At 52.3% G+C, this 70,355-nt stretch overlaps 3 protein-coding genes and 1 pseudogene across 4 annotated transcripts; 3 read left to right on the top strand and 1 right to left on the bottom strand.

The window, feature by feature from the left end:
• Positions 1-17,998: 17,998 nt before the first annotated feature.
• LOC309603969 (olfactory receptor 14A16-like) lies at positions 17,999-18,928 on the top strand (the record flags this gene model as incomplete). The annotated part of the gene is made up of 1 exon (XM_082338840.1): positions 17,999-18,928. The coding sequence occupies one exon, from the start codon at positions 17,999-18,001 to the stop codon at positions 18,926-18,928; it is 930 nt and encodes a 309-aa protein (XP_082194966.1).
• Positions 18,929-41,030: 22,102 nt separating this feature from the next.
• On the top strand, positions 41,031-41,966 carry LOC309603968 (olfactory receptor 14C36-like; the record flags this gene model as incomplete). Its single annotated transcript, XM_082338839.1, has 1 exon — positions 41,031-41,966. The coding sequence occupies one exon, from the start codon at positions 41,031-41,033 to the stop codon at positions 41,964-41,966; it is 936 nt and encodes a 311-aa protein (XP_082194965.1).
• A 15,006-nt stretch (positions 41,967-56,972) lies between these two features.
• LOC309603972 (olfactory receptor 14J1-like) lies at positions 56,973-57,909 on the top strand (annotated as a pseudogene). The gene has a single exon. The product of its transcript is annotated as an olfactory receptor 14J1-like (transcript).
• A 3,946-nt stretch (positions 57,910-61,855) lies between these two features.
• On the bottom strand, positions 61,856-62,791 carry LOC309603973 (olfactory receptor 14J1-like; the record flags this gene model as incomplete). The annotated part of the gene is made up of 1 exon (XM_082338843.1): positions 61,856-62,791. The coding sequence occupies one exon, from the start codon at positions 62,789-62,791 to the stop codon at positions 61,856-61,858; it is 936 nt and encodes a 311-aa protein (XP_082194969.1).
• Positions 62,792-70,355: the final 7,564 nt, after the last annotated feature.

Below are 70,355 nucleotides of genomic sequence, written 5' to 3'. Positions count from 1 at the left end.
ACAGATAAAAATAAAATTATTTTAGTAAATTAAATTTAAATTTAATTTAAATTTAAATTCAATACACAGTATAACAGACAGAATAGTGGTAATGAAGTTACAGGGGAAGATTGATATTTCTTTGGAATATCCCTTTTGAAAGGTCACAGGATTGGTAGAGGTCTCTTGGGAGTGAGGACAAGCCAATGTTGCAGCCATCGTTGAAAGAGGCCAAAAGTGCAACCCCGGGAAGCCCAGGCTGTACAAGCTCACTTGGGGGAGGAGCGAGCCTTCCCATGAGTGCTCTTCGGTGACATTGCTGGGCACCTCAAAGAGCAGAAGGTGTCCAAATGCAGTCAGCATGGATTAGCCAAGGGTAAATCATGCCTCACCAACCTGATGGCCTTCCTGATGAAGGAACTGCTTTTATGTACGAGGGGAGAACAGTGGATGTCCTTTACCTCCACTCCAGCAAGACTTTTGCATGGTCTCCCTCGATAGCCTCGTACCCACATTGGGCCATTACAGTCTGGATGGGTTGACAAACACATGGGTGAAACACCAGTTGGAGGATGAGGCTGAGAGAGCAGTGAGCTGAGAGAGAAGGGGTCATGCCCTACCTGGAGGCCAGTGGGCCATACTGGGGCATTGTGGGGCAGCACAGGGGCCTCTCCTGAGCCCTGTGCAGTTTAACACCTGTATCCATGACACAGAGGAGGCAAGTGTCACCACGTTTGTCGATGGCACTAAATTGGGAGGACCATTCCTGTGCCCTAGGGATGCCATTCAGGGCAAACCTGACAGGCAGAAGGACTGTCCTGTCAGGAACTTCATGAGATAGATGAAGGACAAAGGCCAGATGTACTGGTTTTGGCTGGGATAGAGTTTAACTTCTTTATAGTAGCTTGTGTGGGGCTATGTTTTGGATTTGTGATGAAAATAGTGCTGAAAACAAACAGATGTTTCAGTTACTGCTGAGCAGTGCTTACACAGTGTCAAGGCCTTTTCTGCTTCTCACTCCACCCCACCAGTTAGTAGGGTGGAGTTGCACAAGAAGTTGGGAGGGGACGCAGTTGGGACAGCTAACCCCAACTGACCAAAGGGATCTTCCAGACCGTATGACATCATGCTCAGCAATAAAACAGGGCTGGGAGGGGAGGCTGGCGGGGGGGGCTCTGACTGAGGACTGGCTACACATCAGTCAGTTGTATTTGACCAACTGTTTTCCTTTGAATCACTTGTTTTTCTTGGGTTTTATTTTCCTCTCGCTTTCCTTTTTTTTTTTCCTCTTTTCCTTACATTTCTTTGTTGTTGTTATTGTTACTGTTATTATTATTATTATTATTTCTTTTTAGTTATTAAACTGGTTAAATCTCAACCCACGAGTTTCTTTCTCGCTTTTACCCTTCCAATTCTTCCCCCATCCCACTGGAGGCAGGGAGTGAGTGAGCAGCTGTGTGGTGATTAGTTGCCAGCTGGGGTTAAATCGGGACACCAGGTCTTGCACCTGGGAGAGCCTAACAGCCTGCAGTTGCAGGGGCTGGGGACTGCCTGGCTGGGGAGCAGCTCTGCGGAAAAGGCCCTAGTGATGGTGGGGGACAGAAGGCAAAACATGACCCAGCAGTGAGACCTGGTAGCAAAGGTGGCCAGCAGTGTCCTAGAACATATAAAGAGGAGCCTTGCCAAAAGAGTGAGTTGAAGTGATTGTCTCCCCTTTCTCATTACTTGTCAGAGGGGAGAATCACCTCCCTCCACCTGCTGGATATGATTTTTTTGGCAGCCCAGGATATGGTTGACTTTCTGGGCTGCAAGCACGCATTGCCGGCCCATGTCCAAGTTTTTACCCACCAATATCCCCAAGCATTTCTCTGCAGGGCTGCTCTCAATCCATTCATCTCCCAGTCGCTACTGACAGTGGGGATTGCCCTGACCCAGGTGCAGAACCTTGCACTTGGCCTTGCTGAACTTCATGAGATTTGCACAGACCTACAACTCAGCCTGTCAAGGTCCCTCGGGATGTCGTCCCTCCCCTCAAGCGAATCAACTGTCCCACTCAGCTTGGTGTCATCTGCAAACTTGCTGAGGGTGCACTCAATCCCACTATGTCACTGATGAAGATATTAAACAGTGCTGGTCCCAGTATGCACCCTTGAGAGACACCACTTGGTGAGTACTAGCACTAGTACTAGTACTCAGACATGGAGCCATTGACTATAACTCTTTGGATGCACCCATCCAGCCAGTTCCTTATCCATCTAAGAATTCATTTGTGAAATCTGTGTCTCTCCAACTTAGCAGCAGCAGAATGTTGTGGGGGATCATATCAGAGGACTTAGAGAAGGCTAGACAGGTGACATCTGTAGCTCTTCTGTTGGCCATTAATGCAGTTACTCCGTGGTAGAAGGCTGCTAGAGTAGTCAGGCACAAGTTGCCCTTTGTGAAGCCATATTGGCTTTCTCTAATCACCTCCCTCTCTTCAATATGCTTTGACATGTCTTCCAGGAAAATCTCCTCCGTGATCTCACCTCTGTACAACACAAACATGGACTTCTGACCTAGTCATTTGGTGAGCCAGTGTGGAGGGATAACCAACCTGTACGAGCTGGGGTGACAGTCCAGTGCTGGAAACGGTGATTGTCATGGGCTGCTCTGTGACAGTTGCCTTGGGGCAGCTTCCCTGGGGTGTCCAGTGACCACAGGCTGAGCCCAGTGCCTGCTCTGCTGGTCCTTCCTCTCTCCCCCAGGAGGCCTGGCTGTGCAAGGACACTGCCACGTGCTCCCACACTGAATACTCAAACAGTTTAGCTGTGTTTTCCTCTTGAGGACACTTTCTTGGGTTTGTTCTTGAGAGAAAAAGTAGAAGACCTAAGATTTCAGGCACTGCCATCAGGAGATCCCCTTGTATGATGGAAACTCTGTTCTGGAGGTCAGCTCTGTCACAGAAGTGCCCATTGCCTCTCCCTGCCTGCAGTCACAGGACTGCCACACAAAAGGACTCTGACCAAGCTGCCAGAGCAATCCTTCCTTACACCAAGAGAGGGGCTCAGAAAGAGAGTGCGGAATTTAAAAGAGAGCAGCTCGGGAAAGACCAAGTGCTGGTGCTGCCTGGCTGTGCTGCTGTGCTGAGACTCTTTCCCCCTCCACATCACCACACAGGCAGTGCTGTGCAGCTCCAGAGAAAGTCTCAGAGAAAGGAAAGTCTCAGAAAAAAAGTCGCTGCAGGGTCTTTTATTTTTTTAAATGCACAGAGAACATGTCTCTTCTTTCAAGGCTCTGGGTAACACTAGAAAGGTAGATAGTGAATTAGAAATGGTACGAATAATGACAAATCTTTGTGCACAACATTATCACAAGCAAAACTGAGCAAAAAGACAACTGCCACAACCACCAAACCTCCAAAAGACAGGTTGAGCCTGTAATGAGATATATTATAAGTGATATGCATAAGAAAATGGACAGTGTATTGCTTCAGAAAAACATCCAGTCATCATTTTCCACACTGCATCTTTGAGCTCCTGGTTCCTCATGAGGGGATTCACAGCTGGAGGCACCAATGAGTACAGAACAGCCACCACCAGATCCAGGGATGGGGAGGAGATGGAGGGGGGCTTCAGGTAGGCAAACGTGCCAGTGCTGATAAACAGGGAGACCACGGCCAGGTGAGGGAGGCACGTCGCAAAGGCTTTGTGGTGTCCCTGCTCAGAGGGGATCCTCAGCACGGCCCTGAAGATCTGCACATAAGACAGCACAATGAAAAAAAACAGCTGAATACTACTAAGAGACTAACCACAATAAGCCCAACCTCCTTGAGGTAGGCATCTGAGCAGGAGAGCTTGAGGATCTGGGGAAGTTCACAGAAGAACTGGTCCACAGCATTGCCTTGGCAGAGGGGTAGTGAAAATGTATTGGCAGTGTGCAGCACAGCATAGAAGAAGCAACCGCCTCAGGCAGCTGCTGCCATGTGGACACAAGCTCTGCTGCCCAGGAGGGTCCTGTAGTGCAGGGGTTTGCAGATGGCAACGTAGTGGTCATAGGCCATGATGGTGAGGAGACTGATTATTCTGCTGAAATAAAAAATGCAAACACAAAGATCTGGACAGCACATCCTGAGTAGGAGATGGCCCTGGTGTCCCAGAGGGAATTGGCCATGGCTTTGGGGACAGTGGTAGAGATGGAGCCCATGTTGAGAACAGAGAGGTTGAGGAGGAAGAAATACATGGGGGTGTGGAGGCAGTGGTCACAGGCTACAGCAGTGATGATGAGTCCGTTGCCCAGGAGGGCAGCCAGGTAGATGCCCAGGAAGAGCCAGAAGTGCAACAGCTGCAGCTCCTGTGTGCCTGCAAATGCCAGGAGGAGGAAGTGGGTGATGGAGCTGCTGTTGGACATGTCTTTCCTCTGGGCATGGGGCATTGTCCAAGGGGGAAAAGGCAGCAACAAATTAGGATGAACTTCTCTGAGCAAAATCAAATCCGTTTCCCCTGGACCCTCTCCCTGACACACGCACCCACCCTTTTCCTTTTCCAGGAGACCTTCCTTCAGCTCCGTGCCTGGATCTCAGGTTGGTGCTGGCTGAGTGTGCCATGAGGAGCAGGGGCTCTGCCTGTTGGCTGCTGAGGAGTCAGCCCTGCTCTGCAGGAAACAGTTCATGAGAAGGGTGGGTGCAGGGTCCAGTGCTGGTGTTCGACTTTGTCAAATGAAACTGCTCCCAGCACAGAAGGGCCTGTCAGCATCTGCACTCCCAGTGCTAAGGAACGGGGATGGCAGAAGGCAGTTGGAGAGGTTAGTTTTACAGCTTCCCTCCATCTCCCCTGGGGATTGTGTTTGGATGTCAGAAAGCCTCAGCATTTGTGCTGCCCTCAGGGAGAACAGAGGGAGTCCTGCGAGGCAAGAGGAATGCCTGTGGCTTAGTGTAGAGTGAGGAGAGCCAGTCTTTTTATCCATCTTGTTCCCAGCTGCCCTGGGCTTGCATCTTTCTGAGCTGCAGGGCGATCACACTCCCACATTACCCTGAAAAGCCACCAGACACTGCTGAGAGCAGAGGGATCCAGTGCAGACCACTAAATGTCTCACCCTTTCTCAAGGTCTCAGCACCCCACATTTAGCCTAGGACACACAGGGCTCATTTCACAAACCCAACAGTATTTTCTCTGTTGTAGCATCTCTGCACTTCTCCATGGGACCTTCAGATAGCATAAAGGTGCTATAGGGCAGGTTTGCATCCTGGAAGGCAGCTCACAGCTTGGAAGGGCACCCCAAGGAAGTAGCCAGCTGTGCTAATGATGGCATCTGGTTAAGGGAGGGTGAGCTCATTCCCAGGCCTCACAGACTGCATTGCCCAGAGCGTCACAGGTTAGAGGAGAGCTGGGACACCTCATTGCCATAAACACACCCAAATGGGAGGACCCACAAGATCAGTGCCTGACTCTGCAGCTGAATCTCCCGTTCCCAGAGAGCCTGACATCAACACCAAGAGCAGCTGAGGGAGTCAAGGAGAGAGACAGAGGGGCACTCAGGAAAGCCTTTCGCTTACCCAGCACTGCACACCACCTCCCGGACGGTGACAGTGCAGGGCAGTCACCCTCAGCCCCAGGTCAGGGGGAAAGGGGCACATGGCAGGAGAGATGCACTTTGTCTCTCCTGCTGGCAGATGGACGAGGAGGTGACTAACACCCTAGACCCCACGCGCTGGCTGGGGGCTTTGCTAGGCGGGAAAGGAGACAAGAGGGGTGTTGCTCAGGGAAGGCATCGGCGCTGCAGGGGTGGCCGGGAGGTGCCCATATCTCCCCTGCAACAGGGTTTCCCTTAGCATTTCCCTCCCTCCCTGCCCTTGTCTCCACTGCCTGGAGCTGTCCCAGCCGGGAGCTGTTTCTCTGGCCCCGCGTCTCTTCCCTGCCAGTGCTCACGGACCCCAGCTCAGCCCCTGTGTGCAGCGCTGCACTGCACTGCTCTGTGTGTGCAGGTGTTAAAGAACAGGTCATGCAAACCCTGATGAACCTGGAAAGGTGATGCTGGTGTTATCTGTGGGCTGGTGGGGGTGAAGGCACTTGCTGAAGTTCCCAGTAAACCTCAGTGTGATGGCTTAGGAGTCTCAGCCCTTTCTCTAACGCACACAACTGTGTTTCCATTCCCACCAAGCTGAGCCAGAGAAAAATGGAAGGACAAATTGAGGAAAGCAGAGACTGAAGCAGGAAAGCCCTGCCCTGAATGGACTCATGAAAAGTGCCCTCGGAAATGACCTGGGCATGAACTTGATGTGTGAGTCACACTGTCCCATGTAGCACCCTCTCAGCATCATAAGGACCCTGCCCTACCCTGCCAGGAGTTTCTCCTTCCACCCACAGATTGTCCCTGCAGAACCATGTGGAGCTCCTCGGGCAGGCTGAGTGCTGGTGACCTTCCTCGGAAGGACAGCCCTGGGCACCCCTGGCTGCACACCCACCTTCACACCCCTGCAGCCATCCCTGGGAGAAGGCAGCCGTCCTGTTCTGTCCCTCTGATGGTGCAGCACGGAGTCCCTGCTCTGGAGCATGTCCTCCTCCTCTGCACTAGCAAAAATGTGAGAATCTTCCTTAAAGATCCCGTAGGCTGTGGGATGTGCCAGCTTCTGGAGATTCCTCTCAGCTACATTACCCTGCACCAAGATACTTACCATGTAGAGGGCTGTGAAGATCTCTCCCACGCAGTGTGCTCTCAGCTCAAAGCCTTCCCACTCCAGGCTGCCTTTAACCTCTCTCTGCCTCGCTCCTCTCCCCTCGCTGCCTGCAGGCAGTGCCCTCAGCCCTGCTACGCTTTGCAGAGGAGCTGCTCCTGGGCAGAGCTGTCTCTCTGCAGCGCTGCCCACTTGCCAGCAGCTCCCTCCATGCCAGGAGCCCAGCCCAGCTCAGCAGCAGAGGCCTCAGCCCAAGGCAGCACTTTCTCTGCCCCTCTGGGCTCCCTCCAGGTGTCCCTGGGGCTCCAGGGGAACCTGCTGGGAAACAGGCTGAAGGCATCACTCATCTTCCCTCCCTCAACTTGTCTCCTGGAGTGTCATTACTCCTATTAGAAAAATAGTTGGGCATGAGAATCACTTTTTTGTCCCATCCTTAGACAGGACACCCAGGAAGGTGACCGGGAAGGATCTAATTTCTGCAAGCTGGGAGGATGTGTTCTGTTGAGTGAATTGAGGCATTTCATCCTGGGTCCTTAGCCCTGGGGCTAGAAAGACATGCAGCTCTCTTTAGTCTGTATCTTGTCTCTGCTCTGAAGCAAAGCCTTTGGACCCACAGGGTCTTGGACACTTGGACACTCCTTATGGCAAATATGAGCTCCGCTGGTTCCACAGCTGTGTTGCTTCAGCCAAAATGTGCAGCAGTGCTTTCAGCCAGGGGCGTAGACAGGATGAGCGGAATGTTAATGTCGGAGATGGAGCTGTTATGCTGATGGAATAAACTGCCAAGGCATGGTGGCAGAGTTCAGGACAGCTGCTTTTCAAGGACAGCATCCTCCAAGCTCAGCAAGGGTCCAGATCGAAACTCAGTCTAAACTGGAAAGGCAATTGAAGGGCACCATAAGGAGTGTTTACTGCTTCAGGAACAGTTAAAGGAAAAACAAAGATCCTGTGTGGCCAGTGCTGAATTTAATAAGAGCAGGTGTAGATAGATGTGAGAATCTCTGTGTCCTCTTTCCTCAGACTTCCCCAGCAAGGTCTCCCAGGCCTTTGTGCCTTGAGGTAGAACTCTGGAGGAGACCAGGCAGCAGTGGATGGGGATCAAGTCAGGGGTGCCTTGAACAATCAATCTTTTACCAGTCTATGGGACAGGAGGGGCAGCATCCCAGGGAGCTGAGTGAGCAGGCCAATGGCACAGCCAGGCCACTCTCCAGCATCTTTGATAGGTCACGAAGACTCTGGGAACTCCCTGATCACTGGCAGCACCTCTACAATGCATACACCTTTCCAGAATGCCCAAATGATGAGCAGGGGAATGAAAGGCTGTGCCCCAGATTGTGTTCACTCGGATCCCATTTCTGGGTGTCTGAAAGAGAAGGGGATTGGATTTACCCAGGGTAGGTCATTCCTCGCCATCTTCTTTGCTTTCTGTGATGAAAGGACAGGATTGCTGGATGCAGGGAGAGCAGAGATGGTCTTTTACCTGGAAGTCATCAAGGCTTTCAGCATCATCCCTCCAGAAATTTCTCGTGTCCAAGTCAGGACAGTATGGGCTGCCTGGGTGGATACGTCGTTGAGTAAAAAACAGCTGGAGAGTAGCTGGGCTTGGAGGGATGTGGTACATGCGTGGTGCTCTGCCTGGAGGCATCTAGCTAGTAAGGTCCTGCAGGGGTCTAGCTTGCAACCTGCCCTGTTTCACATCTTTTGAGTGACCTGGAGGATAGGAGAGAGTACTTTTTGATAACATTTGTGGAAGACATCCCATTGAGGAGAGCAGGGCAGGGCTGGAGGGCAGGGCTGCCATCCCAAAGGACATAGACAGGCTGGAGGGATGGGCCAGTAGGAACCTCATGATAGCCAATAAAGATTCAACCAAAGTCCTGCTCCTGAAGTAGATGTAGGCTCTGAAATATCCTAGGACAGGGACTGGCTAGGTGGGTAGCAGCTCCACAGGAAAGGGTCTGCTGGTCTTTGGGTTCCATTAGGCAAAAGATGAGCCATCAGCAAAGATGGCCAACAACATCCTGGGCTGTGTGAGCAGGAGCACAGCCAGGGCAAGTGATTCTCTCCCTCTGCTCAGCACTTGTGACGCCACATCCAGAATACTTGCCCAGGTTTTGGTTGCCCGCAATGCCAGAGAGACATTGGCAAGCTGGAGGATCCACAAATTTTAGTGGAGGGCCACAGAGATGGTCAAGGCTGGAGCACTGGTCCTGTTAGGAGAGGCTGAGGGAGCTGGGCTTGTTCACCCTGGAGAATGGAGGGCTTTGTGGGGAGAATGGAAGACATTTGCATTGCCTACGGTGAGGTTCCCAAGAAGACACTGTGGTGCAAGGCAGGAGCACAGGAGGCAATGAGCTGAAACATGAGGGGGTCAGGCTCAATATAGGGAGAAGGTTTTGCAAGGTGAGGACAGCCAGACATGGGAAGCCACTTCCCAGAGAGTGTGCACTGCCTCCATCCCTGGAAGTTTCTCAGACCCATCTGGGTAAAACCATGAGCAACCTGGTGTGACCTTGCTTTAAGGAGGATGTTTTCTACAGATATCTAGCCAAGTCCCTTCCAGCCTGAATGACACTCTCATTCCTCACCCTTCATGTCCTCGACACTACGGAAAGCCCTCAGGTTCCCTCTGACTGTGGAAATAATTCACATCAGCTACAAGGCAGCAGCACAGGCACCACAAACAGTCCCTATGCCATCCCTGGCCTCATCTTTAAGTTACTGCTTCCCTTTTCCCCCTCTCAAATTCTTCACTGTTCTCATTCTCACACCTTCCAAAAAGGCCAGCCTGCCCTGGCTGGCTGGGAGGGAGTTCATTGTCTTCATAGCAATCCATAGGGATCCATGCTTCGGATTTGTGACCAAAACTCTTTTAGCTATTGCTGAACAGTGCTTAAACAACATGAAGGCTTTCTCTTGCTGTTTCTCACGCTGCCCTTCCAATGAGTGGGCTGGGGTTGGGCAAGAAGTTGGGAGAGGATGCAGCCAGGACAGCTGACCTCAGATGACCAAAGGGATATTCCTTCTCATAGGATATCACACTCAGCTATATAAGATCAGGGAAAGGAACAGGAAGGGGGGACATTTGTCGTTATGACATTTGCCTTCCCAAGTCACTGTTAGACGTGATGAAGGCCTGGAAGGTTTCCTGGAAATGGCTGAACATTTTCCTACCAATGGCATGAATTCGTTTTTTGCTTTGCTTGTGAATGCAGCTTTGCTTCACTTATGAAACTTCCTTAATTCCAACCCATGAGCTTTCCTCACTTTTACCTTTCCAGTTCTCTTCCCCAGGCTGCTGTTGGGGGAGTGAGCAAGTGACTGGGTGGCTCATTAGTTACTGGCTGGGGTCAACCCACCACACTTGTTAATCCTTTTCACATTGACCATGCTTGTCTTCTTTCAGATCCTCCTGTGGTGTTTCTGAGATGGTTGCTGAGGTACTTTCTACCTTGGGCAGCAAATCCATGAAACAGGTCACCCCTTACATTACCTGTAGTGTCCTGCAATTGCTCACATTGTTATCTTCTTAGAGTGTCGGGCATCTGCACACATACCATCACGTCTGAGCCACTGCCTTGCAGGGTTCCCAAAGAGAAGAGATTCAGCGGAAGCTGAGGGTCTCGACATCAGGCACTCATGGGAGCAGAATTCAGTCACTGGCACCCAGGAATGTCACCTTTATTCATTTCTTCTCCTCCCAAGACCTGAGCAAGTGATGGGGAGAAAGGAAGAAAGGAGAGGGTTTGTCACTGCTTTTGCAGTCCACACAGAGCTGAATTTTGTCCTACTATCAAAGGTTTAGTTCAGGTTAATGTTGCTACTAAGCACGATTTTTTGAAAGTGTTCTGATACTGTGTGCCTCTCTTTTTAAGGAATAGAGAGTTTAGAAAGGCATCATCCAACATAAATAGCTGTCCTACAGACATCTGTGGAGAAGAGGTGAATTTTACTCATGAAGATTATTAACCAAGCAGTGCAAATCCTCAAATTATCATAAGGGGACTGAGGCACCGACATGCTGTTATGGATGTCATAGATCCACATGACGCAGGATGAGTAAGGCCACCTAATGAGTCATCTGGATGGATGGCTGGTGCTGTCAATGAAGAAAATTAAACAGTACTGGAGAGCAGTGACGTAAGCCAATGTTCTGAATTAAGAGCTTGCTGGAAAGAGCCAAAAGAAACATTGGGTATGGCTGAAAGACACCTCATGCTCTGGGGGTAATGTATGGAGTTAGGACGGCTTCCCTGGTGGCTGATTCTCTGGACTTGAGTGGGGGCTGTGGCAGGGGCAGGAGGCAGGTTGGTGGCAGATTCTGTTTCTGGAATGACAAAGCAGTGGTTTTCTGGAGATGTCCCAATGCATGTGAGTTCACAAAAACCACCTGGCTTCATAGATTTGCTATTTAGAAGCCTTACCCTTGTACATAAGGAGGATGCCAAAGCTCCCATAGGCTTGAGAGTTGCAGGGATGGGTAGCAAAAGCAAAATGAGCTGACAGAGGCTTAGAGGACCATGCAGAATGAGTCACACTCTGCCTGGAGGCCGGGAACAAGTGGGCACAGCAGAGGTTTGCATCTTGAATGCATGCCTCAGCCTAGCAGATGGGGATTCCCCCTGCTAGGGGTGGCTGTGCCAGTCCATCCCCATGGGTCTCAATGGTGCAGGCTCTACTTGATTACATTCCTGTAACCCAAACATGTTAGGATTCATGCAGAACTGGCTTTTCAAAATCAAGCATTTGATTCACTTTGCCTCTTTGCTTTGACATCTTTTCACTTTGACTACACTCCTGAAATCTCTCTGATAAGCCACATAAGAATTGAAGCCTAAAGGAAAGTTATGCCTAAGCTTGCCTCCTTGTGGTGCTTTGTGTGGCAATGAGCCCTCTGGTGCCGAGTTCCTCAACTGCAGCTCCTGAAAGACTGAGCAAGCCTCCAGAGCAGTAAAAGCAGCACAGCTGAAGGTTTGGGAGGGTGTTAGCAGGCCATCACTGAAGAGACCATGCAGGGAATGAGCAGACAAGGTTCCTGTCCCTGCGGGTTGGTGATGCAGGGAGTCAAAGGCGCTTGGGACAGGAGGACATTTCAATGTGAGATGTTTTCACACTGTGAAAGCCCTTGATGTGCTTCACCAAGCAGGATGGCCAAGCCCTGACCCCCATCCCCTGCAGAGGGGGATCCTTTCGCTCTTGTGATGCTCTGGGCTCTTCCTGGGGGCATTGTGATGTGGGAGTGTGTGATGGCAGGCGCAGGTCAGTGGTAGGACACCTGCCAGGCTCTGTGGAGGGTGGGCGAGGAGGAGGCAACGAGGCGCTGGAGCTGTAAGGTCCTCATGTCCTCTTGTGGGTCTCAGTGGAAGAGACAGAAGCCATAGCTGAGTGGACAAGGGTCCCAGTTCTGTTGGGGTGTCAAAGCCCCACCAAGGCCCTTGGCCATCCCCACCACAGCTGCACTGTCCTGTGCCTGTGCCTGCTTCCTTGCTTCCAGCACCAAGCTCTGTGTTTCTGAGCATTTGCCAATGCCTCTGAGTTCCCCACAACCCATCCCGTTTCTTCCAAAGCCTTGCTAGTGCTGCTTTCTCACCCAAGAGTTCCAAGCCCCAGACATGCTAGAATCCTCTGTTTAGCTCCACAGCCCAGCACTCAACTGCCCATCCTCCTTCTGCTGCTGCCTCCAAATCAAGACTCAACCTATTTCACTTGAGCATGACAGCCCCCGACATGTCAAGTCTTCTTCCTGCCTTTAACACACTCACTGCTGCACCTGCACTGCTCTCTCCCTGCATGCCCATGTGTCTCACCAACCCTTCCTCTTCCCCCGCAGTGGTGGGACCTCACCCCAGGAGGGCTGTGCATCCTCCAGGCTCAGGGAGGTTTCCTGGCACCCACCGAAGTGTGAGGAGTGAAGGAGGGGAGGAGAGCCAGGTCAGCTCATGGGGCACGACTGAGCACAGACACCCCAAGCAGTGGGCGTTCCCCATCTGTCAGGCTGAGCCATGCACATGTGATGGAAATGTCTGTAGCATCCCTGATTTGCACAGGAGGGACCTTCCTTCCTGCCATCTTCCCAGGACAATCTTCTTCTTCCTTCTCCACCATCAGACATCCACTGCTTTCCATTGCTGGCTTCAGACATGGTTTTAATGATTTGCTAACACCATCAGCCATCAGCTTGTTTCTCCCTGACTTCTCCCAACCTTCCTTCCCACACACATGGCCAATCACTGCTGCTCAGGGCCACTCACTCTTCAGAAGAGGCCTTGAGCTTTTTGGATCTTCCTCATGCTTTTTATAATCTTCCTGCCTTTTTTTTTAAAAAAAAAATATATCCTGCTGTTTTTAGGGAAATCACGGAAACATCCAAGGGAACGATGCTTTGGGCACTGTCATGGCATTTGGGAAACTGAAGCGTGCTCTCTTCTCCCTGTCTCCTGGACACCTTAAGAGGACTCACATTTCTCTGAACTTCAATTTTAGGTGTTCCCAAGAATCTCAGGAGGCATGGCATACAGATTCCAGGGCTCAGGGAGCTGGTCAGATGCCTTGTCTTTCTTTCCGCAATGATGGCTTCAATGCCCAGCTCATTTCTGGACTCTGTACGTGGATGATGACATTTCTTGAGCAACCAGCTCTGAAAGGATTAACACTGTAGGCTCTTATTTTTGGAGGGTATAAAGACAGTAAAAGAGAAGAAGTTGGCTTTGGGCAAAGGAAAAGAGAAGCAAAGGATGTGGTCATGACTGTTTGGGGACACTTGTGAAACGGCCCTGAACCTGATGTGAATGACTTCTGGGGTCAGGGAGAACCTGAGCGCTCTCTCTCTAATTGGAAACCATGAAAGGGAAGGAAGGACAGCATCATTCCGTCTGGAAGGGACCTCGGGAGGCGTCTGGACCAACCTCCTGCTCAAAGCAGGCTCAGACAGAGTACTCAGGGCTTTATCCAAACACATCTTGATCACATTCCAGGATAGAGCCAGTTCACGCTCCATGGGAAACAGCTTTCACCGCTTGACTATCCTTAAGCTGGGAAAGTTTCTCTCTCTATCTAGCCTGACCCTCTCTTCTTTCAGCCCATTGCCTCTTGTCCTTGTGTCATGGACATAAGCCTGACTCCATCTTCCTGGGAACTGTGCAATGCTGCTGCATGTTTCCCCCAAGATCTTCTCTATTCCTGTCTGAACAAGCCCAGCTCTCTAAGCCTCTTCTTCAGTAGAGCAAGTTCTCCCACCCTACTGACCTTGGTGGCCCTCCACTGACCTGGCCCCAGTTTGTCCAGGTCTCTCTGGCATTGTGGGATGTCAAAACATAGGAAAATATTCTGGCTATGGTGTAAGAAGTGCTCAGCAGACTGGCTGTGCTCTGGCTCCTACAGCCCAGGATGCTGTTGGCCTTCTTTCCTGATTGCTCCTCTTTTGCCTAATGGAACCCAAGGACCACCAAAGCCTTTCCACAGAGCTGCTGTCCACCTGGGCAGTCCCTGGCCTATGTTGTGTCATGGGCTTAGTCGACCTCAAGGGCACAACTTACTGGCTATCCTGAGGTTCCTATTGGCCCATCACTCCAGCTTGTCTTTGTTCTTTGGGATGGCCACCCTGCCCTCCAGCATAGTGTCTGCTCTCCTCAATGTGGTGTCTTCTACAAATGTTATGAAAAAGCACTCTCTCATGTCCTCTGGGTCATTAAAAACACGTTAAACAGGGCAGGAGGCAGGATAGACCCCTGCAGGACCCTACTAGCTAGATGCCTCCAGGCAGAGTAACACACATTGACCACGTCCCTCTGAGCCTGACCATCCATCTGGTTATTTACCCATCTACTCATCCACCGAGGCAGACCAGAATATCCTAACTTGGGCACAAGAATATTGTGGAGAGGTAATGTTGAAAAGTTCACCGACTTCCAGGTTAAAAGACAACCACTGCTCTCCCTGGGTCCAGCAGTAATGTCCTTTCAGCACAGAAAGAAAATAAGATGGGGAGAGACAAGCTCCCCTAGGCAGATCCAGTCCCCTTCTCTTTCAGACACCCAGAAATGGGATCCAGGTGAACATGATCTGGGGTACAGCCATTTGCTCCTCTGCACATCCTTTGGGGATTTTAGAAAGGTGCCTGCAACATTTGCATTTCCCCCATTGTCAAGGCTTCACTGTGCCATTGGCGTGCTCACTCAGCTCCCTGCGATGCTGCCCCTCCTATCCCACACACTGGGAAGCATTTGCTCAAGTACTCCCTGACTTGATCCCCATCCACTGCTGGTTGATCTCCTCCAGAGTCCCGCCCTGAGTCACAGAGGCCTGGGAGACCTTGCTGGGGAAGGCTGAGGCAAAGAGGACATAGAGAATCTCACATCTATCTACACCTGCTCTTCCTAAATTCAGCAATGACCACACAGTACCTTTGTTTTTCCTTTAACTGTTCCTGAAGCAGTAAGCACTCCTTATGGTGCCCTTCAATTGCCTTTCAAGTATAGACTGAGTTTCGATCTGGACCCTTGCTGAGCTTGGAGGATGCTGTCCTTGAAGAGCAGCTGTCCTGAGCTCTACCACCATGTCACAGCTCTGTCTGCTCAGGAACAGCTCCAGCTCCTCCTGCCTGTGCCCCTGGCTGAGGGCACTGCTGCACATTTGCGCTGAAGTACTGCAGCTGTGCAACCAGGCAAGCTCTGACTTGCTGTAAGGAACCCTGGTACCAAGTGTCCAAGACCCCATGGGTGCAAAAGCAGAGACATGGCATGGGCAAAATAGAGCTGCATGTCTTCCTAGCCCCAGGTCTAAAGACCCAGCATGAAATGCCTATTTCATTGAACTGAGGATAAGTCCCCATCTTGAAGAAATTAGATCTTTCCTTGTCACCTTCCTGGGTGTCCTGCCTAATGATGGGACCAAAAAAGGGGATTCTCATGCCCAAATCTTTTCCTGATAAGAGAAATGACACTGCTGGAATTAAGTGTCTCTCTGCAGCTGAGGCAGGAAACATCAGTGATGAGTTCAGCTTGTTTCACAGCAGGTTCCCCTGGAGCCCCAGGGACACCTGGAGGGAGCCCAGAGGGGCAGAGAAAGTGGTGCCTTGGGCTGGGCCTCTGCTGCTGAGCTGGGCTGGGCTCCTGGGATGGAGGGAGCTGATGGCAAGTGGGCAGCACTGCAAAGAGACAGCTCTGGCCAGGAGCAGCTCCTCTGCAAAGCTCAGCAGGGCTGAGGGCACCGCCTGCAAGTGCTGAGAGGAGAGGAGTGAGGCAGAGAGACTGTAAAGGCAGCCTGGAGTGGGAGGAGGGTGAGAGCTCATTGCATGGGAGAGATCTTCACAGCCCTCTTCATGGTAAGTCCCTGGCTGCAGGACAGTGTAACTGGTGTTCCTGGAGGGATATCCGAAGACTGCTACATCCCACAGCCTGTAGGATTTTCAGGAGGATTCTCACAGTTTCTCTAATGTAGAGGAGGAGGATGTGCTGCAGAAGAGGACTTCCCTGCTGCACCATCAGAAGGAAAAGGCAATACAGCTGCTGCCTTCTGGGGTTTTGAAGATCGGTGTGCAGTTAGGGGTGCCCAGGGCTGTTCTTCAGAGCAGGGTCACTGCGCCTTAGCGGGCTGTGCACCAGGGCAGGGACTCTGCTGTCTGACTGGGTCAGCACTCAGCCTGCCCAGGGAGCGGCCTTCAAAGCTGTGGGGAGAACCTGTGGGTTGAAGCAGGGCAGGATCATTCTGCTGTCCAGAGGGTGCAGCGTGGGTCAGGGCTGCTCAGACTTCTACATCGCGCAAAGGACATATGCAGAGGGTCATTTTAAAGATGGATGTCAAGGTAGCGGATTGCCTGAAAGCGTAGAAATCTGTGCTTTGAGTTTTTCCACTCTTGGTTGTCTGGGTGGGCAGTGGGAGACGGGAATTTATTTCTCTGCTCTGGAGTAGGCAATGTGATCCCAGTTCTCACTAGGAATTGTCTGAGCTGTTGCTTAGCCCCTGCACACACAGAGATGCCCCTGGGCAGTGCCCTGCTGCCAGGAGGTGCCTGCAGGGCAGAGATGAACACAGAACAAGATGGATGGGCTCTGTCAGCATGAAAAGGGAGGAGATGTAGGGATCAGACATCTCCCTACCAACCCCTCCAGTGCAGGTGCTTTCTGTGGAGCAACCCCTGGTCTCCTCACTCACACAGCAGAGCCTCTGCCCTTGATGTCATGGGGACGTGGCCATGAGTTGCCCTTCCAGCAGCTTGACCACCACAGAGGGCAAAAACTCAAGGGTCTCTGTCTGTCTCCCTCTCCTGCCTCCCTTGGCAGGGCTCCTTTAGCATGTTCTCCTCTTCTCCCAGCCTCCCTTCTTACTGTTACACTCACTGGTGTGTGTTGGGGTGAGGAATCAAGTGCAGCTCAGACACCAATGCCGTGTGTGCTGGCATGCACATATGGCCATGTTCACCTGTGAGGCTCTGGGTACTGCACTGTGTGCGGCTGGCAGTGATTTCACCCTCCCTTCAGGACATAACAAATTTATGTGAGTTGACTCTGTCCTTGGGAGGTCCTGCTGGGCTGCACGCTGCCCTCCCGTAGGGCACAGTTCTCCCAGGGCATATCTATGTTATGCAGGAACCCCATGGAGAAGACACCTCGGTGCTAGAGGCCAACAAATTCCTGCTGGGTGGCTGCATATAGGCAGCTGTAATGAGCCCTCTGTGTCCCTGGCTGGGAGGGTAGAGCTGAGATCCTCCTCAGGTGCGATGAGATGGGGTGAGGGGTTTGGAGATCTGCACTAGGAAACTGGATTCTTCTGCTCCCAGCAGTGGCCTCTTTCTTTTGGGGGAACACCCGAGTGCATTAGTCCTCCAGGTGGAAGAGCTGCCAGCACAGGGCAGCTGAGAGCAGGGCTGATGGACAGAGCGGCTGTCCTCACTCTGCACTAAGGGACAGTCCCTGTGCCCAATCTCAGCACCCACAAGGTTTCCCTTGCAGTGCAGCAGAAATGCCAGGCATTGCTGCATTCAAACCACTCCTCAGCTGTGCTGGGGCAACTAGAGCAGAAGGCACAACCCAAACTCCCCACAGCTCTGCTCTGCAGTCAGGTGACTTGGGAGCCACAATGCTGAGAAGCTCTTTGATATCAGTATTGGATTTAATCTGAGATCACCCCATGTTCCTATTTACCTGTTGCTGTAGGGCAGGACTGACTCCTGCAGAGCCCCCAGCAGAGCCTGCTGCTCCCTGTGGCATCCTCAGCCAGCCCCAAACGGAGCTCACCAAAGGTCTTCGTGAAAAGTGAAAGGCAGTTTGGGGGATTTCTATGAAAAGTGAATAGCTTTTTTTCAAAGTAGTCTGCCCTAACTTCTCCCTTCCTTTACCTCCTTGAACAGATCCCCAAGCGCAGAGGGATAAAATGTCCAACAGCAGCTCCATCACCGAGTTCCTCCTCCTGGCCTTTGCAGACACACGGGAGCTGCAGCTCTTGCACTTCTGGCTCTTCCTGGGCATCTACCTGGCTGCTCTCCTGGGCAACGGACTCATCATCACCACCGTAGCCTGCGACCACCACCTCCACACCCCCATGTACTTCTTCCTCCTCAACCTCTCCCTCCTCGACCTGGGCTCCATCTCCACCACTGTCCCAAAATCCGCAGCGAATTCCCTCTGGGACACCAGGGACATCTCCTACACAGGATGTGCTGCCCAGCTCTTTCTGTTTGTCTTTTTGATTTCAGCAGAGTATTCTCTTCTCACCATCATGGCCTATGACCGCTACATTGCCATCTGCAAACCCCTGCACTACGGGACCCTCCTGGGCAGCAGAGCTTGTGTCCACATGGCAGCAGCTGCCTGGGGCACTGGGTTCCTCAATGCTGTTCTGCAGACAGCCAATACTTTTTCTCTACCCCTCTGCCAGGGCAATGCTGTGGACCAGTTCTTCTGTGAAATCCCCCACATCCTCAAGCTCTCCTGCTCATACTCTTACCTCAGGGAGGTGGGTCTTCTTGTGCTCAGTGTCTTTGTGGCCTTTGTTTGTTTTGTTTTCATCGTGCTGTCCTATGTGCAGATCTTCAGGGCTGTGCTGAGGATCCCTTCTGAGCAGGGACGCCACAAAGCCTTTTCCACATGCATCCCTCACCTCGCTGTGGTCTCCCTGTTTATCAGCACTGCCATGTTTGCCTACCTGAAGCCCCCCTCCATCTCCTCCCCATCCCTGGATCTGGTGGTGGCAGTTCTGTACTCATTGGTGCCTCCAGCAGTGAACCCCCTCATCTACAGCATGAGGAACCAGGAGCTCAAGGATGCCTTATGGATACTGATCCAATGGACGGTATTTCACTGACAAGAACCTGCCTCCCTTCGTCTGCACATTTCCCAGAGTTTGTCTCAGTCCACAAGTCTGCTTTTTCTCTTGTGATAATTCTACTTAGAGATAATTTGCTGGGTTCATACTCCTGTGGACATTTGATCCTGTTGTGTCTGACCCTTGCATAACATGGTGTCACATGTGGCCTGTCAGTTTGCAGCTCTTCAATAAATGGGGATCTCCTGACTACAGTTCCTTGATTCTTCCTCCAAAGTTGCTTCTTTGAAAATGCCCAAGGACTTGGTCTTTTAAAGTTTCTCTTCTCCTTTTGTTCTCAGTGGTTTTGCGGTTAATCTCAAGGTAACACTGGGTTCCACTGGATTAAAAGTTCTGCCTTTATAGGCTCTCTTCTTGGTGTCCAATGGCAGTTTGCTTCCTGTTTGACAGGAGTGATGACATATACCAGACTCTCTGGAAATGAATTTGGAGGGGTCAGGAGAGGATGGGGACTCACCATGTGCCCTAGGGTTGGAATGAATGCAGACTCAGAAGCTGGAACACCCTCAGAGGTGAAGTCCCCGAGAAGTAAAGCAGTAAATTGAGGTATCCATGAAAAAGGACTCTGTAGTGCCATGGGAGTCAGTGGAAACCCAGCAGGCACAGGGAAGGGAGAGTGGAGAGCTGCAGGAGCTGCCTGAGGACCCCCAGGGCCAGGACTCTGGTGCTATCCTGGGGAGTGGGGCTGGTGGCAGGAGAGGAGGAGGCAAATTCAGTCGGGGCTGGGGATCACCTACAAGATGAATTGAGCAGAGCCAGAGAGTGCCTAGCCTCTGTTTCCTCATGCCCTTGTGGCCAGCACCAGCCGTGGGGCTGACAGGGAGCCTGAACCCCGCTGTCTTCCCCCCAGCAGCTGCTGTGGCCTTCAGAGGGCCTGGGGTGTGGGGTGAGTGCCCAGAGCTCTGCAGCAGCCTGCGCTGGGCAGTGCCACGGAGCCAGCCCAGGCTGGGCTGCTCTGCTGGGCTGGGCTGGGCTGGGGAGAGGGCAGGGGAGGTGGGGAGAGGTGGGGAGGGGCTGGGCTGGGCTGGAAAGAGCGCGGGAGAGAAAAAGGCCAGTGCAGAGCTCAGCTGTGTGAGTGTGCAGGGGAAGGGCAGCCAGCTCTCCCGGTGCAGAGCCAGGTGACCCAGTGAAGGAAGCAAGGCATCCAAGGTGCAGAAGAGAGGGGCCTGGTCTGTGCCATGTTCCCTGAACACCCTCAGGAAACTGCCCCGGGAAATTTGTCCCAGACCAGTCCCACCCACCGGCCATTTCCATCTCTGGCCATACACCCCAGCCCTGAGGAAGGACCTTTGCGGCATGGTCACCCCCATCCTTCTCTGGGGCTCAGTCGTACCCAAGTCCACTGCCATTATAAATAAAAAGGAAACCATTTTCCTACTAAGAGTCTTTACACACCAAATGTGTGTAAAAAAAAAAAAGCTCCCCAGCTCTTGCCACAGCTGGTCTCTCAGCCAAGCCTCTTCTCAGACAGCTCCAGCTCAATCAGGTGCTTGTCTCAACCAATTCTGAAAATCTCCATTGACTGAGATCTCCCCAGCTGGCCTGGGTCTTTGCTCCAGTGTTTAGCTCTGAGGGATTTCTGACAAACACAGCTCTCTCAGCCTCTCCTTCTCCATTATGTGATCCAGGCCCCAGCCATCCTTCCAGCCTCTGCAGGACTTGCTTCAGTCTGTCAGGATCTTCCTTGTGCTGCTGAGCCCCAGGCTGGACACAGCAGTCCTGCTGTGGTGGTCCTGTAGTGGGTTAGCCTTGGCCAGCAGCCAGACACCCACCCAGCTGCTCACTCACACCCCCAGCTCAAAAGGACAAAGGGAGAAGATAAGGTGGACTAGCTCATGCGTCAAGATAAAGACAGGGAGATCACTTACTCATTACTGTCATGGGCAAAGAAGACTTGACTTGGGGAAGATCAATTGAATTTATTGCCAATTAAAAGACATTTCGTTAGAGCGAAAGCATAGCAAAAAAATTCAAGACCATTTCCCCACCCCACTCCTTCTTCCCAGGCTCAAATTACTCCATTGCTCCCAATTCTTCTACCCACCCCAACCCCAAGAGGAGCTGGGGGGATGGTGAATGGGGGTTACGGTCAGCACAGAACATCTCTGCCACTCCTTCCTCCTCACACTTCTCCCCTGCTCCAGCGTGGGCCCTCTCCACAGGATCCCACTGTGTTTGCCATCAAAGCTATGTGCTGTTCATTTCTTTCCGTCTTTTCTCCTTCACACTCACAGAATGACAGAGATGTTGAGATTGGAAGGGACCTCTGGAGTTCATCACGTGCAACTCCCCAGCTGAGACACGGTCAGCTAGAACAGGTTGCTCAGGACCTTGTCTACGTGGGTTTGGAATACCTCCATGGATGGAAGATCCTCAGCCTCTCTGGGCAACCTGTTCCAATGTTTGACCACCCTCACAGTGAAAAAGTGTTTTCTTGGGTTCAGAGGGAATGTCATGTGTTTTTATCTGTGTCCATCACCCTTTGTCTTGTCAGTGGGGACTACTGAGAAGACTTTGTTTCCCTTGTCTTCATTCCTTCCCATCAGGTATTTATGCGCATTCATAATACCCGCCAAGCAACGTTTTCTCCTGGAAAATTAGTGAAAAAAATATGCTTTTTTCTCATTTTTCTCTGGAGCGCTCCGTACAGGATAGACATGGACCTGTTGGAGCTGGTCCAGGGAGGGCCACAAAAATGATCAGAGGGATGGAACACCTCTGCTATGAGGAAAGGCTGAGAGAGTTGGGGTTGTTCAGCCTGGGCAAGAGAGGCTCTGGGAAAGCCTTTCAGTAATTAAGGGGGGTTTATATGAAAGGTGGGGACAGACTTTTTAGTAGGGCCTGTAGTGATAGGACAAGGAGTAGTGGTTTTAAAGTAAAAGAGGGGAGACTGAGACTAGATATAAGGAAGAACTTTTTTATGATGAGGGTGGTGAAACACTGGCACAGGTTGCCCAGAGAGGTGGTAGATGCCCCATCCCTGGAACCATTCAAGGTCAGGTTGGACAGGGCTCTGAGCCTGATCTAGTTGAAGATGGCCCTGCTCACTACAGGGGGTGTTGGACTAGATGACCTTTAGAGGTCCCTTCCAACCCCAACCATTCTCTGATTCTTTCTATGATTCTTTGATAAGTAAGTACGGTGCTGGGATATCTAAGGTGACTGAGGAGCATTAGCTTTGAAAAGCAGCTGGATGTGTTGCTTGGGGATTCACAGCTTTGGCAAATACCCAGAAAACCACAGCTTTGTGTTAGAAGCAAGAGGCAGGGAGCACAAAAAGACATTTGTAAAGCCTAGGTACACAGTGAGGTGGGGAAGCAGGGGGGTGGCCAAAGTCTGCAGGAGAACAGCTGCAGGCATGGGACAGCATGGGAGAGCCCATGGCGGTGGAGATGACTGAGGGCCTTGGTGGGGCTGGGACTTGCCCAACACAACCAAGGCCTCTCTCCTCTCAGCTATCAATATTGTCACTGCCACCAAGAGCCACGAGGGGACACCATTTCCTTACAGCCCCATGGCCTTCTTCCGTCCTCATCCCCCCTAGAGTCCAGGCAGTCCTAGGGTTGTCCTGCACTCATCATCGCACACCCCCACATCACACTGCTCCATCAAGAGTCCTGAGCAACGCATGAGGAAAAGGATCTCCCTTCCCAGGTGCCAGGGATCAGAGCTTGCCCATCCTTCTGGATGAAACCTATCAAGGGCTGACGTGGCAGCAGAGCCACCTGCACATTGCCTTGGTCACCTGGAACCAGTGCTGACCTCTTGCCAGTTTAAGGCAGCCCCCAGGGAGGGGTACCTCCACCCCTGCTTCCCTTCATGGCTTCATCTGTGATGGCCCTCAGGGTGCCCAATGACACCCTCAGAGTCCTGGAGATTTGAATCAGATTTTAAAGGCTTCTTCAGCGGCTTGTTCAATCTCCTTTCGGTAGCTGCAGTTCAGGAACTTCGCACCAGAGGGCTCATGGAAATGCAGGTACCCTAACAAGCCAGGGCGCTCTGCAGTTTTCTTTAATGCCTCTGTTCTTGTGTGGTTCATTAGGGAGAGTTCAGGAGGATAGTCTAAATGAGAAGATGTCAAAAACAAATAACATTTTAAAAAGATTTATGTGTTTTTCAATTTTTTTTTTTTATTTTCCTGTTTACAGAATAAACAATATAGACAATCTCCAAGTCATATAGATCCAGAGGGTCTCATGATGAAGTATGAACATGCGGGAAAAGCAAGACCCTTTCTGTCAGACACTCTAGAGACACTCTTCATCCCACCCACCCCACCCCAACCTGCCATTTCTCTCACCGGTCACCTGAAATTCACATCACTTATGTTAAAATTGAAACTTTTCCCACTCAGGCTGGAGCTGAATGTCTCAGCCTCCATTTCCTTCTGCTTTCCTTGGACAAGTGGCTGTACAGACACACAGCATTTCTCTTAGTTAACAAGAAAAAAATCAAAAAGAAAGAAAAAACAAGAGTAGTTCAGTAAAGAATAAAATATATTCGTCAGCTGTCCATGAAGTCCAAGTTGCCTCCACTAAATCCCACTTCTGCTTTTGAGGGGAAAATCTTCAGTGAGATTAGTAGGAAAGGACAGAGAGAAAGGCAATGAAGGAGTTGGCTACAGAGACAGTCAGGAGACAGGAGCAGCAAGCTTTCAACTGCCTGAAGCTCCAAGCAGCACCTGGGTGCTCGGGAAGGGTCTGAGGGAATGGAGAGTAATGGGAGGAGGAAAACCGGATGGACACTCAAAAAGGCATCTGTGCAGACAGTCTGCTGGAGAAGATGACTTGAGAAATGGTCAGTTGAATCAGGACATGTGGGAATACCTAGAAGATTAGTGAGATTCAGTAGACTCCATACTGCACAGAGCAGTGGTCAAGCAAGTGCCGGGAAGATCAAGGTTTCTTCTCCCGAGAGCAGTACACATCCTGGAGAGTTTCATGATGGCAGCACAGGAAAACATTCTCTCTCTCTGAAAAGTATTCAAACATTTCAGCTGATGAAAATGTGCCCGTACTACATAAATGTTGAGAAAGTTGCCTCATCTTTGCAGGCCAAGCTCAGTTCCTGACCAGAAGCCTCCAGGGCCACTTCAGGAGGTCCTGGTGTGCCCGATACACTCACCTGGGACTGGGAGTGACCACAAGGGGCCATGGGAGACCTGGACCCTCCAATGGAAACTGCAGATGGAGGGTGACACCAGGCATCTGTGCTCCTGTAACTCAACCCACCCTGGTTTCCAAAATTGTTCTTAAAAAAAAAAAAAAAAAAAAGGCACTCCTATTTCTAAATTCCTCCATCTGAAGTGACTCTCTGCACCCTCCTCCTCTCTGATTCCATTACCTATGGAGCTTCCTCATGAGTTCCCTCTTCACCCAAGCTGGTCTTGTCAGCTATGTACTGTCCCTATTTACCTACTGCTGTAGGGCAGGACTGAGTCCTGCGCCATGTTCCCTGAACACCCCAGGGAAGCTACCCCAGGAAAATTTGTCCCAGACCAGTCCCACCCACCGGCCATTTCCATCTCTGGCCATACATCCCAGCTCTGAGGAAGGAGCTTTGCTGCATGGTCACTGACATCGTCCTCTGGGGCTCAGTGATACCCAGCTCCACTGCCATTATTCATCAAAAGGAAACGAGTTACCTCCTGACACTCATTACACACCAAGTCCCACAGCTCTTGCCACAGTTGGTCTCTCAGCCAAGCCCATTCTCAGACAGCTCCAGCTAGATCAGCTGCTCATGGCCTGGTTATGACAAATATTGAACATTTCCATTGAGTGAGATCCGAAGTCAGAGGACTGGTTTAACTTCTGTTTACAACCCAAAGCACCCCATGCTCTGCAGATATCTCATTGCCTTATCTCTGTCCAGAAACTTCCTCATTTCAGCATCTGACCATTGCCTATTATTCTCCTGCCAAGCAATATGGGTACAAGACTGGTTTCATATTCCTGAAAACCTCCCCATGGGGACTGGCAGGTCACTGTAAGGTTCTCAATGCCTTCCCTTCTGCAGGCTGAACGAGGCCCTTTCCTCCACTTTCTCCTCCCAGGCAAGTGCTCTAGGCCCTGAGCAGCTCGATGACTCTCCACTCAACTCCCTGCCAGTTACCAACACCTCCCTTGCTGTGCTGGTGATCTCTGGCCAAGAGCCCAGCAGCCCCACAGGCGCTCCCTCCCTCCTCCCCTTCCCCAGTGGAGGCCGAAAAATGGACACGGTTGTGTACAGGTGGTCTAAGGAGCGATGAGCAGGGGGAGACAATCACTGCCCTCACTCTTTTGGTGAGACTCCAGGATGCTGCTGGCTGCCTTGGCTACCAGGTCTCACTGCTGGGTCATGTTTTGCCTTCTGTCCCCCAGCACCACCAGGGCCTTTTCCACAGAGCTGCTCCCCAGCCAGGCTGTCCCCAGCCCCTGCAACTGCAGGCTGTTAGGCTCTCCCAGGCACAGGACCTGTTCTTTGTCCTTCTTCTGTCTCCTGAAGTTCCTGACAGGACAGTCCTTCTGCCTGTCAGGTTTGCCCTGAATGGCATCCCTAGGGCACAGGAATGGTCCTCCCAATTTAGTGCCATCGACAAACGTGGTGACAGTTGCCTCCTCTGGGTCATGGATACAGGTGTTAAACTGCACAGGGCTCAGGAGAGGCCCCTGTGCTGCCCCACAATGCCCCAGTATGGCCCACTGGCCTCCAGGTAGGGTATGACCCCTTCTCCACTGCTCTCTCAGCCTCATCCTCCAACTGGTGTTTCACCCATCTCTTTGTTGACCCATCCAGACTGTAATGGCCCAATGTGGGTACGAGGCTATCGAGGGAGACCATGCCAAAAGTCTTGCTGGAGTGGAGGTAAAGGACATCCACTGTTCTCCCCTCGTACATAAAAGCAGTTCCTTCATCAGGAAGGCCATCAGGTTGGTGAGGCATGATTTACCCTTGGCTAATCCATGCTGACTGCATTTGGACACCTTCTGCTCTTTGAGGTGCCCAGCAATGTCACCGAAGAGCACTCATGGGAAGGCTCGCTCCTCCCCCAAGTGAGCTTGTACAGCCTGGGCTTCCCGGGGTTGCACTTTTGGCCTCTTTCAACGATGGCTGCAACATTGGCTTGTCCTCACTCCCAAGAGACCTCTACCAATCCTGTGACCTTTCAAAAGGGATATTCCAAAGAAATATCAATCTTCCCCTGTAACTTCATTACCACTATTCTGTCTGTTATACTGTGTATTGAATTTAAATTTAAATTAAATTTAAATTTAATTTACTAAAATAATTTTATTTTTATCTGTCATATATTTTCACCTGTCTTGATAGAAGAACTTTTTCTAACGTCATCTTTTCAGATGCAGACTGCCTAGACAAAAGCCCTTTCCCTTATGCTTCAGTTTTCTCCTCGCCTTACTCTTTGTTCATTCAGATTCCTCTCACCCATCCAGTTGCAGCTTTGACATCAGGGACTTAAAAGTTTGCCTGTCTTGCAGCAGTCTAATTGTCTCCTTAGCCAACTCTTTAATTATGTTTGTATCTATCTTCTTTGTATCTCCCTACCTGAAATAGTTCTCCTAAGATTATCCCTTGTAGAAAGGCAACCTCATTAGAGGCAGCTTGCACTTAGCAGATGCTTGCAGAGTCTGTTTTCTTTATGGAACTTGACCATGCTTGACTTTTCCTTTGCTTGCAAATGGCAAAAACCCTTCTGTGCCTGTGTGCAGCCAGGTCTCTAAGGACAGCAGGGGGGAGATGGTGCAAAGGAGCTGTACCATCCAGCTGCAGAGTTGAGTGGAGAAGTCTGCTGTAAGGAAAAGTCGCAGGTGGGCAAGGAGAGAAATGGTGGGGTTGGGGAGGTGAGGTGGGAGGTTGTCAGAGCTCAAGGGACAGCTTCTCCTACCAGTCCAGACTTCCTGAGGAGACACTCAGCAGCAATATCTATTGGAGAATGCTGCCGTCACCTCTTCTCTAAACTGAAAAGTAATAAAATACACCCTTGGAAATAAGACCTTATGTTTATTAGAAGCTCTATGAAATCTTTCCCCATAACTATGCTAGGAAAGAGCTCCAATTATCTGTACAAGTCTTGAAGACTTGAAGAAAGTTAAAGGAAGACACATGGCTCATTATGTCGGTCTTTATTTTAATGAGCCCCATGGTATATTTGGTGCTGAGTCCTTGAACTTCAGGTACTGAGAAGAGATTGCACAAACCTCTCCAAGAGTCAACCTCAAAAGCAAAACCCAAAGTACCTTGAAGTATTAATGAGTCCCATTACTGACAAAGTCTCCCCAGGGACTCGTTAGAGCAGGTAATTGGAGGCCCTGATTGCAGGGAGGCAAAGGGAATGTGCAGGCAGCTCAGATGCTGAGAAAACTTCTTTTTTTTCTTTTTTATGAAGCAGCAAGGCCAAACCCTCACCCCCAGGCAATGGGAGGGCAGATCCTGTCCCTCATGTGTGGGTCAGGACTCTTCCTGGGGGCAGTGGGATATGAAGGTGAGCAATGCCAAGTGTAGGACAACTGTACACCTCCTGGTTTCCTAAGAAGAGGCAAGGAGCAAACCAAGTCCAGAGCCTCAAAATCAACTTCTGCCTAGTCCAGATATGGCCACACCAGTGCTGAGCCGAGGGGCATGATAACCCCCTTGTCTGGGTGTCCACAGTCCTCCTACTGCAGCCCTGTATGCAGTTGGCCTTACTCACTCTTTCTGGGTAGTGTTTGCTCTAGGAAATGGCATTTGAGATGATACTTCACAGGGTCTGCATGCCTTTCTTCATGGGGACATAACAAACCAGAACCTCCAGGTACAACGGAACACCCAAGTCAGGTGCCTGCTGCTGGCTATCAGGTTCTCAGGCAGAAGTGTTGTTATAGTCAACATCCGAGCCATGTGTCTGCTGATGGGCAATCACCCAAAGAGGCTGGAGACTAAAGTGACCTCATGCTCGCCTTCGTGGTCATGTGCCTCCTCATGGTCTATGAGCTGCTCAGACACGATTGATGTCATAATGCCATCCCAACACATCAGCTTTCTTGTGGCCTATCAACTGACCAGACAAAAGGAACCTCACCATCATCTTCCAAGCCACGAGCCTGCTGCTGGCCTTTCAGCTTCTCCCAGGAAAGCAAGGCTCCACCATGCGTAACGGTCACTTGGGAAGACAAACGCCATCGTTCCGCATGTCCCCGCCTTCCTTCTTCTTCCCCCAGCTTTTATTGCTGAGCGTGACATCATATGGTATGGGATACCCCTTTGGTCAGCTGGGGTCAGCTGTCCCAGCTCTGTCCCCTCCCAACTTCTTCTGCACCCCCAGCCTACTCGCTGGTGGGGTGGGGTGAGGAGCAGAAAAGGCCTTGGCTCTGCGCAAGGACTGCTCAGAAATAACGAAACCATCCCTGTGTTATCAACACTGTTTTCAGCACAAATCCAAATCACAGCCCCATACTAGCTACTGTGAAGAAAATTGACTCAATCCCAGCCAAAACCGGCACACCTTGCCCTCCATGGCTGCCCTCCCATCACCCAGCTGTCCCACCAGGGCTCTGCAGTCCCTACGGGCGAGCGTGTTTCTGCATGCCCAGCAGAAATGACATTGCTGGGGGGGGGGAGATGGCGGCAAAGTGGAAGTGCGTGGGAGGTTGGCTGGGAGGTTCCTTCTGTCACAGGGAGAGAGAGATGCCAGGAGAGGCATCGGAGCTGGGAGGCTGATTTTGAGGTCACTTCTTTTGCAGCCTGACTGAATTGCAGCGGGCAGGCAGGTACTGTGACATCATCAAGCATTTCACAAACCCCAGCGTGACACAGATGGCTGCTCAGGGAGGGCAGAGGTGGGTAACACCAACGTGGTTGGGCTGTTGCTGGAGGGTCACCTCATGACAGCAATGTGATTGGCCAGGAGCAGGCAGGCATCATGAGGTCATCAAAAGCACCCGATGGGAAGGCTGCAGGCAGATGACTGAGCTGCTGGTCAGGCCCTGCCCTGGGGTGATGCCACCTGTACCTGAAATGGGAACCTATGGGACACGGCATGAGAAACTGCGGGATGTGACAGAGACCCGTGTAAGAAGGGACTAGCAGTACAGGCAGCACAATGTGTCCCAGCTGGGGCTCACGAGTGGTTGAAGAGCAGAGACATGAGAAGAGGCCAAACTGCACGGGTCACTGGAGGGGAGCTTTGGGGAGCTTCTGGGCAGTCGAGTCTTGCAAGGCCAGCAGTGCCAGGGGAAGCCATCAGTGGTGCCATTGTGAAGGCTTGGATGACCTAGGCCATGGTATCGCAACTACCAAATGATGGTAGAAATGGAACAAACCTGAGACCATTGGGGAAAAAGGAATTGGTGACAGTTGTTACTTGGGGAGGGGACTGGGGCACAGAAAGGGAGGGATCCAGGAGGACCGGGAGGAAGAAGCCTGTGGATGGGGCAAGGAGAGGGATGCAAGGGGCCAGCTGCAGTTTGGAAGGGGCTGCTCAGGGCTGATCCATCCAGACCCTGTGCCTGATCTCCATGGTGTGTCCCGCCTTTGTATTAAACTGTGCTCCTGGCTATTTGCTGTGTGAACATACTCAATTGTGTGTGTGTGTGTGTGCGCGCGCGCGTGTGTGCACATGTGTGTGTGTATGTGTCTGTGTGTCAGAGAGAGAATGTACGTACGTGCTTTGCTGGCCAACTCCAAGTGGGGCTGGCTGGCGGAAGAGGAGACCAGGATGTGGAGACACCCAAGGCTGAAGTTGCCAAGTGGGTAATGGCTCCAAGACCGAGTAGGACACCTGGGCAGACCCACGACTCAGGCCCACACTGCAGGGACCGTGGGGGTGTGTGCCCGTGGGTAGGTGCTGCAGAGGACCACCAGACCACTCATGACCTTCACAGCAGAGCAGAGAAGGGACCAGGATGGGGACAGTTGTGTTGTCCATGGTTGTGTGTGTTCTGTTGCTGGTGTGGTGGCTGTAAAGGTGCTGTTCCCTGTTGGAGTTGGTCTGTGGATGGTTGGGTATGTTCATCTTTCCTTACTTGCAGATATTGGCATTTAGCACTTTCCATTTGAGTGACTCCACCTTGGGTGATCTCTCACTTAGTGGGGCTTCAGTCACTGCTTACCCCAGGCACACGCTGTATCTGTAGAACCCCAAGGCTCTCCACATTACCTCTCTGGAGAATTTCCTCTGCACTGTCATATCTGAGAAAGCCCTGGGTATGTACCTCACTGACCAGTCACCATCTCCATGGTCACCACATACCAGGGGGTGAGTCCAAATTCCAACCCTTGCTCTCTAACAGCTACTAATGGGACCACGAGCTTCTCTCTTCCAATTCCAAGGAGAAACAGGCCCTTTTGGGGTGAAATTCCTTGGGCTTGTTGCTGACATCAGAAGAAGAGTCCCTGCCTCAGTCAGTGCACTGGGGTGATCCCATTTTATTTCAGAAATGCTATGAAAGTGTCAGCTCTCTGAGTGAAAGAGAGTGGTTAGGCATTGGAACAGACTGCCCAGGGAAGTGGTGTAATCACAAAAAGTGTGGATGTGGTGCTTAGGGACATGGTTTAGAGGTGGACCAGGCAGTTATGTTAACAGGTTGGACTCAATGATCTCTGAGGTCCTTTCCAATCTAAACGATTCTATGGTTCTAAGTTTTTAGGAAGGTGAAACTAGTCTTGTAAAACTGTGTTGCTTGGCAGGAGAATAATAGGCAATGGTCAGATGTTGAAATGTGGAAGTTTCTGGCCAGAGATAAGGCAATGAGATATCTGCAGACCATGGGCTGCTTTAGGCTGTAAAGAAAGAGAATGTAAACAAATCCTCTGACTTGGGATCTCACTCAATGGAAATATCCAATATTCGTCATTTGTATTCAGACATTTATGTAGAACAACAGCAATTAATAACAATACGGATAATGATAAAAAAAATGATAAAACAGCAAACAAAGGACAGATCTGCAATCAGGCACCGTGGGAGTCATTCCTGAAGAGTGATGGAAAATTTACCACTATTGAGAACCATCCCAAAAATAACTTTCCTGATGGACTCCTTCAGCTCCTGGTTCCTCATGCTGTAGATGAGGAGGTTCACTGCTGCAGGCACCACTGAGTACAGCGCTGCCACCACCAGATCCAGCGATGGGGAGGAGATGGAGGGGGGCTTCAGGTGGGCAAACATGCCAGTGCTGAGAAAGAGGGAGACCACGGCCAGTGAGGGAGGCACATGGAAAAGGCTTTGTGGCGTCCCTGCTCAGAGGGAATCCTCAGCACGGCCCTGAAGATCTGCACATAGGACACCACAGTGAAAACAAAACACCACCAAAATACAAAAGCAGTAAACATGACAAGCCCGAATTCCCTGTAGTAAGAGTGTGAGCAGGCAAGCCTGAGGATCCGGGGGACTTCACAGAAGAACTGGTCCACAGCATTGCCCTTGCAGATGGGTATGGAAAATGTATTGGCAGTGTGCAGGAGAGCATTGAGAAACCCAGTGCCCCAGGCAGCTGCCTTTATTTTGGCACAAGCTGTGCTGCCCAGGAGGGTCCCATAGTGCAGGGGTTTGCAGACGGCAACGTAGCGATCATAGGACGAGTGTGAGAAGAAAAAATTCTGCTGACATCAAAAACAAAAAGAAAAAAAACTGGGCAGAACATCCCGAGTAGGAAATGGCCCTGGTGTCCCAGAGGGATTTGGCCATGGATTTGGGGAGAGTGGTGGAAATGCATCCCAGGTCAAGGAGGGAGAGGTTGAGGAGAAAGAAGTACATGGGGGTGGGGAGGCAGTGGTCACAGGCTACGGCAGTGATGATGAGGGCGTTGCCCAGGAGCGCAGCCAGGTAGATGCCCAGGAAGAGCCAGAAATGCAAGAGCTGCAGCTCCCACGTGTCTGCAAATGCCAGGAGGACCTAGGTGATGGAGCTGCCGTTGGACATTTTGTCCCTCTGGGCATGAGAACCTGTCCAAGGAGGAAAAGACACTGACAGTTTAGAGGAGACTTCTCTGAGGAAAAAACCATGCTATTACTCATAGAAAACTCCCTCCCTGAGCTGAATGAGGAATGAGTCAGCTCAGGCTCCACTACTGTCAACTGAATGGCATGGTTCATCACAGCTCAAAATGCAGCTTGGGCACCTAGTTTCCATGAAGATACCCCTGGGGCAGGACCCCCAGGGTCCGTGTCAGAACAAAAACTGACCCACATCCCCACCCCAACCCCAGAGAGCAAGAGTACCACGGACGGGTGGAGAAACAGGCAAGAACACTGCAATGCTCCAGAAAGAATGAAGCGAGGACAGAAAGGCGTGCGGACATGCTGTGAAGCTTCCTTACCCAGCTGTGCTCACTGCTGCTCAGCTGATGACACTGTAGGGCAAGTGCTTTTAGCATCTTTTTTGTGTACCACATTCCAAGAAGCCTTCAGCTGGAGGTCCAGCTGCTGAGGTGGTGACTCATGACCTGGACCCATGGCTTTGGGGGCAGAGGCTCTGATGGGTAGGAGAGGAGTCTGGGGGTTGCATTGGGAACTGTGTCTGCACTGCAGGGGCTGGCAGGGAGATGCCTGAATCCCCACTCCCACAGCATTGCTGGCAGCACCTCCCTCTCACTCCCTGCCCATGTCTCTGAGGCCTAGAGCTGTCCCTTCTGGCAGCAGTTTCTCTGTCCCCGCATCTCCTCCCTCTCCATGCTCACAGACCCCATCCAACCTGCTGTGTGCTCAGCTCTGCCCTGCAGGCACCTCCTGGCAGCAGGGCACTGCCCAGGGGCATCTCTGTGTGTGCAGGGGCTAAGGAGCAGCTCAGACAAGTCCTGATGAGAACTGGGGTCTCATTGCCTACTCCAGGGCAGAGAAATAAATTCCCATCTCGCACTGCCCACCCAGCCAACTAAGAATGGAAAAACTGAGAGCACAGAATCCTTCCCTATCAGGTAAATGCTGCTCCAACGTCCTTCAGAAGGACTCTCTGCAAATGTCCTCAGGGTGATCTGGAGCTGCAAGCAGCCCTCATGCACGCAGATCCCTCTCAACAGCAGAAGAACCCTGCCCTGCCCTGCCAGGGCTCACTCCTTCCACCCACAGCTTCTCCCCGCAGTGCCATGGGGAGCTCCCCGGGCAGGCTGAGTGCTGACCCTGGCAGGCGGCAGAGTCCTTGCCCCAGCACACAGCCCCCTGGGGTGCAGGGACTCTGCTCGGAAGGACAGCCCTGGGCACCCCTGGCTGCACACCCACCTTCACACCCCTACAGCCATCCCCTGGGAGAAGGCAGCCATCACAGCCAGTCCTCTGAGGGTGCAGTGGGAAATCCCTGCTCTGGAGCATGTCCTCCTCCTCTACACTAGAGAAACTCTGAGAGTCCTCCTGACACATTCCATAAGCTGTGGCATGTGCCAGCTTTAGGAGGTCTTTCCAGGAACTGCAGCTGCGCTGCCTTACACCCAGAGACTTCCTGTATTTAGGGCTGTGATGATTTCTCCCGTAGTGAGCTCTCAGCTCTCTTTCCCCTCCAGATTGCCGTGTCTCTCTTCCCCACTCCTCTCCCCTTGGTGCCTGCAGACAGTGCCCTCAGCCCTGCTGTGCTTTGCAGAGGAGCTGCTCCTGGGCAGAGCTGTCTCTCTGCAGTGCTGCCCACTTGCCATCAGCTCCCTCCATCCCAGGAGCCCAGCCCAGCTCAGCAGCAGAGGCCCAGCCCAAGGCACCACTTTCTCTGACCCCTCTGGGCTCCTTTGAGATGTCCCTGGGGCTCCAAGGGCTGACAGCTCCCACAAGGCAGCTTGGTCCTTCCAGGGGAATGTGTTTTGAAGTCAACTCAGGTAATCATGGACAATCCCTCATGAAACCGTGGAGAGAGACTGATTCCAGCAGCATGGTTTGTCCTAGCAGAGCGTGGTTGACTGTGAGAGGTGTAAATGTTCCCCTCTGGAAACCCACATTCCTGTACTATAGGAAAAAGACACACAGACAGGGAAAGGGAGGGGTTGGCTTCCTCTGTGTGTCGCGAATGAGCTGTTAGGTCGCTTAAATAATCACCACCACAGATATTTGTAAATAGTGATTTTAATAGAAATTTATAAAAGGGTGATTTAACAAGTTTGATGGCAGGGTTCACTCTATTACTTAGTAAATAAATGGAATATATGGAGAGAGAGAGAGAGAGAGAAGTGAATACAAGGGGGGGGTGGGTAAAGGAGGCCCTCCCGTTGAGCCACGAGGTTCAGAGTAGACCGCCGTGCTTTCTAAACTCCTTCTCAGAGAGGAGCCTAGGTGCGGCTGGATCCAGTCCTAGTCTCAGACTGGGTCAGCGGTTTATGTCTAAGGATTATAAGTATTTAGCAGCAACTTAGGTTTATTCACAATGAGGAGAGAATCACAAGAAGTTAGTAGTCACTAATCATTGGTTACTCTAGCATCTACGAAGTGATTAAATGAAGCTTACTACAGTATTTGTGTAATACACACACACACAATCACACAACAGGCCTAATAAAAGAATACCTCTTAAAATCCCTCGTGAGTTTGATATGCACAGATAAAGATACCCATCCAAAATTGCCCTCAAGTTCAGTGAAATACTCACTTCAGTGGTTGTCTCAACGGGTGAAGGGTTGAACCTCAAGGAGCGAAGGGCACTGGAGATCAGCCCAGGTCCTGTTGCCAGGCCTCCGTATGCAAACTTAAGAGTTCGCAGCTCTGAGAATTGTCCCACTCCCAGGGAGATTCTGGCACAGCCCACTGCGGTCCAGGAGAGCTCAAACGGTCTCCTGTGGCACCGCTGTTAGGGTTGTGAGAAGATTGACTTTAGGCATCAGAAAATTTCCATTCTGTCCACAGCTCCGGTTGGTAATTGCTGAGTTCTCAACAATCTCAGCAAGGCAGGTACGATCGTCCCGTACCGATCCGCCTGAGTTATGATCCACAGCGATACATTCCCGTGTTGTCAGGGGGTGACTGATTTGGCCAGGTGAGCTCAAGGCATTCCTGTTCCCCAGCCCAGCTATGCAAGAATGCCTGGTACAACCAAGGGGCGCTTAACCGCCAGGCTCCTTGCTCAAAGGCCAAGCATTGACAGGACTCCCTGTGATCGTAAGGTGGTCCAGAGGAGGGGGGGATGCACCGCCACACAATGGCGCTCAATCACCTAAGCTGTCCCTGTCCCAGACTTGCTTGCCTCCTCAATTTGGATCCATATCCCAGCACTGCACTGCACACCCTCCTTATTCTGCTGCCCTCAAATCAAACATTGAATGATTCTACATTGGTATGACTTCTCCTTGCTCTTTCAGGACTTCTTCTGGCCTGTCACACACTTCCTTCTATGCACACACCACTCTCTCACTCCAGTCCCATTGGTCTCACAAAGCCTTCCCACCTCCCCTGCAGTAATGGGACCTCACTCCAGGAGGTTCATGCATTCTCCAGGATCATGCTCATGCAAGGCCTCAGAGGAGTTTATCTGTTGCCCACATTTGTACTGCAGATGGTTGGTCTGCAATGGACCAGGAGCGAGACAGAACTGGTGTCAGGAATGTTGTGGGAAGGGAGACTCGGTGTCCTGGGTGGGGCTGGAGTGGAGTTAATTTTCTCCATAGCGGCCCCTACGGTGCTATGTTTTGGGCTTGTGATGAAACCAGTGTTGATAAAGCACTGATGTTTTAGCTCTTGCTGAACAGTAGCTGCACCGTGCCAAGGCTTTTGCTGTTTCTCCCACTGCCCCGCCAACAAGTAGGCTGGGGGTGGGCAAGAAGCTGGGAGGGGAAACCGCCAGGACAGCTGACCCCAGCTGACCAAAGGGATGTCCCACACCATATGACATCATGCTCAGCAATAGAAGCTGGGGGTAGAAGGAGGAAGACGTTTGGAGTTTTGGCATTTCTCTTCCCAGGTAATTGTTACTCATGATGGAGTCCTGCTTTCCTGGAAGTGACTAAACATCTGCCTGCCAATGGGAAGCAGTGAATGTATTCCTGGTTTTGCTTTGCTGGTGGGCACAACTTTTCCTTTACCTATTCAAGTCTCCCCATTGTGACCCATGAGTTCTTCCTCACTTTGCCATTCTGATTCTCTCCCAACCCCTCAGGAGAGGAGAGTGAGTGAGCGGTTGGCTGGGAGCTTAGCAGCCACATTATGGACTTATTTTTGTTTTCACTAAAAGCAGTAACAGGACCATGCTCTAAAATTTCTTCTCCTACTTCATGATGATAAATTTAATTTCTTTCAGTTTATTCTTGTCATTTCTTCTTACTTCACAAGATAGCTGTAACCTAAGAGTATTTAGATTCTGGCATGAAGTGTTTAGAACAGTGCTTTTGCTCTCATTGCTGAAGCTTTGTTATCATTTCATGGTAATACCTCTCAATGTTGCCCCTAATTCACTTCCGCTGTCTGTCTTTCATCCTTATATCAAGTGTGTCTGTGAGGAGTTTATGGTTTTACCAAAAAATGTCAAGGGAGAGATCCCGAACTGGTGAAAAGCACAAGGCGGGCCAAATTTTTCTGTGATGGACACTGACACAACACCATTATCTTCATTTTGCATCTCTGAAGACCTAACCCTTCCACAGAGTGCCTGCAAGGTCTGGAGTGCCTCCATCTGCCCTGTACGTCAGCAACGAAAGTGAAATTACTCCAGTAAGAGGTGTTGTTTTGATTCCCCTCACAGCCTAAACCACCACATGGGTCAGGAGATACTCCAGGACTTCTCAAGGACCATCATATTCCTCTGGACCAAAAAGTGGAATCTCAGGGGTCATGGCATACCAATACTTGTGTTCAGGGATCTGGTCAAATGACCCATCTCCATTTCTGTAATGGTGCTTGAGTTTGCTCAAGGAACCCTTGAGTCGATCCCCATCCACTGCTGGCTGTCATCCTGCACAGGAGGAGAACACAGGGGGCATCTGTTCAACACAGGGGGCATCCCCCAGACTCATCCTCTCTGCCTGTCTCTCCAGCAGAGCCTGTTTTCCTCCATTGCAGAACCCCACATGAGCAAGCTGTCCCACCACATCTCATTTCATCCCAAACCATCACAGTTGTGTGACAAACCACGGGGGTCCAGCTCCTCCTGCCTGCGATCCACCTCCTGGCTGTGCACAGTTTGGCCGCAGCAGCTCAGCTGTGGCACCAGGGTGGAGCACAGAATTCTCACAGGGAAACCTGAGCAGTGATCCTGACCAGAAGACCACGGTACAGCCAGCTGGGCTGTGCTGCACGTACAGCCTGGCCTTCACGCCTGTGCTGTGCTGCACAGATCCCTTGGCCGCAGGACAACCTCAGCAGCTCATTGTCCCAAGGGGCCTGCAGGCAGCTCCCACTCAGGACCAGCCCTTACGCCTCCTGCGTGGCCTTGCCTGTACCTAACAGTGCAGCAAGGAGTTCTCATGAGAACATCCTTGCTCTTTCACTGTAGAGATGAGGAAAAGAGGTGGTTTCTTGTAAACAAAGCTAAGAGCAGCTTGAATGACCAAACCAGAAGACAGTCTTCTATGGGCGGGGTCTGCATGGCATGCTGTGTGGGGGTCAGAGGCCTGTTCAATGCTGCACCACTTGGGGGTCCCACCATCTAAAGGCACCTAAGATGATCTGCATGATTCTCTCCTTACAGGGTTAGTGCTAATGAGCAGCATTTTAAAAGATCCCTCACAGCGTCCGAGTGCCTTTCTTACTGGAATTAGGATGAACCAGTGCCTCCTAGTGAAAAACACTCTCTCAGCACCCTTGGGTGCAGCCCCTCCAGTCCCATAGACTGGTAAGGGTGTAGTTTGCTCATGTAACCCCTGCCTTGGTCCTCATCCACTGCTGGTTGCTCTCCTCCAGAGTTCTGCCTCAGAGCACAAAGGTCTGGGAGACCTTGCTGGTGGCAGCTGAGGCAAAGAGTGCGTAGAGTATCTCAGCCTACCTACACCTACTCTTACTACCTTTAGCAGTGGTCCCACAGTATTTCTGATTCTTCTGTAGCTGTTCCTGAAGTAGAAACAGCTCATCTTGGTGCCCTTGCATGCCCTTTTCAGTTTCAGTTGAGTTTTGGTAGGACCCATTGCTGTGCTTGGGGGATACTTTCTTTGAAGACAAGATGTATCCAGGCACACGGTGAAAATGGTTCAACTGTTCCTTGGCTCTGTCATCAAGGGTGTGAGTAAAGACCCCAGTGTGATGTGCTTTGTGTTCAGGCAATGCCTGCAGCTCTTGGGAAGAGAAGGGACAGACCCTGCCTCTCTGATGGCATCTGATGACTGATGCCTCTGACTGATGGAATCAGTCAACAGCACACAGGCACCAAATCGCACTGCTTGCAATGCCATCTGGGGTGTCTGTCACACATCCATCCTTTTCTGTTGGTCATAGAATCATGATAGAATCACAGAATGGTTTGGGTTGGAAGGGACCTTAAAGATCATCCGGTTTCAAAACCTCTGCCATGGGCAGGGACACCTTCCACTAGACCAGGTTGCTGAAGGCCCCATCCAAGCTGTCCTTGAACACTTCCAGGGAGGGGGCATCCACAACGTCTCTGGGTGCAAACTTGCTGAGGGTGCACTCACTCCCACTGTCCCTGTCACCGACAAAGTTGTTAAACAGCACCAGTCCCAAGACTGACCCCTGAGGAACACCACTCGTCACTGGTCCTGTGCTGTTTCTGCAAGCCTTGCAATCTCATGGAGCTCTGTGGGCCTGCGTTTAAACATTAAATTGAGTAGACACCCGGATCTCTGTAAGGCAATGTGGGGATGAACACGAGGCAACTGCCAGTAGAGTCAGTGGAGACCTAGTGAATACGGCTGATGGAGAAGAGGGAGAGCCTGACCTGTCCCTGTGGCACATGGCTCCAGTGGTTCAGATGAATAACTCTCAAGGCTGCCCTGAACATAATGAGTGGGAGCAGGTTCACTTGACCTCATTTGGGCATCAGCTGTCATTTCAGTTGTCCAAAGAAAATTCCCAGCAGCCTCTAAGAGGATTCCCCCAGATGTTGGCCTGTCTCTACAAACGACTCCATTAGAGCTTGCAGTTGCCTGCACAGATCTTCGACCACCCCTGACACGTTAAATGTCACTAGGCTTTGTGTCTGAACAGCCCAGTCCTGCCCTCCATCCCCATTAACAGGCATGGGAAGTGAGACAAGGAGCTCCCATGCAGGTGCCTACTTTGTGCCCACCTGCACACCTGATGCAAGAGGAATCCCACCTCCTGTTGGTTTCTGTTGTGCATGGGAGGGAGCTAAGTCCCCTTCTAGCCCCAGGACTACAAACCCACAACTGAGATGTGTCTATTGACTCATCTGCATCCTTTCCCTCAGCAAGGGTAACGCAGATCCGTCCTTGTCACTGTCTGCTTGTCCTGTCTTGTGATGGGACAAGGTGAGCTGATTCTCATGCCCAAATCTTTTTCTGATAGGAGAAATGACAGTGCTGGGAATAATTGTGTCTCCCCAGCTGAGGGATGGAAAAGAAGTGTTTTCTTCAGCCTGTTTCACAGCAGGTTCCCCTGGAGGCCCAGGGACACCTGGAGGGAGCCCAGAGGGGCAGAGAAAGTGCTGCCTTGGGCTGAGCCTCTGCTGCTGAGCTGGGCTGGGCTCCCGGGACGGAGGGAGCTGATGGCAAGTGGGCAGCACTGCAGAGAGACAGCTCTGCCCAGGAGCAGCTCCTCTGCAAAGCGCAGCAGGGCTGAGGGCACCGCCTGCAAGTGCTGAGAGGAGAGGAGTGAGGCAGAGAGACTGTAAGGCAGTGTGGAGTGGGAGGATGCTGAGAGCTCAATGCATGGGAGAGATCTTCACATCCCTCTACGTGGTAAGTCCCTGGTTGCAGGACAATGTAGCTGGTGTTCCTGGAGGGATATCCAAAGGCTGCTACATCCCACAGCCTATGGGATTTTCAGGATGACTTTCACAGTTTCCCTAATGTAGAGGATGAGGACATGCTGCAGAGGAGGACTTCCCTGCTGCACCATCAGAAGGAAAAGGCAGTACAGCTGCCACCTTCTGGGGTTTTGAAGGTCGGTGTGCACCTGTGGGTGCTCAGGGCTGTTCTTCAGAGCAGGCTCACCATGCCCCAGGAGGCTTTAGGCTGGGGCAGGGACTCTGCTGTCTGACCGGGTCAGCATTCAGCCTGCCCAGGGAGCGCCCTTCAAAGCTGTGGGGAGAACCTGTGGGTGGAAGCAGGACAGGTTCCCTCTGCTGTCCAGAGGGTGCAGCATGGGTCAGGGCTGCTCAGACTTCTACATTTCCTGGAGGACATTTGCAGAGGGTCATTTTAAAGATGGATGTCAAGGAAGCGGATTGCCTGAAAGGGAAGAAATCCCTGCTTTGAGTTTTTCCACTCTTGATTGGCTGGGTAGGCAGTGCGAGATGGGAATTTATTTCTTTGCTCTGGAGAAGGCAATGAGACCCCAGTTCTCACTAGGACTTGTCTGAGCTGCTCCTTAGCCCCTGCACACACAGAGATGCCCCTGGGCAGTGCCCTGCTGCCAGGAGGTGCCCGTAGGGCAGAGCTGAGCACACAGCAGGTGGGATGGCCTCTGTGAGCATGGAGAGAGAGCAGACATGAGGACAGAGAAAAGGGTCCTGGCGAAGAAGAGCTCCAGGCAGCAGAGCCATGGGCAGCTGAGAGCAGGGTTGATGATGGGCAGAGCGGCTGTCCTCACTCTGCACTAAGGGACAGTCCCTGTGCCCAATCTCAGCACCCACAAGGTTTCCCTTGCAGTGCAGCAGAAATGCCAGGCATTGCTGCATTCAAACCACTCCTCAGCTGTGCTGGGGCAACTAGAGCAGAAGGCACAACCCAAACTCCCCACAGCTCTGCTCTGCAGTCAGGTGACTTGGGAGCCACAATGCTGAGAAGCTCTTTGATACCACAAGTAGATTTAATGTGAGATCACATCGAGTTCCTGTTTACCTACTGGTGTAGGGCAGGACTGAGTCCTGCAGAGCCCCCAGCAGAGCCTGCTGCTCCCTGGGGCACCTTCAGCCAGCACCAACCAGAGCTCACCAAAGGTCTTCTGGAGAAGTGAAAGGCAGTTGGAGGGGTTTCTATGAGAAATGGAAAAGATTTTTCTCAAAGCAGTCTGCCCTAACTTCTCCCTTCCTTTACCTCCTTGAACAGATCCCCAAGCGCAGAGGGATAAAATGTCCAACAGCAGCTCCATCACCGAGTTCCTCCTCCTGGCCTTTGCAGACACACGGGAGCTGCAGCTCTTGCACTTCTGGCTCTTCCTGGGCATCTACCTGGCTGCCCTCCTGGGCAACGGCCTCATCATCACCGCCATAGCCTGTGATCACTGCCTCCACACCCCCATGTACTTCTTCCTCCTCAACCTCTCCCTCCTTGACCTGGGATGCATTTCCACCACTCTCCCCAAATCCATGGCCAATTCCCTCTGGGACACCAGAGCCATTCCGTACTCCGGATGTGCTGCTCAGCTCTTTCTGTTTGTCTTTTTGATGTCAGCAGAATTGTATCTTCTCACCATCATGGCCTATGACCGCTACGTGGCCATCTGCAAACCCCTGCATTACGGGACCCTCCTGGGCAGCAGAGCTTGTGTCCACATGGCAGCAGCTGCCTGGGGCACTGGGTTTCTCCATGCTCTCCTACACACGGCCAATACATTTTCCATACCCCTCTGCCAAGGCAACATTGTGGATCAGTTCTTTTGTGAAATCCCCCACATCCTCAAGCTCTCCTGCTCACACTCCTACCGCAGGGAAGTTGGGCTTATTGTGATTGGTGTCTTTGTGGACTTTGGGTGTTTTGTTTTCATCGTGCTTTCCTATGTGCAGATCTTCAGGGCCGTGCTGAGGATGCCCTCTGAGCAGGGACGCCACAAAGCCTTTTCCACGTGCCTCCCTCACCTGACCGTGGTCTCCTTGTTTATCATCAGTGCCACATTTGCCTACCTGAAGCCCCCCTCCGTCTCCTCCCCATCCCTGGATCTGGTGGTGGCAGTTCTCTACTCGGTGGTGCCTCCAGCAGTGAACCCCCTCATCTACAGCATGAGGAACCAGGACCTCAAGGATGCGTTATGGAAACTGCTCCAATGGGTGCTGTTTCAAAGACAATAACCTGCCTCCCCTCCTCTCCACATTTCCCAGAGTTTATCTTAGGCCACGAGTCTGATTTTTTCTCTTGTTATAATTCTACTCTGAGATAATTTTCTGGGTTCAAACCCCTGCTGTGGAGGTTTGATCTTGTTGTGACTGACCCTTGCACAACACTGTGTCACATGTGGCCTGTCAGATAGCAGCTCTTCAATAAAAGGGGATCTCTTGGCTGCAGGGCCTGAAACCTGGGCTCTTCCTGTAAGGTTCCTTCCAGGAAAATGTCCAAAGAATTGCTCTTTGAAATTTTCTGTTCTCCTTGTGTTCTCAGTGGTTTGGGGGGTAAGCTCATGGTAAAGTTAGGTTCTATTGGATCAAACGTTCTCCTTTTAAAGCCTCTCTTCTTTGTGTCTAATGGCAGTGGAGATGGTCCATGACCTCCCCATTATCTCTTCAGGCTGCTTCATGCATGACAGGACTGATGGCTGGGGCTGTGGGTTGAATTCCCAGAGCTCTGCAGGACCCTGTGTTGGGCAGTGCCTCGGAGCCAGCTCATACTGGGCTGGTCAGCTGAGTTGGGTTGGGATGGATTGGAGAGAGGGCACGAGAGGTGGGGAGAGATGGGGAGGGGCTGAGCTGGGCTGGAAAGATCCCACGAGAGAAAAACACCAGTGCAGAGCTCAGCTGTGTGAGTGTGCAGGGTAGGGGCAGCCAGCACACCCAGTGCAGAGCCAGGTGTCATGGTGAGGGAAGCTAGGCATCAAAGGTGCAGAAGAGAGGGGCCTCATCTCTGCCATGTTTCCTGAACACTCCGGGGAAGCTGCCCCAGGAAAATTGTCCCAGATGAGTCCCAAACCTTGGCCATTTCCATCTCTGGCCATACAGCCCAGCCCTGAGGAGGGACCTTTGCTGCATGGTCCCCCCATCCTCCTCTGGGGCTTAGTGATACCCAGCTCCACTGCCATTATTAATAAAAAGGAAACAAGTTTCCTGCTGACACTCATTACACACCAAGTCACACAGCTCTTGCCACAGCTGGACTCTAAGCCAAGCCTCTTCTCAGAAACTCCAGCTCAGTCATGTTCTTGTCTCGAACAATTTTTAAAAACTCATTTGAGATTGTCAATTAAAAGAGATTCTGATAGAGAGAAAGCATAGCAAAAATATTCAAGACCATTTCCCCACCCCACTCCTCCTTCCCAGGCTCAAATTACTCCATTGCTCCCAGTTCTTCTACCCACCCCAACCCCAAGAGGAGCAGGGAGGATGGTGAATGGGGGTTACGGTCAGCACAGAACACCTCTGCCACTCCTTCCTCCTCACACTTCTCCCCTGCTCCAGCGTGGGCCCTCTCCACAGGATCCCACTATGTTTGCCATCAAGGCTATGTGTTGTTCATTTCTTTCCATCTTACTTTTCTCCTTCACACCCACAGAATGACAGAGATGTTGAGACTGGAAAGGACCTCTGGAATTCATCAAGTGCAACTCCCCAGCTGAGACACGGTCAGCTAGAGCAGGTTGCTGAGGACCTTGTCTAGGTGGGTCTGGAATACCTCCATGGATGGAGGCTCCTCAGCCTCTCTGGGCAACCTGTTCCAGTGTTTGACCACCCTCACAGTGAAAAAGTGTTTTCTTGGATTCAGATGGAATGTCATGTGTTTTTATCTGTGTCCATCACCCTTTGTCTTGACACTGGGAACTACTGAGAAGAGTTTGGCTCCCTTGTCTTCATTCCTTCCCTTCAGATATTTATGAACAGTCATAATACCCACCAAGCAATGTTTTCCTTTGGAAAATTAGTGAAAAAAATATGCTTTTTCTAATGTTTCTCTGGAGCGCTCCATACAGGAAAGACATGGACCTGTTGGAGGTGGTCTAGGGTGGGCCACAAAAATGATCAGAGGGATGGAACACCTCTGCTGTGAGGAAAGGCTGAGAGAGTTGGGGTTGTTCAGCCTGGGCAAGAGAGGCTCTGGGAAGGCCTTCTTGCTGCCTCTCAGTAATTAAAGGGGGCTTAGAAGCAAGATGGGGACAGACTTTTTAGTAGGGCCTGTAGTGATAGCACAAGGGGTAATGGTTTCAAACTAAAAGAGGGGAGATATTGAGACTAGATATAAGGAAGAACTTTTTTATGATGAGGGTGGTGAAACACTGGCACAGGTTGCCCAGAGAGGTGGTAGATGCCCCATCCCTGGAACCATTCAAGGTCAGGTTGGACAGGGCTCTGAGCAACCTGATCTAGTTGAAAATGGCCCTGCTCACTGCAGGAGACTTGGACTAGATGACCTTTTACGGTCCCTTCCAACCCAAACGACTCTATGCTTCTATGATTCTTTCTATGATTCTATGATAAGTAAGTACAGTGCTGGGATATCTTAGGCGATTGAGGAGCATTAGCTTTGAAAGCAGCTGGATGTGTTGCTTGGGGATTCACAGCTTTGACAAATCCCCAGAAAACCACAGCTTTGTGTTAGAAGCAAAAGGCAGGCAGCACAAAAAGACATTTGTAAAGCCTAGGTACACAGTGAGTTGGGGAAGCTGGGGGGGTGGCCAAAGTCTGCAGGAGAACAGCTGCAGGCATGGGACAGCATGGGAGAGCCCATGGCGGTGGAGATGACTGAGGGCCTTGGTGGGTCTGGGACTTGCCCAACACAACCAAGGCCTCTCTCCTCTCAGCTATCAATATTGTCACTGCCACCAAGAGCCACGAGGGGACACCATTTCCTTACAGCCCCATGGCCTTGGTGCCTCCTCATCCCCCCCTAGAGTCCAGGCAGTCCTAGGGTTGTCCTGCACTCATCATCGCACACCCCCACATCACACTGCTCCATCAAGAGTCCTGAGCAACGCATGAGGAAAAGGATCTCCCTTCCCAGGTGCCAGGGATCAGAGCTTGCCCATCCTTCTGGATGAAACCCATCAAGGGCTGACGTGGCAGCAGAGCCACCTGCACATTGCCTTGGTCACCTGGAACCAGTGCTGACCTCTTGCCAGTTTAAGGCAGCCCCCAGGGAGGGGTACCTCCACCCCTGCTTCCCTTCATGGCTTCATCTGTGATGGCCCTCAGGGCGCCCAATGACACCCTCAGAGTCCTGGAGATTTGAATCACATTTTAGAGGCTGCTTCAGCAGCTTGTTCAATCTCCTTTCGGTAGCTGCAGTTCAGGAACTTCGCACCAGAGGGCTCACGGAAATGCAGGTACCCTAACATGCCAGGGCGCTCTGCAGTTTTCTTTAATGCCTCCCTTCTTGTGTGGTTCATTAGGGAGAGTTCAGGAGGATAGTCTAAATGAGAAGATGTCAAAAAGAAATAATATTTTTAAAAGATTTGTGCATTTTCATTATTTTCCTGCTTACAGAATAAACAATATAGACAATCTCCAAGTCATATTGATCCCAAGGGTCTCAGGATGAAGTATGAACATGCGGGAAAAGCAAGACCCTTTCTGTCAGACACTCTAGAGACACTCTTCATCCCACCCACCCCACCCCAACCTGCCATTTCTCTCACCGATCACCTGAAACTCACATCACTCATGTTAAAATCAAAGCTTTTCCCACTCAGGCTGGAGCTGAATGTCTCAGCCTCCATTTCCTTCTGCTTTCCTTGGACAAGTGGCTGCACAGAGACAGCATTTCTCTTAGTGTAACAAGAAAAAAATCAAAAAAAGGAAGAGTCATTCAGTGAAGAAGAAAAAACATTCCTCAGCTGGCCATTAAGTCCAAGTTGCCTCCACTAAATCCCACTTCTACTTTTGAGGGGAAAATCTTCAGTGAGATTAGTAGGAAAGGACAGAGAGAAAGGCAATGAAGGAGTTGGCTACAGAGACAGTCAGGAGACAGGAGCAGCAAGCTTTCAACTGCCTGAAGCTCCAAGCAGCACCTGGGTACTTGGGAGGGGTCTGAGGGAATGGAGAGTAATGGGAGGAGGAAAACCAGATGGACACTCAAAAAGGCATCTGTGCAGACAGTCTGCTGGAGAAGATGACTTGAGAAATGGTCAGTTGAATCAGGACATGTGGGAATACCTAGAAGATTAGTGAGATTCAGTAGACTCCATACTGCACAGAGCAGTGGTCAAGCAAGTGCCGGGAAGATCAAGGTTTCTTCTCCCGAGAGCAGTACACATCCTGGAGAGTTTCATGATGGCAGCACAGGAAAACATTCTCTCTCTCTGAAAAGTATTCAAACATTTCAGCTGATGAAAATGTGCCCGTCCTATATAGATGTTGAGAAAAATTCTTTGCAAGCTGAGCTCAGTTCCTGACCAGAAGCCTCCAGGGCCACTTCAGGAGGTCCTGGTGTGCCCGATACACTCACCTGGGACTGGGAGTGACCACAAGGGACTGTGAGAGACCTGGACCCTCCAATGGAAACTGCAGATGGAGGGTGACACCAGGCATCTGTGTTCCTGCAACTCAACCCACCCTGGTTTCCAAAATTGTTCTTAAAAAGAATATCCAAACACTCCTATTTCTAAATTCCTCCATCTGAAGTGGCTCTCTGCACCCTCCTTCTCTCTACTCCCATTACCTGTGGAGCTTCCTCATGAGTTCCCTCTTCACCCAAGCTGGTCTTGTCAGCCATGTACTCACTGCTGCTCTTTGTGGGTGATTCTCTCATTAAAGACCAGCTGCACTGAGTTGTGCTGCCCTTCCCTGCTGCCCACAGGATCCCCACTAAAAGCCCCCTGAACAGGCCAAAGTCTTCCCCTCTGAGGTCTGACACCTGCACTCTGCTCCTCTCCCTCCTCAGGCTGCTCAAGAGCTGCACCCCCCTATTTCATGGTCACTACAGTCAAGGATGACCCTGGTTTTCACATCCCTGACCACTCTTCATGGTTTGCAAGGACCTGATCCAGGTGAGCATCACCTATGTTGGTCCAGCTGGTGGCTTTGCAAAGAAATTGCTCCAACACCCTCCAGAAACCTATTGGTCTGTTTTCACAGTGCTGTGTTCCCCCTCCAATGAATGTCAGGCTCATTAAGGTCCCCAGAAAGAGCCCCATGTCACTGATCTGGAGACCTCCTGGAGTTGCTTAAGTAAGAGCTTGTCCACCCCCTCCCCTTGATCACCAGTACTTTTTCTCCCATCACGATGTCGCCCTAACTGGCCTCTCCTCCCATCCTCACCCACAAGGGCTCACCCAACCTGTTGACTTTCCCAGCAAGGAGCTCCATACATCCAAGCAACTCCTTCACACAGAAAGTATTCCCCTTCTGATGCTCCCAGCCTGTGCCTCGTGAAGAACCTTTATCCATCCATTGCAGCACGCCAGCTGTGGGAGGTGTCCCACTGTGCCTCAGAAGTCACAGCTTGTGACAGACCTCGGGGCTCCAGCTCCTCCTGGCTGTTCCCAGTCAGAGGAGAGTGTTGCACATCTGGGCTGCGGCCCATGAGCCGTGGTTCCAGGCCAAGCTCAGCCTTGTCATGGTGAACAGGGACACCAAGCACCCAAGAGCCCATGTGCGCAAAAGCTTTGCTGCATGGCAGAGACATGCTGGAGTGGACGGCAGATGGCATTGTAAGAAAGACATGAGGGGCCCCAAAAGAGAGCAATGCCTGCTGTCCCCAAGGTCCGAGAGAAACAGGGCTGGGCTGAGCAGCCCTGGCAGGAGAGGCCATTGCTGTCTGTGGTGTCTCTGCAGCCCTGGAGGGCCTTTGGTGGAGAGAGGCACTGAAGGATGGGGCAGAGGAGAACTAGAAGAAGCTGAGAACATAGGCCCACAAGTGGAGAGCCCAGTGCAATGTGCTTCTTATGCATGCAGTGCCTTGCATCTGCTGGATAGAGATGGGACAGGGCTGGCCTCGCTGCAGGGGTGGCAATCAGTCGCTTGCACACAAGCACCGAAGGAATCTGAGATGGCGCCTGGGGTGTCTGTCACGCACCCGCTCGGAGGAGACATGGCTTTCCTGCAGGTCCTGTGCTGTCCCTGCCAGCCACACGCAGTTTTGGTGGAGAGCCTTGGCGTCTCACGTAGCCCTACAGGCCTGTGTTTGGCCATTCAGTGAGCAGCTGCCCTGAATTAGGTTAGGCTCCATGGGGCTGTGTGAGACAACTCTTGTTACAGGCAATGGACAGCTAGTCAATACAGCTAAAGGAGGGGAGAAAGAGAAAGACTTCCCTCTCCCTCTGGCACAGAACTCCATTTGGTCAGCTGGACACCTCTCTAGGCAGCCCTGAACAGCGTGAGTAGGGACAGGGGGTGATGTCCTAAATGTGGGCGTCTGCCGTCATTTCAGCTGGCATCCTCACCAGGCTGCAGGATGATGCCATCAGTGACCATGCGACCGCAGAAAAGGAGTGCAGGTGCCTATTTTTAGCAGACACCATGACTGAAGCAAGAGGAATCTCACCTCCTGTGGGTCTGTGGCAGGCACGTGCATGTTTGCCTACCTGAAGCCCCCTTCCATCTCCTCCCCATCCCTGGATGTGGTGGTGGCAGTGCTGTACTCGGTGGTGCCTCCAGCAGTGAGGCATCTACAGCATGAGGAACCAGCACCCCAAAGGTGCCATGTGGTAACTGATAACTGGATGTTTTTCTGGAGCAATAAACTGCCCATTGTCTTCTTCATAGCTGTTATACTATAATTCATTACAGGCCCAGCCTGTCTTCTGTATTTTTTGGTGGTGGTGTTGGTTTTTAACTTGGGATAAAGTTGTCGTCCCCTTTCTAATTCATTTTCTGCTTTTCTTTTGTGACTCAGTGGTAGTTTAAATGAGGAGCCATGCTCTCTGTGTGTTTAAACAAAACAAAGGGCCCTTCAGTGACTATTTTTTTACCTGAGATCCTTCCTGAAAGGCCTTTTTGGAGCTGCAGGGACGGTTCCTGTATGCATGGGTGGAGGGGAAAAGAGTCCCAGCATGGCAGCACTGCCAGGGAGCACCAGCACTTGGTCTTCAAGAGCTGTTCTCTTGCCACTTCCACACACTCTTCTGATTCCTTGTGTTGGTGTCAGCCCTGAGTGCCCTGGCAGCTTGGGCACAGTCGTGCTGCATGGTAGTCCTGTGACCACAGGAAGGGACAGGCAGTGGGCACTTCCATGACAGAGCTGACCTCCATAACAGCATTTCCATAAAGAAAGGTGATTTCCTCAGGCAGTGCCTGAAGGCTTAGGTCTTCTTCCAATTTTTTCTCAAGACCGTGCCCAGGAATATGGCCCGTACATGGAAACACCAATATACAGCTAAACAATGTGAGTGTGCAGGGTTGGGGCCCGCAGCAATGTCCTCACACAGCCGGGCCCCCTGAGAGAGACCTGAAGGACCAGCAGAGCAGGGTCTAGTCTGTGCCTGTGTTCGCTGCACACCCTGGGGAAGCTGCCCCAGGGCAATCATCCTGCACTAGCCCCTCACAACCACCATTCCCAGCACTGGCCTCTCACCCCAGCTGGCACAGGTTCTTTGTCCGTCTGTGGAAGGTCACTGAATGAGTAGGTCAGAAGTCCATGTTTGCATTGTAGAGACGAGATGTAAGCATGCACATCATGTACATGAGGTGAGATGAACCTGAGTGAGCGCAAATGCCATCAGCTATTCCTTGGCATTCCATGAAGGCCTGTGGGACAGACAGTGCCTCAAGGTCACTTCACGTTGGGAGTAACATCCCCTGGGAAACCACCTGAATGCAGCACTGGGATGTGCTTCCTTGAGCCAAGGTCCCCGTGTCCATTCCTCATGACGAGGGGCATCTCAGATGAATGCAGAGCAGGGCGATACACCACAGAGCTGAGGTGCCTCCCAGCCTCTGGCAGTGGCAGCAGGAGGCCAGAGAGTCCCTATGACTCCTGCAGTGCCCTGCCTCTGTGTGTAAGAGGGAAAGACTCTGTCTCTGAACACCCCTAGGTGCATAAGGAGTCCACGAGGCCAGCTCAGATGTGGACGCTCGACAGAACCCTGCCCTTTCTGTGTGTGACTCCAGGAACAAACCCCACTGGCCCAGTGAGATTCATCTCAGCTGCCTGGGACAGGCTCATTGCAAGGGCTCTGTCTGCCAAGTCACCCTTGCCCGTGATTCTGGATTGTGCTCTCAAAAGTGCGAGAGCCATCAGAGAGGTTCTGAGGTCCCTGGAAAAGGCAGAGGTCAATCCCATTTTGAGGAAGGACAGGAATGGGAACTGGAAGAATTACAGACTGGTCAGCCTGCCTCTGTCCCTGGGAAGGGGATGGGCCAAATACTGCTGCAGCGGTTTCCAGGCACTTGAAGGACAAGAAAGGGATTGCTGAACCACAACGGGCAGGGGAAAGAAAAGCGTGTTGTGTACATGGAATTTTGCGAGGACTTTGACATAGATATCCCATGGTGTCCTTATAGCCAGATTAGTGCTACCTGGGCTGAAGAAGTGGATGTAGTTGGGAAGTTGGCTGGACGATCAAGCCCAAATGTCACCAGTGGTACAAAGTCCTCTGGGCAGCCAGCTACTGATGGCATCCCTCAGTGACCAGCACTTGGGCCAACACTCTTGAACGTCTTTATTATCCCCCTGTATGATGTGATGGAGCGCACTTTCAGCTCCTTTCTGGATGATGTAAAGCTGGTGGAGGCCTTGAACAACCTCTTCTGGTTCACCCTGCCTTGAGCAGGAGAGTGAGGCAAGATGATGTTCAGAGCTCTCTTCAGACACGATTTATTCTATGGCTCAGTGATTCTTTCCGTTGGAGAGGTTTTTGAAGACAGAATAGGTGAAGGTCTGTGATGATTGCCCTGGGGCAGCTTGCTCGCGGTGTGCAGGGACTATGGCACAGACCGGGTCCTGCTCTGCTGGCCCTTCAGGTCTCTGCCAGGCCTGGCTGTGTGAGGACACTGCTGTGTGCCCCCACCCTCCACACTCACACAGCTGAGCTGTACGCTGGTGTTTTCGTTTCCTTGGAACTTTCCAGCCCAGCCCCTCCCCAGCTCTCTTCACCTCCTCTGCCCTCTCCCCATCCCATCCCATCCCATCCCATCCCATCCCATCCCATCCCAGGAGAGCAGCCCAGTCTGGGCTGGCCCCATGGCAATGCCAGCCACAGGGTGCTGCAGAGCTCTGGGCGCAGGAACGGGGTGCTCTTTCTATTTCTCCCCTCCATAGCCATGGTGCCCTGCTCTTCTCCCTGGACACCCCTTCTCCCCAGGGAGCCTTTCCCCAGGGGAGTGCGTGCATGCTGGCCTGGCCAGCTGTTCCTGCACCCCTGGCCACGTTCCCCACAGGGCCCTGAGCTGGCGGTGCTTCTCTGCAGAGTGAGGGGACTGTGGTGCCCTGGGGCCATGGGGTGGCCCTGCACTGGCCATGCTGGTCAGGGTGAGAAGCAGACCCAGCCAGGCAGGGATCACTGCTGCTCAGCCCCTTTCCCTCTTCCACTTCCCAGCTGGCCTAGGACCAAGGAAGGTGCTCAGTAGGACCCTGACACATTTCCATATGCCTCTGCGTTTGGCTGCTGCACTAAATCTGACACGTGGTGTTTCAGCTAGGGTGTCATGGATCACTCTCCAGTGTCACGTCCCTTGGCCTTCTGCTTGCTAACAGCCCATCCGGGGACTGCAGAGAAAGAGCACCCTTGGATGCAGCCCATCCGCTCAGTAGACTCCAAAGGGGTGAGCTTGCTTAAGGAGCCCCTGACTTGATCCTCATCCACTGCTGGTTGTTCTCCTCCTCCTTGAGTCCTCCCTGAGGGCACAAAGACCTGGGAGAGCTTGCTGGTGAAGACAGAGGAAAAGAATACATTGTGTACTTCAGACCGAGCTGCATCTACTCTTCCTAAATTCAGCAGTGGCCCACTTCACCTTTCTTTGGTTTTGTCATGGTTAAGGAAGATGTAGCAGCTTACCTTGTTGCCCTCTGACATCGCTTGCAAGCTTGACCTTTTAGGGAGATTAGACTCGCCTAACGCAATCCTTATTTCTCCAGACAACGTTTCTAAGCTCTTCCTTTGGAGCCTCTCCCTGCTTCCACCTTCTGCGTGCTGCCTTTGGCACTGGAGCTCAGCCATGACGTTCCTGTTTAGCTCAGTGGGTTTCCTGAGGTGAAGGGTTTTTTCCCTGCATATGAGGACAGACCCTTCCTGTGCTTGGAGGAAGATGTCCTTAAAGGCCTCTCAGCTTTTGTAGGTTTTTCCCTTTCAGAGCTTCCTCTCCATGGGATCTCGTACTACCAGAGCTCTGAGCAGGGCAATGTCTGCTTCTCTCAGAGAGAGATCCCAAACCTGAGCTCTGCCTTACATCCCTTGGGAACAGGGATGCAACTATTTCATGGTCATAACAGCCAAGGCTGACACTTCAACATCCCTGACCGGCCCTGACTGACCCTCTCGGCCAGCTTGGCAGCTGGGAAAAGAAGTTGACCCAGAGACTCTCCAGGACCCAATGGGACTGTTTGCATCCAAGCACTTTGCCCGTCCAGTGAGTGCAACTGTCACTGATCTAGAGACTTCCTTGGGCTGCCTACAGAAGACTTTGTCCACTTCCTCACCCTGACTGAGTGGTTCTAACTCCCACCTTCATGTCACCTTCACTGGTTTCTCCTTTGTTCCTCACCCACAAACACTCGTGCAATGTGTCTTCTGCCCCACCATACATTCGATCTGCCCCATCCTTCATAGAGGGCATGCCCCGGTCTCATTCTCCCATCTTCATCAATCACCCTCAGTGTCTCCTAAAGAGCCTGTATCTAGCCATGACAGTACCCAACGCTGCACAACCTGTCCCACCACATCACCGCCGTGGTTCCCTCAGAAGCTCTGTGATGGAATAAGGGGCTCCAGATGCTCCTTCCTGTGTCCCAGGCTGAGGGCATTGGTGCACACTCCGGTTGCAGCAGCTCAGCAAAGGCTTCTCATGGAGAAAACTGGAACCAAGCACCCAGGACCCCGCGTATGCAAAAGCTTTGCTTCAGAGCAAAGATGTGCTGGGAAGGATGGCAGGTGGCAATGTAATGATGAAATGAGGTGCTCATGAAGACAACAAACCCTGCAGTCCCCGAGGCAGAGAAACACAGGCCTGGGCCATGATGGCATTGCAAGAGAGAAGTTTGCTGCCTGAGCTGACTTGGCAGCATCTTGTGCCAATCTCCAGGAACACAAGGTACCCCTGAGAAAGTCCCTAGGTGAGGTAAGCCTGCACTCCAGCCAGCCTGTGGACATCAGTGGCATGGGGTTTTTTCAATATCATCAGGTAGGCGGGTAGAGGAGAGGAGAGGACAGAAGAGAACTGTCAGGGGTTGAGAGTACAGGCACATGAGTGGAGACCCTGGTGTGATGGGCCTCCCAATCTTGCAGCACATGCGGGTGTAGACGAGATGGACCTTGCCTCCTTGCCGGGGTGTTGGCATTCAGGTGCTGGCACAAAGGCACTGGACTCCTTTGGGAGGCCCTGCTGTGTCTGCCCAGACCCCCCTCCAGTGGGACATGGCTTCCCTGGAGGTCCTGTGCCATGTTTGCCAGCCACAGGCAGTTTCACTGGGCACCCCAGCTTCCCCTGGCATGGCACTAGAGGCCTTTCTGATGCCATTTAAAACAGAGCCTTGAAACAAGGTAGGTGCCTTCACTGCAGGGATGTGCACGTGCCTGAATTTTGCAGTGAGCTGAGCTCTAGGGAGTGCAGTGGATGGTGCTGCAAGACAGATCTGACCCTCCTTCTCGTGCACTCCTCCTCTTGGTCAGCTGAAAGTCCAGCAGCTGCCATGGAAATGTGGGTCTGACAGACATTCAGATGCCCTAAACATTGGGTGTAACCTGAGGTGGCCAAGGGACCCTCCCCGCCAGCCCCACAGCTGATGCTCAGGCAGGTGTGGCTGTCCCAGGTATGCTCCATCAGAGCTTGCAGACACATCCACAAGTCTTGGACCACCCCTGGCACCTCAAATGCCACCGGGACATTGTGTGAGAGCAGCTGACTGCCACTCCCCAACCCCATGGATCCCAGTGGGTGCTCAGGGCAGGGGCTGGTCTGCAGGCACCTATTTTGTGCACGCTGAGCTGAAGCAAGAGGAATCCCAGGTGCTGTGGGTCTGTGGGGTGCATGGGGGAGAGCTGAACCCCACTGCAGTCTCTGGCCTCCTCACCAGAGAGGAGACACCTTATGGGCTCAGCTGAATCCCTGCCCTGCTCTGGGGGGGAAATGATCTCTGCCTGTCACTGCCGAGGTGTCCTGCCTGGCAATGTGATGGGGAGACGGGTAAAGGGATGGGAACAATTACACGTCTCGTAGACCACCACGCCATGTTTGGGAAAATGCCGCTTCTGAAATCCATCTCTCCAGCATTCAGAGAGGGACAGGCAGTGATGACATCAGTCTGTGTCAGCCCCCGATCCCCAGGAGAGACCCTGCTGCCTCTCAGGAGCTGTCAGCCCTTAGAGCCCCAGGGACACCTGGAGGGAGCCCAGAGGGGCAGAGAAAGTGCTGCCTTGGGCTGGGTCTCTGCTGCTGAGCTGGGCTGGGCTCCTGGGATGGAGGGAGCTGATGGCAAGTGGGCAGCACTGCAGAGAGACAGCTCTGCCCAGGAGCAGCTCCTCTGCAAAGGGCAGCAGGGCTGAGGGCACTGCCTGCAGGCAGCGAGGGGAGAGGAGTGAGGCAGAGAGAGGTTAAAGGCAGTGTGGAGTGGGAAGATGCTGAGAGCTCATTGTGGGAGAAATCTTCACAGCCCTTGACACGGTAAGTCCCTAGAAGCAGGACAGTGAAGCTGCAGTTGCGGGAGGCATCTCCAAAAGCTGCTACATCCCACAGTCTATGGGATCTTTAAGGAGGATTCTCAGAGCTTCTCAAGGGTAGAGGAGAAGACATGTTCCAGAGCAGGTTTTCCCTGCTGCACCATCAGAGGAACAGGGCGTGATGGCTGCCTTCCTCCGGGGATGACTGCAAGGATGTTAAGCCAGAGGCACAGCCAGGGATGCCCAGGGCTGTCCTTCAGAGCAGGGTCCCTGTGCCCCAGTGGTCTGTGTGCCAGGGTCAGTGCTCAGCCTGCCCAGGGAGCTCCCAACAGCGCTGTGGGGAGAATCTGTGGGTGGAAGAAGGGACCCCTGGGAGGGCAGGGTCCTTCTGCTGTTTAGAGAGTGCTGCATGGGTCAGGGCTGCTCACAGCTCCACATCACCCCCAGAATATTTCCTAAGGCATGTTTCAAGGAGAAGGTCATGGCAGGGAGTGCCATAAAGATAATGCAGATTTCCTGAATTTGTGTTTTCAGTTTTCTACATGGATTGGGGGGTAGTGGAAAAGGGATGAATGGAAAAGGAGCTGTCAACTTTGAAGAAGCCACTGAGACGCCTGACTGAGTGATCATTAACTCCTGATAGGAGCCTCCTAAAGTGCCCTCAGCCACTGCTCTGCCTATGGACAGCACCAGCATCACCTCTGCTGGACCCATCAGGGTTCTTCTGACCTGCCCTTTTCCACCTGCAAACAGGAGCCTGCGCCCAGCCAGTGCCCTGCAAACAGGAAGGTTTCCGTGGGGCCAAGGTGAGTGCACGGACATTGGGATGGGGTCTGTGATTGCTGACAGGGAAAAGACATGGAACAGGGAAACACCTCCCAGCAGGAAAATCTCCAGGCAGCAGGGATATGATCTGGGAATGAGAGGAAACTAAAACCAGAAGTGCTGTGGGAGGGAGAATTCAGAAATATCTATGTGATCCCCCCCAATGCAGACCCCTCCCTCTGAGCAAGCCCCCTTGCCTCCTCTCCCACCCACCACAGCCTCTGCCCTCAGGGCTGGGGGCTCCAAGCCATGAACCACCTCCTCTGCAGCCAGAGCTCCAGCAGAGCCGTGGTGCAGCTCTCCAGCCACGGGCCCAGTTCCCTCTGCAGAGCACAGGGGCTGAGAGCAGCTGCCCGGCAATGTTGGGGTCTGGGAGGTGGCGTGCACAGCTGGGGAAGGGGAACGCTGTCTGAGTGCCCCAATGCCTCTGCCCTGGCCTCTCTCAGCCAGATCCTCACTGTGTTTTTCCTTCTTTCTCCACTGGTCTATGTTATTGCTATTGTTATCTTGTTCTTGCTGCCAGGCTCTCTGGGGATGGGATTTTCAGCTGCAGAGTCACACACTGATTTTGTGGGTCCTTTCATGCAGGTGTTTCTATGGGAATATGTGTCCCTAGCCGCCTTCTAACTTGTGTGGCTGTGTGCAATGCATTCTCTGGGGCTGGAGAATAAGCTGGTTTTCCCTTAATCAGATGCTATCGTTCGGACACTTGGGAATCTCCCTGAGGTTTCCTTCCAAACTTCCCTCCAGGATGCAAACCTGTCCTATAGCACCTTTGTGTTATCTGAAATCCTCATGGAGAAGTGCAGAGATGCTATGACAGAGAACGTTCTTTTGGGTTTGTGGAATGAGCCATGTGTATCTTTGGCTAGAAGTGGGGTGCTGAGACCTTGAGAAAGGGTGAGGCATTTAATGGTCTGCCCTGGATCCCTCTGCTCACAGCAGTGTCTGTTTGTTTTTTTTTCAGGGTAACACAAGAGTGAGATCACCCCCCATCTCATGGAGAACAAGCCCACGGCAGCTTGGAGGGAACAAGTCAGAGGGACAGACCAGCTCCCCTCAGTCTCCACTAAGCCCCAGGCAATCCTTTTGCCTCGCAGGACTCGCTCTGCTCTCCCTGAGTGCAGCAGAAATGCTGAGATTTTCTGACATCCAAGAACACTCCCCAGGTGAGATGGGGGGAGCTTTAAAAACCCCAAACATTTCAAACTGCCATCTGCTGTCCCTGTTCCTTAGCACTGGGAGTGCGGATGCTGACAGGCCCTTGTGCACTAGGACCAGTTTCATCTGACAAAGTTGAACACCAGGACTGACCCTTGCCCTGACCGTTCCCATGAACCCAGTGCTGCAGAGCAGGGCTGACTCCTCAGCAGCCAGCGGGCAGAGGCCATGCTCCCCATACTGTGCTCAGCCAGGGCTGCAGCCACTGAGCTGAAGGAAGGTCTCCTGGAAAAGGAGTAGGCGGGGTTAGGGGGCATAGTGTAGCAGGGTGAAGGTGTAGGAGAAAGGCTTAGATTTTGCTCAAAGTATCCCCTAATGCTTTATTGACAATTCCTGTAGGAACAGGACAGAGCAGCAGATGTCCAACAGCAGCTCCATCACTGATTTCCTTCTCCTGGCCTTTGCGGACACACGGGAGCTGCAGCTCTTGCACTGCTGGCTCTTCCTGGCCATCTACCTGGCTGCCCTTTTGGGCAATGGCCTCATCATCACTGCTGTAGCCTGCAACCACCACCTCCACACCCCCATGTACTTCTTCCTCCTCAACCTCTCTGTTGTTGACCTGGGCTCCATCTCCACCACTGTCCCCAAAGCCATGGCCAATTCCCTCTGGGACACCAGGGCCATCTCCTACGCAGGATGTGCTGTCCAGATCTTTCTCTTTGCCTTGTTGGTAGGAGCAGAGTATTCTCTTCTCACCATCATGGCCTATGACCGTTACGTTGCCATCTGCAAACCCCTGCACTATGGGACCCTCCTGGGCAGCAGAGCTTGTGTCCACATGGCAGCAGCTGCCTGGGGCACTGGGTTTCTCAATTCTCTCCTGCACACTGCCAATACATTTTCACTACCCCTCTGCCAAGGCAATACTGTGAACCAGTTCTTCTGTGAAATCCCCCACATCCTCAAGCTCTCCTGCTCACACTCCTACCTCAGGGAGATTGGGCTTCTTGTGGTTAATGTCTTTGTGGTCTCTGTGTGCTTTGTTTCCATTGTGCTGTCCTATGTGCAGATCTTCAGGGCCGTGCTGAGGATCCCCTCACAGCAGGGACGCCACAAAGCCTTTTCCACGTGCCTCCCTCACCTGGCTGTGGTCTCCCTGTTTGTCAGCACTGCCATGTTTGCCTACCTGAAGCCCCCCCTCTGTCTCCTCCCCATCCTTGGATCTGGTGGTGGCAGTGCTGTACTCGGTGGTGCCTCCAGCAGTGAACCCCCTCATCTACAGCATGAGGAACCAGGAGCTCAAAGACGCACTGAAGAAGCTCATTCAATCCGTAGTCTTTCAGCAGCAATGAGCTGCCCGTGTCTCTTCACAAGTTATTTCCAATGTATCTGGGGTCCTCCTGTGCTTTGGGCATTTAATCTGTGAATAACTGTGTTTCTCCAGGAATGTCTGCATGCAGTCCACTTCTCCAGAGGCATGAACCCAGTCTGTCTGACCCAAAGGTCTTTGCACATTTGTTTGGCCTGTAATAAAAGGGGATTTCCTCAGTGCCGGTGTCTGGAGGTTGGGCTCTTCTTCCAAAGCTGAGGTCAGGAACAGCCTGAAGAAGTTGCCCCCCACAAGGCCGTGCTGCTATGCTGGTGTTCTCCATGGGCTGAGGGGAGGAGGGCATGAGGCGATGTGTTAGGGAATGGGACTGGTCTTGGCGGTCAGCGAGCTGGACAGGAGGCAGCCGTGTGCCTTGGCAGCAAGGGAAGCGACCAGCATCCTGGGCTGTACAACCAGGAGCATGGCCAGGAGATGGAGGGAAGGGATTCTCTGGAATATTCCATCCAGATTTCAGATCCTTAATTCAGGAAAGATATTGGCAAGCTGGATTGGGTTTAGCAAAGGCCCCTCAGGACAGCCAGGGACCGGAGCACTTTGGTGGTGAGGAGACGCTGAGGGAGCTGGGCTTGTTCAGCCTTGAGAAGGGAAGGCTGAGGGGGGACCTCATCCCAGCCTGCTAGTACCTACCAGGAGGTCATGGAGAATACAGAGCCAGGCTTTTAATGATTGTGTTCTTAGTGATGGTTGGGAGGAAAAAACAATGAGCATTCAGCCTGGAGATAAGGAAAGTTTTTCAGTGTGAGGCTGAGCTCCTCACTCCTGGGCTCTTTTTCCCAAGATGAAGTCCCAAGTGTGGATCTGAGGCTAATTTGGCCCGAGATACCCTCCTGGCAGTGAAGGACAGATAAATCCCAGCAAGATGGAATTACTTGGACCACCAGTGCTGTCCAAAAAGGCCTTGCACAGGCATGGAAGAGGCTGACGATCTCATTGCCTCACTTCCCCACCCCTTGCCTGGTAAGGTCTGCCCCCAAGTCTCCCTGGTCTTTGAGTCCCCCAGCAGCCTCTGGGGTAGCAAAGCTTCAGCCATGTGAGAGCAAGCTGCAGCTGGGGAGCACTAGTGCCAGCTGGACACAGGCAAGTGCCTGGGAGCAGAGGGGATGCACCCAAGGGGGCTGGGGGAAATGGCTGCTGTCATTGCAAGGCTGCTGCCCTTTGGCTTTGAAATGTCATGGCAGCTGGGGGGAACATAAGGATCCTTGTTAGAAAGTCCAACTGATGGCCAGTTTCTAGAGGCGTCCCTCCCGGAGAAGTGCTGGGGCCAATGCTGCCTGACATCTTTAGTGGTGGCCTGGACAATGGGACAGAGTTCACCCTCGACGTGTTTGTGGACGGCACATAACTGGGGGGAGCCCTCCATTGAGTAGGGGGCAGGGAGGGGAACTGGATGGTGCCCAGAAATATCTCCCACATTGAATTACTCAATCTTCACCTGGAGCTCTCTGTAAAGCCAAACTAGGTAGAGGAAGGAGAAAGGGCAGAGAGGTTGAAGAAAAGATGGGAAATAGGTCGCTATAGATAGAGTATTTTTTTAGAAAAAAATTTCTCCACTGAGAGCACTGGTAGGAAATGTATTTTGATGAACAGCTGCATATAAATATGCTGGCAGAGGGGAAGTAATGCACTGTGCTCATGTGGTCCTCCCAAATACGAAAATAAAAAGAGGAAAACAGTATTAGCACTCAGCCAAAATACCAGACATTCTGCAAATGAAGATTCTTTTGAGCTGTTGTCTAGAATAAGTTTTAAGTAGGTTTCAACTCAAGATTAAGACCTACGTTCAGGTCTGGATTCATTTGCCCACATGCAGAGGCTGTTGCTGTCTGAGCTGCCCTGGGGTTACGGATGTACCCATAAGGTGCTTGGAAATGTGACCCAGGGCTCCCTTCTGGAGCATTAGTTGCTCACCAGGAAATCTCCAGGCATCTCTGTTGAGACATCTCCTTCTCTCCATTTACTGCAAAGGGGAGCCTAGACAACTCGATTAGAGGTAGACATCTGCGTTGAGGTGTTTGGTGCTGGGTAAGGACAATCTTGTCCCTTTCTGCACCTAAAATAGAGTGACAATTCATGCACCGTGGAGGGAATGTGAAGGCAGTGTGTCTTGCTGATTTAGGGACTCCTTCCAGAAGTGCTGGTAACACAAATATGTTGGCCATGCAGAAAGAGAGCGTTTCCCTGAAGACGGTCACCCTTCTTCTCTGGAACGGTTGAGAGAGCTCAGCCCCTCAGAGTGTGACTGGCTGTGTGAAAGGGCGAGCAGTGGCAAGGCCAGTCCTGGGCAGGGAGTGTTTGAGGGCACTGAACTCCATGTGAGACACAAACATACTCTTTTTAATGTTATAGGCCTGATTACGACAGAACAATTCAGAAAATGTCAAAAAAAAAAAAAAAAAAAAAAAAAAAAGAAGCCACGAAGAAATTAAGGAAACAATTTAAAGGGAAGGAAATGTTCTACTTCTGTGGTGGGTTGACGCTGGTTGGATGCCAGGTGCCCACCAAGCCACTCTATCGCTCCCCCTCCTCAGCTGGACAGGGGGAGAAAAATATGACAAAAGGCTCGTGGGTCGAGATAAGGACAGGGAGATCACTCAGGAATTACCGTCACGAGCAAAGCAGACCCAACTCGAGGAAATTAATTTCATTTATTGCCAATCAAAAGTCAGAGTAAGATAATGAGACATAAGAGCAATCTTGAAATGCTTTCCCTCCCCACCCCTTCCTTCTTCCTGGGCTCAGCTTCCCTCCTGATTTTCTCTACCTCCTCCCCTGCGAGCGGTGCAGGGGGACAGGGAATGGGGGTTGTGGTCAGTTCATCACACGTTGTCTCTGCTGCTCCTTCCTCCTCAGGGGGAGGACTCCTCACACTCTTCCCCTGCTCCAGCGTGGGGTCCCTCCCATGGGAGACAGTTCTCCACGAACTGGTCACACAGCTCAGCTAATGGTGGTGGTGTCCTCTCCTGGGCACTTGCCAGACCAGCCCAGACCTTTCCTGGCTCTTCCCATCTCCCCTGCCCTCTCCGCAGCCCAGCCCCACAGAGCAGCCCAGCCTGGGCTGGCCCCACAGCAGTGCCCGCCGCAGCCCACAGCCCCAGCCCCTCTGAAGGGAGCAGAGAAGGGTCAGCCTCCCCATCAGCCCCAGGGCTGGAGGCTCACCATGGCATGAGGAAAGGGAGGTTAGGGAAACTGCAGGAAGCATGGTCTCTGGTCCAGGAGATGCCACAGACTGACCATGGCCCATCATTGCCAGTCCCCCTCCCCACGCCAGCACAAGAGTCCTGGTCAGGGCACAGAGCAGCGTGCCCCAAGTGGATGCCTGCAGAAAGAGGTTTCTCTTTCTGATGGATTCCCCCCTGCAGGCACAGAAATGCTCCCTTGCTCTATTCCCTGGCCACCCCTTTCCCCTGGCCAACTTGTCTTCGTTCCCACCCCGTGCTCTCCACAGGCCCCTGAGCTGGCAGTGCTGCTCTGAAGAGACCAGGTCCTGCTGTTGTCCACAGCCATGGCTCCAGGGAAGCAGCAGCCCCAATGTGAAGGTGGCAGAAAGGATCTGCCCACTGAGGCAGCAAGGGGCATCCCCGAGGTCCATGAGTGCCTGCTCCTCCATGTGGCAGCTGGGCTCGTGGCTCCTTGACCCCTCCTGTATGCTGGGGCTGCAAACCCAGCTCCAGACGAGTTGTACGGGATGGGGGCAGAGTCAAAGAATATTCTGCTGGATTCTTTATTGTGTTTCCCTAGACAGGGAGCCTGGCTCCATATCTATGTGAGGTCTTTTGCGTCATAAAACACTGGCAGTGGAGTAATAATATTTTTATTTAAGTGGAAGTAATATATGACATAAAATAAACAAACCCAAGAAATATATGATCAAAAGAACATGCGAGCTTTTCCTGAGGATGATGGCCACCTTACTGATGCTGCAGTAGTCCGTGTTCAAACAGTTTCCGCAGGGCCTCTTTGATGTCTGTGTTCCTCATGCTGTAGATGAGGGGGTTCACTGCTGGAGGCACCACTGAGTACAGCACTGCCACCACCACATCCAGGGATGGGGAGGAGATGGAAAGGGGGTTCAGGGAGGCAAATGTGCCAGTGCTGACAAACAGGGAGACCACGGCCAGGTGAGGGAGGCACGTGGAAAAGGCTTTGTGGCGTCCCTGCTCAGAGGGGATCCTCAGCACGGCCCTGAAGATCTGCACATAGGACAGCACAATGAAAACAAAACAAGCGAAAAAGAAGGTGGTGGTAAATATGACAAGCCCACCTTCCCTGAGGTAGTCATTGGAGCAAGAAAGCTTGAGGATGTGGGGGATTTCACAGAAGAACTGGTCCACAGCATTGCCTTGGCAGAGGGGGAGGCAAAATGTATTGGCAGTGTGCAAGAGAGCATGGAGAAACCCAGTGCCCCAGGCAGCTGCTGCCATGTGGACGCAAGCTCTGCTGCCCAGGAGGGTCCCGTAGTGCAGGGGTTTGCAGATGGCAACGTAGCGGTCATAGGCCATGATGGTGAGAAGAGAATACTCTGCACCAAACAGGAAGAATACAAAGAAGACCTGGGCAGCACATCCTGCATAGGAGATGGCCCTGGTGTCCGACAGGGAATTGGCCATGGCTTTGGGGACAGTGATGGAGATGGACCCCAGGTCGAGGAGGGAGAGGTTGAGGAGGAAGAAGTACATGGGGTTGTGGAGGCGGTGGTAAGAGGCTATGGCGGTGATGATGAGGCCGTTGCCCAGGAGGGCAGCCAGGTAGATGCCCAGGAAGAGCCAGAAGTACAAGAGCTGCAGCTCCCGTGTGTCTGCAAAGGCCAGGAGGAGGAAGTGGGTGATGGAGCTGCCATTGGACATTGCTGCTTCTGGGCATGGAAACTGCCAAAGGAGATAAAACCAGAAAAAATCAGAGAAGCTTCTCTGAGCAAAATTTGATTCTTTCATTGTGGAATGAATTAGGAACACCTAATGGAGCTTTTCTTTCCTGGGGGACTGTTATGCAGCTCTGAGGCTTCAGCTCTGGTTTGTGCTGGCTGAGTGTGCTGTGCAGAGCCGTGCCCTCTCCCCAGGGGCTCCTTGAGGCTCAGCCCTGCTTTCCAGCAATGACCCATGGAGGCAGCAACAGCCCAGTGTGTTTGGAGGGAGGGTTCCTGGGGAGGAGTTCCCTGTGCTGCACTACAATGGAGGGTGAAAGCTCCGAAGGACGCTTTCTTCCACTGAGGAAGGTGGGAGATGAGGTGCAGCAAATGTGTCTCATTACACTGTGGTTTAGTATTCAGACACCCCCATCCCACTTGGGAAATATTCTGGAAAGGGTAAAACTCCCCCGTTGCCCCATTGCTCTCAGTGTAAACCTGGGTCAGTGCTCCCATCCAGGAGGGCTGCTCTGTCCATCAGCCTGCTGCCCAGCTGCTCTGTGCTTGCACCGCTCCCAGCTGGAGGAGGGCTGCACCCAGAGGTTGCTCCGAAAAAACCCCTGATCTGTCCTGGGAGCAGAGGGGTCCTGTTCACGGTGCAGATTTCAAAACACCTCTCCTTTCCAGCACAGCTCTGCAGAGTAGGATGGAGAGGACAGGACAAGGATGCTGATTGGCATGGGCAGTTCAGGCACCCTCAGACATCACCAAGGTCCTACAGGAGAGCTGTGCCCTTCTGGAGTGATGCTCACAGCCCTGCAGGACTCCCTGTCCAGCATGATCAGGTGTCTGAAGGTGATGTCTGCTAAGGGAAGCAGTGTCTCATTGCCCAACCACTCACTGCAGCCAAGAAAATTAAGAGAGGGCTTGGGCACCTTGGTCCCATGGAAACACCTCCAGGGCGGTGCCCTCCAGGTCAGTGCCAGAGCAGGCACTCAGCACCCCCACCCCTTGCCCCACACCAACACTGTTATTGCCAGGGACCCCAAGAGCAGGAAGAAGAGCAGCACAAGCAGATGGAGGAACAAAGGAAAACTCTGTGACTCTCCTCCTAAGGGAAGCAAGGAGAGGAGAGGCAGCCGGGCACGCAGGAAAGCCTTCTCCTCACCCAGCAGAGCACAGCACCTCCCGGTTAGCAAAAGCCCAGGGCAGTCACTCTCAGCCCCTTTGCCCTGCAGAGGGAAGCGGCCCCGTGTCAGGGGAGATGCCCCTCTGCTGTGCCAGAGCTCTGGCTGCAGAGGAGGCACCTCCTGCCCTGGACCACACAGCCTTGAGGGCAGCGGCTCTGCTGGGTGGGAGACGAGAGCAGGGGTCTTGCTCAGAGGAAGGTGTCTGCATTGGAGGGGATGACAGGGAGCTTTCCAAATTCTCCCTCCCATGACATTGCTGGTTGGAGTTTCCTACAACACTCTGCCCATGTGTTTGCAGCCTGGAGCTATCCCTGGTGGGAACTTGTCGAGGACTGTTATGGCACCAGAATTGTCTCGACATTGCCGTTCTATCGCCATCTTCTGGGTTCGACATCCAGCCCCCCACGAAACCACCACAGGATGCCCATGCAGAGACCAGGACACGAAAGGCGGGACCATGAACTGCACGCACGCCTGCACAGAGGCCAGGACGCGAAAGGCGGGGCTATGGACTGCACGTATGCCTGCGCAGACACCAGAGCGCGAAAAGCAGAAGCGCAAACTGCATGTACACAGACCCGTTCTGCGCATGTGCGTGGCCACGTAAAAGGACCGTGTGCGCCTTTTGCGGTCCTCTCTCTTCGCCCTCTGCTCTCTCACTTTCTCTTCTCGTCCTACACCGTGCACCTCCTTGGAAGCTGCTCCTGCGGACACAGAGACTGGACCGACTGGACCTTTGATCGACGGGACAACACCGGACTCGGAGTGGCGGTAGCTAGTTCCCCTACGTGGCTCTTTTCTCACCCGCCTGAGCACGCTCTTTCTATTTTTCTCTCTTTTTCTCTCTCTCTCTCTTTTTTTTTCTTTTTCTTTTTCTTTTTTCCCCCCCATCTCCCTACCCGGTCCTCACCCCTTCATTCGCCAAAATAAAGTCAAAAGGTTGTACGGCATTTGACCTCGTTTGTGTCTTAATTACGTCCTTGGGATCGTATCGAAACCTCTCCCGACATTGGATCGGGACATTTTAATTGGCGTCACGGACAGGATCCCCTGTGACAAGAGTGCCATACTACCTTGTTGTGGTGTGCTGTGTGATTGTGGGTGAACGAGACGTACAAGCAAGTACGAAGCGAGTGCGGAGTTCCGATCCGCGGTTCTGCTCTCCCGCGAGGGAAGCAGCCGGAGACGAACGAAGCGCGAGGAGGGAGTGAATGTTGGTTCTTTGTGCATAACTTACATATTAGTGTACGGTTTGGCCTCCTGGGAGCGTATAGGGGGAACTTGGATACTTAAGCGTGACCCTCTCAGGACGACACCCCCCTTTGTAGGAATTTTGGATATTAGTTTGTGTTTTGGCCTCCTGGGAGCGCATAGGGGGAACTTGGATACTGAAGTGTGACCCTCTCAGGACGATAGCCCCCTTTGTAGGAATTTTTGGATATTGGTGTACGGTTTTGGCCTCCTGGGAGCGCATAGGGGAAACTTGGATGCTGAAGCGTGACCCTCTCAGGACGATATCCCCTTTGTAAGTGATGGCTGCCCGCAAGGCAGTCGATATTTGTGACCATGTGCTTTCGCTGGATGAAGGGACAGAGAAATTGTATGGCCTCTTGGAGGTGCACCGGTCTCGCCCCTCACCCCAGGGACAAGACTGGGCAAGGGAGCGCTGGTTTCAGTTACAGAGTGTGGTGGATAGAATAAGTACATTTCAGAAGGAGGCTAAGGTTAAGAGGGGCAAAGGAAAGGCTATAATTTGTGCGGTGTTGGGAGCGAGTTTGGCCGCCGCGGTGGAGGAGAAAAAGCAGAGGTCCTGTCGGACCGATACGTTGGTGAACTCCCTGCAGACGGTAATAAAACCCTGCAGGAACAATTGGAGGAGGAGAGGCGCCAAAATGCGATACTAAAAAATGAGTTGAAAAATCAACTTTTAATGGAGGCGGATACACTGCCGGGGGCAGAAGCAACGCCCGCGGAGAAGGGGATACGGCAGATTTACCCAAAGGGTGATTTGCAAAAAGCCAAAGAGGCCGTGGAGAGCCTCCCCCACATGTACCCGCTGGTTAAAACGGAGTATGTGTATGAGGACGGGGGTGATAATCGTCCCCAAGTTATTACTAAAGAGGTCCCATTTACAGCCACTGGATTGGCAAAGCTGAGAAAGGACTTTGCGAGGAATACAAAGGAATTGGAGACTGAATACGTGTGGAGAGTGTCTTTGTCGGGGGGGGGTATGGGATCTTGCTGTCAGAAAAGGAGGCGAAAGGGTATTGGGGTCCGGGTGTGTTTTTAACTACGGGCGATCTCCAAGCCCCATGGTCGTTGACCCAGAGAGCCGCATACTGGGCAGGGGGGTTGAGCCCCCTGGAAAGGGGAGACCCCTTAGCTGTAACGGGCACGGTAGATTAATTAGTAGAGAGCGTGCAAAAGGCGGCGTGCCTTCAGATGATGCATGACCGGGAGCTCAAGCCCCACCTGGGCTCCCCAATGGTAATGCCTGTAGACCCGGAAAGAATGACTCCCCTGATACGGGGACTGCCCGACTCCCTGAAACCCTTTGGGATCCAATTGCAAGGGCGGATTTATAACACCCTCCGGGGAGAAGGGATTGAGGCCGCTCGGGAGGGGATAACGACCCCTGACTACCGGCGGCTAGGGAAGACAGTATGGACGTGGGGGGAGGTGGCTCAGGAGTTAATTGATTTTGGGAGGAAATACGGCCCTGTTGGTGGACCACCCCACAGAACCGAGACCAGGGCTGTGCAGGCGGCAGAACGAGTTAGTGGGTGGCAGTCACCCCTCGGGAGCGGCCGGGACCCGGCTGCGAAAGGAAAGCCCCTGAGCCGACAGGGACTGTGGCAGTTGGGGCTCCAGAAGGGCGTTCCCCGAGATTTAATGGACGGGCTCCCAACCAAGAAATTGGAGCAGCTCGTGCGGAGATGGTCAGAGCAAGGCGCCAGTTCGAGGCCCACTCCTAACACCCCACCCCTGGTAAACTTTGGGGAGAAACCAGCCAGGGGGAGAAAAGACAGCGGAGAACTAAAACCTCCGCCCCCTGAAGGTGAGGGGGAGGGCGGAGGGTGGATGTTCATAAGACAGCTCACCTGCAATGCAAAGGGAGACATGCTGCTCACGGTAGCGGTGGGACCCAAGAAAAGACCGGTGACCTTTTTAATCGACACGGGGGCACAAATCACTGCACTGAGTCGAACAGAAGCGGAACGATGTGGGATCTCGGTACCCTCTAGAAACCTGATTGTTTTAAACGCTCTGGGAAAAACACAATCGGTACCTATGGCCCCAGTGTCCCTATGGTTACCAGGGGAGGACGGCCCTGTTAATACTATGGTGGCCATAGGATCCTTTCAAATGAATCTATTGGGCGTAGACGTTTTAAAGGGCAGACAGTGGCGCGACGCCCAGGGAAATTCGTGGTCTTTTGGCGTCCCCCAGATCAGGTGGTTGGCCGAAGCCCCCGGTGTGGGGGTGCGCCTGTTGCAAGCGGCGCCTGCCCTCCCCCCTTCCAAACTGACAAACGTGAAACCCTCCCCGCTACCGACAGGAGCAAGAGATGGAATCGCGACAGTGCTGGAGGACTTAAAGGGGCGGGGAATTATAGTTCCCACCCACTCCCCCTTTAACTCCCTGGTATGGCCGGTCCAAAAACCAAAGGGCAAGTGGAGGTTGACAGTAGATTACCGGAGGCTCAATGCCAACACCGGCCCATTAACAGCCGCTGTGCCGAACACTGCTGAGCTTGTAGCCGCCATTCAAGAGCAATCACACCCTATTACGGCGACTATTGACGTTAAAGACATGTTCTTTATGGTCCCCCTGCAGCCGCAGGACCTGGACCGCTTTGCTTTTACCTGGGCGGGGCAACAGTACACCTTTACACGGCTCCCTCAGGGATACAAGCACTCCCCCACCTTAGCCCACCACGCTCTAGCACAGGAGCTGGAAGCAATTCCCATAAGGGCGGGGGTGAAAGTTTACCAATATATAGATGATGTACTCATAGGGGGGAATCAGGTGGAAGAGGTTGGGGAAGTCCAGAAGGACGTCATCACCCATCTAGAGAGCATAGGATTGACAATCCCACCTGAGAAAATACAAACCCCTTCAAGAGAGGTGAAATTTTTAGGAATTTGGTGGAAGGGAGGGATGACATGTATCCCACCAGACACCCTTTCCTCCCTCGACCAAATTAAGATACCAGAATCGAAAAAAGACTTACAGCATGCATTAGGGCTGCTTGTGTTCTGGAGAAAGCATATCCCTGATTTCTCAATTATCGCGAGACCCCTATATGATTTACTACGGAAAAGGGCGCAATGGGAGTGGACCCCGGTCCACGATGAGGCGCTACGGCTGTTGGTGTTCGAGGCAAATGCATACCAAGCCCTGGGGCCTATCCACCCGACAGACCCGGTGCAGATCGAGTGGGGGTTTGCCGCAACCGGGCTATCGATTCGTTTGTGGCAACGGGGGCCGGCAGGGCCCATCCGGCCCATTGGCTTTTATTCTCGGAGTTTCAAGGATGCAGAAAAACGGTACACCACATGGGAAAAGGGGCTGTTTGTAGTCAGCCTGGCTTTACGAGAAGCAGAGCGCACCATTCGCCAGCAACCAATAGTGCTCAGAGGTCCTTTCAAAGTGATTAAACCAGTTTTAACTGGGACACCTCCCCCTGACGGGGTGGCACAAAGAGCTTCGGTGCAGAAATGGTACGCGCAAATAGAACATTATTGTGGTATTTTTGAAGTTTCTGAGGGCGCTGCCAAAAATTTAGTTATCCAAGAGGGAGTGGCCCCAGACCGGGAAGGTGACGTGCCCCCTTCTGCTGTGCAGGTAGCCACCTCATTTTCAGAACAATTACAGAACGCTTGGTTCACTGATGCCTCTGCTAAACGAGAGGGCAGAACTTGGAAATACCGTGCTGTCGCCCTACAGATAAGGACCGACCAAAAAATAATTACCGAAGGAGAAGGCAGCGCTCAAGTAGGGGAATTAGTGGCCGAATGGAGTGTCTTTCAACACGAAGCCCAATCTGCCTCTCCAATCTATATCTACACTGACTCCTTTGCTGTCTTTAAGGGGTGTACAGAGTGGCTCCCCTTTTGGGAACAAAATGGGTGGGAGGTTAACAGAATACCTGTATGGCAAAAGGAAAAGTGGCAAGATATTTTAACCATTGCCAGACAGGGGAACTCTGCGGTAGGATGGGTAGCCTCCCATCAGCCGGGAGAAGATCCGTCTGGTCATTGGAACAATAGGGTTGATGAGCTGGCCCGCCTCGCCCCCTTGCAAAGTGATCCAGTAGCGGAGGATTGGGAGTGACTCCTGGAATGGTTGCACCTTAAGAGAGGGCACAGTGGAGCCCAAGACCTCTACTGAGAGGCTCAGGCCAGAGGCTGGCCGGTTACCCGAGAAAATTGCAAAACTTGCATTTCGGCCTGTGAGCAATGTCGCATCCGCTTAGACAGGCACCCCCTGGAAGACAGTCCCCTACATTCGAGAGAGGGAAAAGGTTTGTGGGAGGCCTGGCAGGTTGATTACATTGGTCCGTTCCGTAAATCAGAAGGGAAGTGCTATGTATTAGTGGGTGTTGAAATAGTATCTGGTCTAGCACAGGCTAAAGCCTGCGCTAAGGCAACAGGGGAGAATACGGTGAAGGCCCTGAAAGAATGGTTTGGGACCTTCCCTAAACCGCAGTTGATTCAATCTGACAATGGTACACACTTCACAGCCAAGATGGTCCAGGAATGGGCGGCTTGGGAGGGGATTTCATGGGTATTCCACACTCCATACTACCCTCAAGCAAATGGGATTGTGGAGAGAACAAACGGCTTGCTGAAGCGCTTCCTGAAACCACACAAACCGGGGTGGGCTGAGCGGGTAGGAGATGCAGTGACTAGCATCAATAGCCGTTGGGGAACAAACGGATGCCCAAAAATTACGGCGTTTTGCCCACTAGCGCCAACAATCGTGCCCACCTCACCTGGCCCTGACCACTCCGTCAACCCATCCTGTTTCCCCGGACAACCCGTCTTAGCTGAACTCCCCACCGTGGGAGCAGTACCACTAACATTAGACACCCCAGTGAATAAATACACGTGGAAGGCAAAAGACGCTTGTGGAAAGATCCACAAAATTCATGCTAAATGGATTGTCCCTTCCTTCTGACCCGAGAAGCGAGTTTGCTTCTATTTTTGTTTTCCAGGAGGAAGCAGCTGACCTGGACACGCACCACCCGACGGAGACTAGACACACGCCGATTGCTGCTTAATCAGGATGCGCGCGTTATTGGTGGCTGTACTAGTTTGGAAATGTACCTATAAAAGCAGCGGAGGACTAATTCCTTCACCCTCCCCTGAC

Source organism: Platalea leucorodia (assembly GCF_965183815.1).
Source record: "Platalea leucorodia genome assembly, contig: HAP1_HAP1_SCAFFOLD_279, whole genome shotgun sequence".
Classification (NCBI taxonomy): domain Eukaryota; kingdom Metazoa; phylum Chordata; class Aves; order Pelecaniformes; family Threskiornithidae; genus Platalea; species Platalea leucorodia.
This window is presented reverse-complemented; position numbering and strand designations above follow the sequence as displayed.